Genomic DNA, 58737 nt, shown 5'->3' with positions numbered 1-58737 from the left:
TCATTTCTCAGTCTGGGAGAGAGCTGCATAAATAAATAAATAGTTATAACAGAATATGATTATAGCCTATGCAGAGCTATGAGCAAGGCCTCACAATGAAGGGGACTCTCTTAGCTGAATGAATAATAACCTATGTGCCAAGCACTGTTTGCATTCATTATCTCATTTACTTCTCAGGACAGCTCTATTGTGCTATTATTATCTCTATTTTGTAGATGAGGAAACAGGTTCAGAGGTCATTCTCAACTGCAGCTCTGACCGTGTTACTTCTCTTGCTCATAGCCTGTTGCTGGCTCGCCACTTCTTCCTGCAGCCTTTCCAGTTCTCACATGGTCTGCTTTGGCTTAACTCTCCAGCCTCATCTCTCCACATTTCCCCTGCTCAACTCCCAGCCACACTGATCCACTGCCTTGAACCAGTCTCCAATCTCCGTGCTGTTGCAAATGCTGTCTCTTATGTATGGATCATTCTTTCTTCTTCTTCTTCTTCTTCTTCTTCTTTTTTTTTTTTTTTTTTTTTTTTTTTTTTTTTTTTTTTGCCATTTCTTGGGCCGCTCTGGTGGCATATGGAGGTTCCCAGGCTAGGGGTCGAATCGGAGCTGTAGACACCAGCCTATGCCAGAGCCACAGCAATCCAGGATCCGAGCCGCGTCTGCAACCTACACCACAGCTCATGGCAACGCCGGATCCTTAACCCACTGAGCAAGGGCACGGACCAAACCCACAACCTCATGGTTCCTAGTCGGATTCGTTAACTCCTGAGCCACGATGGGAACTCCTGGATCATTCTTTCTTCTCACTTTCACTTACTCAGTCTTCAGGTCCCTGACCTGCCCGGCTGGGTTATGGGCTCCCTCCAAAGTTTCCTTAGATCTCCCGATCTAACACCCATTTTAACTCCTTTACACGAAGTGTCATCATCTGTTCCTCTGTCTCCCCAAGAGACTTTAAGCTTCTGGAGGGCAGGGCTATCTCGGTCTGATTCACGGCTCTGTCTCCAACACCAGGCGCTGCATCCAGCACACTGAAGAGAAAAGGTGAAAAAAGAAGTTGGGGTCCCCGGGGAAGACATGCCACAGCGGTATCAGAGAGGACCGCCAAACCAGCAGTTAGACCATGGATGATGTTGGTGAATGCGGTCTTCAAGGTGCCTGGAAGAGTATATGAAATATTATATGTAAAAAAAGTGGATCCCTGTGCCTGGTGCACTGTAAATATCAATAAACGGCAGCTATGGCTATTACTGTGAAATTTGGGAGTTCCTGTTGTGGCTCAGTGGGTTAAGAACCTGATATAGAGGATGCAAGTTCAATCCCTGGCCTTGCTCAGTGGGTTAAGGATCTGGCTTTGCCCTGAGCTATGGCATAGGTCGCAGATACGGCTCCGATCCTGCCGTTGCTGTGGCTGTGACAGGCCAGCAGCAGCTGCTGCTTGGAGTCGACCCCCAGCCTGGGAACTTCCATGTGCTACAGGTGCGACCATTAAAAAAACCCCGAAAAACAAAAACCACCACCACATCAAAAACTATTATTGGAGTTCCTGTTGTGGTGCAGTGGAAACGAATCCAACTAGTATCCATGAGGATGTGGGTTCGATCCCTGGCCCCGCTCAGTGGGTGATGGGTCCAGCGTGGCCAGGGTGTAGGTCACAGATGTGGCTCAGATCCCGTGTTGCTGTGGCTGTGGTGTAGGCCGGCAGCTACAGCTCTAATTCGACCCTTAGCCTGGGAACATCCACATGCCTTGGGTGTGGCTCCAAAAAGAAAAAAAAAAAACCCAGAAAACAAAAAGACAATTAACTGTCAACCTTCAAGTAAAAGGAAACCCTGAGGCTGGGTGTAAGAGACAGATATGAGATTTCCCACGGTCCTCCCCTTAGAGCTAGGCTTCCATAACGGGGGTTCTGTGCTTGGATCAAACTCCTCCTGCAGAGATTGCTTCAGGGCGGGTAACAGCAGGGCTGGAGGTATCAAGCTAGGTTAGGTGATGGGAAGTTAACAACCCCACCCCCCCACATTCCCAAATTTCCCGCTACATGTACAACATGGCTTGGTGGGGTGGGGGGAGCCCTCGGGGACTGAGTCTGACAGCCGATTTTTCTCAACACAGGCTTCCACAGCAGTTTAGAGAAGCAGAATTGAGGGTCTCAGCCCAGAACAGAGTCCCTTCCCTCCCGCTGACAACTCATTGGCCAGAATGAGTTACGTGGCACCATCCAACCAGGTGGGGCCCAGGAAGCGCAATCCAGCCCGGTGCCCAGGAGAGACAGAGGACCTTATAGGCTCTCTCTCCTTCTCCCTCTATTTTTTTTTTTTTTTCTTTTTTAGAGCCGCACCTAGGACATATGGAAGTTCCCAGGCTAGGGGTCGAATCAGAGCCATAGCCATCCTATGTCATGGCCACAGCAATGTGGGATCTGAGCCGCATCTGTGACCTACACCACAGCTGACTGCAACGCCGGAACCTTAACCCACTGAGCGAGGCCAGGGACTGAACCCGCATCTTTATGGATACTAGTTGGGTTCATTACCACTGAGCCACAACAGGAAGTCCCTTATGGGTTCTTTCCATGACAAAAGAGCCAAGACCCTCTTCTGAAACAGTCTGGAGATGCTGCCGCTCCAAGAAGCTCAAGAAGTTTGCAATTATAAAGGGTCCTTTTCCGTAAAGTGGGCATTGCTGGCATCACTGCCAGTTTGTTTCTTTCATGAAAGTCTGGCCGCCCCAGTCCTGAAAATGCCTACTTGTTGTCACATGCGTGTGTGTGTGTGGTGCACTGTGTGTGTGTTCTCATCCAAGCAGCTGCTCACAGGAGGTGGGGCTGATCCTGTGAAGCTGGCCAGAGGGATGTCTAGATCCCACGCTTTTCTTCAGCAGGAAGTGGCTGCAAAGGACTGGACTGAGCTGGCGGGAGCCCTGCTCAGCCTGAGCTGGGCTTTGACAACACACATGTGTGTATTCCTGACTCCGTGAACAACCCGGGTTCTGGAAAACAAAGGTCTAGGTAGGGGCTGGGGTTTTCCTGGAGGACATGGACATTTTACTGTCAATCGGTGACAAATCCCAACCCAGAAAGTGAGGGGGCAGGCTCCCCTCGAGCAGGTGGAGGGCAGACAGCAGCCACAGGGAGGCAGACACCAGGAGGAGCCCTGGGACCAGCATCTGGTCTGTGGGCTCTGATGAGTCAAATGGAGGAGCTGCCTCTAGGCGCCCCTGAGTGGTCACATCCAAACTTCTGTCTTGCCAAACATCACCGCCACAGGACCTGTGCCACAGGTCAGGACAAAGAAGTCATAGGGAAGGTGGCCTTGCTCCACCCTCATGTCTGTGTGGCTGGGACACCTTAGCACAGAGGAGGCGGTGGAGAGCTTGCCCCATGCTGTGGCCGTGAGCTTCATCCTGAAGCACCCCAGGAGGAAGCGTCGCAGGCAAGGGTTCTGGGTGGACTTGCCCAGAGGCTGGGGAATGGATGCCAGGACCTTTCAGGTATTCCAGCCTCGGGTCACTGGTTCACCTTCTGATCTGCTCAGCATGGTTCCCCGGGGTGGTGGTGGGGAAACTGAGGCAGTACAGCAGGTTCTCTGAATTTAGCCACCAGACGAGGGCTCTCGGCTCTCCACCCATGCACCCAGCCTCCCTGCACCATTACCCAGGGCTACCTGTTTCTACAGCAGAGTGGCTCCTGGCCCCTTGCACACCCTACACAGCCCCACCTCTACCCGACCCTCCTCCCCGGAGGTCCGCCAAAAAGCCATTTGGGTTCCACCCATTCTCCTCGGATCTCTTCCCTTATCTGATATTCTGGATCTCAGTTATACGACCATGACCGTCCCTTAGACGGGGGACCCCTGAGAACAGAAGTGGATCTTCCCCATAGAGCTTCACCCTCCCAACCTCTAAGACCCCTGCGCTTGGTTGTGTCCCGCTGGGGGGGTCAGCCGGAGAGCAGATCCATCGGACTGAATGGGGCTGGCGTGGGGGTGGCCGGAATACACCCTGGGCGATGTGTACAAACTGGGAGCTGTTTACTAGTTGCCGTGAGAAGCCTATATACAAAGAAGGCACGAGGAGGGGGAGGGAGCTCCCCTGCTACAGTACCGTGGATGGGGGTGGGTGGGAGAGGTTTTCTGGAACCAGCCTCAACTTCTACCATGGGCCACGGTGGGGGGAGAAGGCAGAGCTGAGTTGGCTCTGAAAGCCAAGGACAGCTGGGAGCTCCACGTCTCCAGCCCATGGTCCATGGGGGTAAAGTGGGGTCTGGCTGATGGGGCAGGTGCAGGGCTCCCTCCCTCTTCTACATTCAAGTGTTGCTCCCCCTGTGATCTCATGGGGGGGGGTCCCTCCAAGCCTTCAGAGGCCGGGTTGGTCACGTGGGTGAGAAGTGGCATCTCTTCTGTGTCCTTCTGACATCTCCTTGGCCCAGGACCAGTCCCCTCCTCTGCTGAGGAGTCCCCCGCCTCCCCGGGCCGTCGGAGCACAGTGTGTTCTGGCTGCCTGGCAGCGTGTCCTTCTTTCTTTCTTCGGGCTGCCTTTCCTGCTAGTGCATGGGTGGCTGTGGCCAAGGACAGAGATTTCGCCTCGATTCATGAAAGAAAGCCAGCTTGGGGACTTTCTTTCTAGTTCCTTCTGCTCTTGGGTCTGAACAACCAGCTCCTGCAAACACCCCCTTGGACAACCTCGGGCAGGCTTCCCACGCTCTGGCATGGCTGCTGGGGGCTGTGCCCGGGCCCAGCGGGCTGCTCTTTGTCAGTGGTTTTCATCTCGAGGGCTGAGTCAGTCCAGTGACTATGGCTCACGATGGGTCCAGTGTGAACAGAGGAGGCGTCACCACAATAGGGGCTGCTTCCTCCTGGCTCTGGCGGAGGTCCTTTGGCTTGGTTTTGGCACAGGCAGAAGCTGGGACACGCATGTCCACACCCCACCCGGGGTGTACAAGCACGGGCCACAAGCATGTATGTCCAGGGCACAGGGCTGCAGTGCTCAGCAATGCAAGGTCCACGGCCCCGGCCCTCCTGCAGGGAGAAGGCCACGGCTGGATGGCACGTGAATGCACGTGAAGACGTGTGTGTGCCCGAGCCTGCTGGTGCCAGCCAAAGGCAGTGGCCCCTGTGGACTGTCGGGGGCATAGCTTATAAATAGAAGGGGATACGGGGGGAGCGGGGGTGGGATCCGGGTGGGGGGTGTCAGTAGTATCGGTCCCGAGTCTGCCAGCTGGTCACCCAGTGCTTCTTGGTGGGCACAGTGCTCCCTGGAGATGGGTAGCGCGCCTCCTCCCGGATCCGCACCGCGTGGTACTTGGGCATGATCCGGTAATAGCGGGTCCGCTTAAAGAAGTCGCACTGGAGGTGGGGGAGAAGACGAAGCCCATCAGCATCTGGCTTTTGAGGCAGCGGGGAGAGGTGCCCAGCCCCTCTTTGCCCACCAGAGGTCCTCACAGCCAGGACCGCCACCCAACCACAATGCCATCTCCCTGCACTGACAGGGTTCAGAGAAAGGAGGCCCCAGAGGAAGGCAGAGAGGAGAGGGAGAGGCAGATGGAGATAGATGGGAAGTTGTTGAGACAGCTGACCGAATGGCTAGGAAGGGTGGGGACCGTCCCTGAGCACAAAATTGGGAGGGGCCAGTTTGTCACCCCGAGGGGGCTCCTAAGAGGAAAAGGGCTGTTTGCCAGGGGGAAGGGCTCCCCTAGTCCCTTCCTGCCCTGGAGGTGGGGCTGGGGAGTCGCATCACTCTGAAGTTTGTCTTGTGGCCTTCAGAGATGGGGCCCCGCCTTGGTCTTGACCCCTTTCCAATCCCCAGAAAGCGAAGGGGGCACAGGGAGGGTTTTATGGCTCCCTCTTGGGGTCCCAAGTCCTTGAGGAGCTCAGGGGGGAGGCTGGGGGAGGGCAGACACCCGGAGCTCTCCCACGGGTGTGCAGGGGAGGCAGACAGAGTGGCCTGCCCTTTGGGGTGGCGCCAGGGACAGAATCAGGTGCAGAGAGGACCCATGAAGGAAGAGGAGCAGATAGGACAGAGTCAGAGGCCCCAGCCAGCTGGGGGCTTGGGAAGGGGGCCCGGAGGCCGCGTTACCCGGGTGGGCCGGGGGTGGGGGGCTGCCCCCCTCAGTAGTCGTCCGTCAGCCTCTCCGTCTCTGACGGCTGGCTCTTCATCTCCGCCTTCTGCCTCTTAGCTTCATACAGGGCGCGAGTGCGGGCTCGCTTGAAGAAGCCGCACTGCGGAGGGGGGGAGGGGGAGGGGCCATCAGGGGGAGCTGGGGGGTCCTTGCCAGCAGCACTGGCAGTGAACTGGGGCTTAGGGCTGGGGGACCTGGCTGCCTGAGTCCCAGCCCCAGCTTGGTGGAGAGGTGGGAGCCAGTGCTCCCGGTTCCCCTTTCCGTCTTTGCAGGTCCCCCCATTGACCGGGACAGGTGCATCCCGGAGGGTGAGGTGAGGATGGGGTGGGGGTGTGGCTGGGGGAAGGCGGGGGGGGGGGAACATGGGACGGCTGGGGTGAGATGGAAGTGTGGTCCCAGAGTGGGAGTGCCAGTGGCGGGCTGGGTGTCCTAACCTTCCACAGCAAGAGGATGATCAGTCCCAGGAGCAACAGCCCGGCACTCACAGCCACAAGCACCAGCCACAGCTCGATCTCGGCCGGCAGCTCCTCCACCAGGTCAGAGTCAATGTCCACGGAGAACTGCAGGGGGTGAGAAGGGGCTGAGCTTTGTGTCCACGCTCTTTAGGCCCCCCCAAGCTCATCCTTCCTTGTTTTCAGGAACCTGCTGTTTGATCTACTGCCAGTAGGGGGCACTCGGGGACTGGAAAAGCCCCTGCTGGTCCTCTGACAGCAGCAGATTCCTCCATCCTACAATTTCTCCCAGGTGCAGTCCTGGCTTCACAGGGGGCAGCCTCAGATCTGGGAGGCAGCCTGGAGGCTGAGTTTGTTACCCACACATCCGGGTTTGGGTACCAGCTCCATCCCTCATGAACTGTGGGACCTTAGACAAGTAATTTTACCTCTTTAAATCATTTCATCTGATAAGGCAATCATAATGCCTACCTCACGGTATAGTAGAGTAGCCAAAAACATGGATTCTGGAGCCAGGCTACCTGGCTTCAAGTCCTGGCTGTGTTATTCACTAGCCGTGTGACCTTCGGCAAGTCACTTAACCTCTCTGTTGTTCATCTGTAAAATGGGGATTATGCTAGTAATACCTACCTCATGGGTTGCTGGGGAGGATTAAATGTGTTTACCATGAGTAAACTGCTTTGAGCAATACCCGGTACACAGCAAGCACTCCATAAATATTTACAAAAAATAAAGACTGCATAGCATTATAGCATCATTTTTTCTTTATTATATATCAATGAAGATATATATTACATATTTTATAATATAAAATTATTCTGTATATGTATATATAGATCTTTTTCTGACTGTATACTATTTCTCAAAAAGTTATTTTATTATTTTAAAAAATACAGATGATATAAAGGACATTAAAGGTTTCCAGTAATTTTACTCTATAGAAAGAGCTATCGTCAACATTTTGTTGAGTCTCTTTCCATATTTTTATTTATTATTTATTTATTCATTGTCTTTTTAGGGTTGTCCCCATTGGCACATGGAGCCTCCCAGGCTAGGGATCGAATCTGCACTGCAGCTGCCAGCCTACAGCCACAGCAATGCCGGATCTGAGCTGCACCCATGACCTACACTGCAGCTTGTGGCACACCTGATCCTTAATCCACTGAGTGGGGCCAGGGATCGAACCAGAATCCTCATGGATACTAGTTGCGTTCTTAACCCGCTGAGCCACAATGGGAACTCCTCTTTCCGTATTTTTAAACGCCTATGTTAAACATATATTCTTCTTCTTTTTTTTTTTTTTTCTTTTTGCCTTTTCCAGGGCTGCTTCTCATGGCATATGGAGGTTCCCAGGCTAGGGGTCCAATCGGAGCTGTAGCCACCGGCCTACACCACAGCCACAGCAGCGCAGGATCCGAGCTGTGTCTGCAACTTGTACCACAGCTCACGGCAACGCCGGATCCTTAACCCACTGAGCAAGGCCAGGGACCGAACCCGAAACCTCATGGTTCACTGGTTGGATTCGTTAACCACTGCGCCATGACGGGAACTTCTAAACATATACTCTTTTTTCTTCCACATAAATGGGATCTGTGTGTACTATACACACTCTTCTCTGACCTTTTTCTTCATCTTTCGATGTCAATTAATAAAGATCAACCTAATCCCTTCTGATGACTGCACAGTCGTTGTAGGAAATGTACCGTAATTTATTGAACAAATATTCTACTAAAAGACATTTAGATTGTTTCCAATTTTCTGCCACCATAAACAACGCTTTAAATATCCCTATATATTTAGGTTAGGTTTACATACTTGTCCCCTTAGCTTTTAAGACATAGTGTCATATGCTGGATCAAAGGAAATGTGCATTTAAAAATTTAATAGCTATTGACAAATTCATCCCCCCAAAGAATCTATCATTTTATCCTCCAATCAATAGCATTTCCTTCTACCTCATCAGCGCCAGACAGCATTATTCTTCTAAATATTTTCTAATCTGATAGGAAAAAAAACACTCATTGCTGTTATTTTTACTCCTTTACAGTTTAGTTGAACATTTGGGAGTTCCCATCGTGGCTCAGTGGTTAATGAATCTGACTAGGAACCATGAGGTTGCAGGTTCGATCCCGGCCTTGCACAGTGGGTTAAGGATCCGGCATTGCTGTGAGCTATGGTGTAGGTCGCAGATGTGGCTCGGATCCCGTGTTGCTGTGGCTCTGGCATAGGCTGGCAGCTGTAACTCTGATTCGACCCCTAGCCTGGGAATCTCCATATGCCTCAGGAGTGGCCCTAGAAAAGACAAAAAAAAAAAAAAAGATAGTTGAACATTTGTATCTCGCCCTATGTACCCTGCCTGTTTATCTTTATGCTGCCCTTTATTTTTATGTATTAAAAATATGTCTATCAATATTTTGGCGTATATGCTATAAACTTTATGAAAAGCAATATATCATTTGCCAGTTTCTTTACTATCGCTTTTGCTGCATACGACTGTAAAATATCAGGTAGTCTAATCTGTCAAATGCTTCCTTTGTGATTTCTGAGTTGAATAATCTGACTCCTGGATGTCCCTTGTGGTGCAGCAAGTTAAGGATCCAGCATTGTCACTTCAGTGGCTTGGGTCGCTGCGGTGTTGTTTGATCCCTAGCCTAGGAACTTCCACATGCCATGGGTGAAACCAATAAAAGTAAATAAATAAACAAGTAAGTAAAATAACTACCTCTTCCCATAATTAAAGTTACTATCAAATTATTTTCTGGGAGTTCCCATCGTGGCTCATTGGTTAACAAATCCGACTAGGAACCATGAGGTCGAGGGTTCGATCCCTGGCCTCGCTCAGTGGGTTAAGGATCCGGTGTTGCCGTGAGCTGTGGTACAAGTTGCAGACACGGCTCAGATCTGGAGTTGCTGTGGCTGTGGTGTAGGCTGGCAGCTACAGCTCCGATTCGACCCCTAGCCTGGGAACCTCCATATGCCGCGAGAGTGGCCCTAGAAAAGGTAGAAAGACAAAACATATATATATTTTTTTTCTGAATTTTCTTCTGATATATTTTAGTTCCCATATTTAAATATTTTAATAGAACTCCAGTGTGTTCTTGTTTATGGTGTGAGGCAGGGATTTGTCTTTACTTTCCCGATACTACTTAATCATCTACCTTTTCTACCTTTCATCTAATTAAAAATGCCATCAGGGAGTTCCCGCTGTGGCTCAGTGGTTAACGAACCCAACTAGTATCCATGAGGACCCAGGATCAATCCCTGGCCTCAGTCAGTGGGGTAAGGATCTGGTGTTGCCGTGAGTTGCGGTGTAGACTGGCAGCTGCAGGTCCAATTCTACCCCTAGCCTGGGAACCTCCATGTGCCATGGTGTGCCCCCCCCCAAAAAAGAAAGAAAAGACAAAACTAAATAAATAAATAAAAATTTAAAAAAATAAAAATGCCATCAGGGAGTTCCTGCTGTAGCACAGTGGGTTAAGAATCTGACTGCAGTGGCTTGGGTTGCTGCACCTACAGATGTGATCTCCAGCCTAGTACAGTGGGTTGAGAATCCAGCATTGCCTAAGCTGTGGTGTAGGTCACAGCTTCGGCTTGGATTCAATCCCTGGCCTGGGGACATCCATATGCTGTGGGCGCAGCCATAAAAATAAATAGATCAAATTTTAAAATTAAAATGCCATCTGTATAATAAAGTCAATTCCTATTCTTTTTTTTTTTTTTTTTTTCTTTTTTGTATTTGCTGGCCACCCTGCAGCATATGGAGCTTCTGGGCCAGGGATCAGATACAAGCCACAGCTGTGATGTATGCCAGGTCCTTAATCCACTGTGCCAGGCCAAGGATCTAACCTGCATCTCAGTCCTCCAGAGACACGGCTGATCTCCCTTGCCACAGCAGGAACTCCTAAAGTCTTATTCTGATCTGTCGATCTTTCTGGCCCTTCCTCCACTACCTCAATTCACTTTAGGAAATGTACCATAATGCATTTAACCAACCCTTCATTCACCTTCTCTAGGTATCGCCTCTATATCTCCACTTACATCCTTTGCACAATCAAATTATTAGCAATTTCATCATCTTTCTTTTTCCAGATTGCGTCTCAGAATCAAGTTTGGGAACTTTTTTTTCAAGTCTCCACCAAGACAGATCCTTGTCACAGAGGTGCCGTGCAAATCAAAGAAGCTCAAGCAGAGCTTCTCAATGCTGGCTGCACGGCAGAATCACTGGTGGGGGTGGGTACTTTTAAACATACCAATACTGGGGTCCCACCTCCATAGACTCAGATGTCACTGCTCAGGGGCGCAGTCCAGACACCAGAAATTCTCCAGGGGAGTCCCATGTGCTGCCACGATTGAGAACCCCGTAGCTAAAGTGTGCGAGAATGCTCTGAAAAGATGCCCTGTGCTCCCACGCCCCGGCTAGGCGCTGTCTAGTTGACATGCTCACTTACCCACACTGTCCTATTCTCCATATTGATGGTGGGGACGCTAGTCCGGAGGAACAGGGTGGCCCAGCTGGTTACCCTGACTCGGTCAAGGTCTCTGTAATCCTGGAGGGGGGAAAGGATGCATCAAAAGAAGCAGGTGAAGCCCCTCTGAGCCTCCATCCTGACCCTAACCCCCTCCCTCCAGGACACCCTCGCTCCACACAGCATCCTTCAGCAGCATCCCTAAGGACCCGATGCTACGCCTCCCCTCCTCCACCCTTGAAGGCACAGCATGCAATCCGCTGCGCCTCAGATCCTGTGTTGGATGCTGGGGTCAGCAGAGACAATGAAGGTCACAGTCCAGGTCTGGTCTGTGGGCTAAATCTGGCCCATGACCTAGTTTTTTAAAAAATTGAAATATAATGTCCATTGACAATGGTGTGTTACTTTCCATGACCTGCGTTGGGACATAAAGCATTACTGGCACACAGACACACCCATTCCTCGTCTCATCCTCCACTGCATTGTCTGGGGCAGCTTTGGGCTGCTGTGAAGACGTGAGTAATTAAAAAACTGCTTGGTCCACAAAGCTGAAGAGATGTTTCATCTGGTCATTTATAGAAGAGGTTTGGTTTAGGGGGCACATGAGAAGGCTGGCAACGGCAGCGGAGCGTGGGTTTACTGGCATGTGTGGCTTCTGCGAAACTTCTGTGGGTGTCCAGAGGGGAGAGGTCATTTTCAGCTGGAAAAGTCCGAAACGACCTCACTGGTGGTGAAGCATCTGGGGGAGACCTCAAATGCTGGACAGGAGTTTGCATGCAGAGAAGCAGAGGGAAGCTGGCATCCAGGGGGAAGGAAGAGCTTGGGCTAAAGCAGGGAGGTGGGAAAGTCATAGACAGAGGACAGACTAACAGACACACGAGAGAAGGTCAGGTTGGCCGGAGACAGAATTATGTCATGTCCACAGACACAGACTAACACTAACACGGCACACAATAGGTGCACAACCCGTCACCCATCGATCTCCAGGCTGTCCCTGACACACTCGGGCACACACGTGTGCCCTGGCCTCACCCTCTCCCTCCTGCTCTCCTCGCCCAGGTGGGTGGCAGGAGACACCTCCAGACCCCGGCACTGACCTCAATGAAGGTGCTGTTCCAGACCCGTGCCTGCACTGTCACGTTGGTGATGATGGGGGCATCAGGAATGGGGCACTCCAGCCACACACAGCGGGCGCGGTCATTGTCACACCTCTGAGGTGAGCAGGGAACAGAAGACATGAGTCTTTTTTTTTTTTTTTTTGCCTTTTCTAGGGCCGCACCTGTGGCACATGGAGGTTCCCAGGCTAGGGGTCCAATCGGAGCTGCAGCTGCTGGCCTACGCCAGAGCCACAGCAACACCAGATCCAAGCCACATCTGCGACCCACACTACAGCTCATGGCAACGCCGGATCCCTGACTCACTGAGTGAGGCCAGGGATCGAACCCGCAACCTCATGGTTCCTAGTCGGATTCGTTAACCACTGAGCCATGATGGGAACTCCCAGGAGACCCCAGTCTGATGAGGTGCTGTGTCCCTGCCTGGAGAGGCTCATCTCCTGCCCTCAGAGGGGCCTCGCCTTGTATTAGGGAGCAGCCAACTCAGTGGCCCCAAGGAAGAGACACTGATTCTCTTCCCAGGGGCCCCAACCGGTTGGAGTGATGTTTCTGCTCAAATCCTGGGACGAGGTTAAGGCTGGGGAATGCAGAGAGGTGAGATGAAGACGTGGGCGGTGCAGGGCGCCCTCTGTCGGAAGGGAGAGAGATGACCAGGCCTGGGTATCGAGGTGAGGCCCAGCTGGGTGGAGAGGGAGGCGTGAATCCCATGTGGATGGAGCCTGAGTGAACAAAGGCTCAGCATGGGAAGGGGGTGGGAAGGTGATGTTGGGGATCGGCCCCCGTTTACATGCACAGGGATCAGATGTCCTGTTCTCCATGTCACTGATGTCCAGATATGCTTGGTCCAAAGAATGTGCCTTAAACATGAGCGTGCAGGTTGTGGGGGGGAGTATGGGAAGGGATGAGGGCAGGCCCCTTTGGGTCTGCTGTGGGTGCCACCAAGCCAGGGGTGGAGTATGAAGAATCTAGAGGGAGTTACCCTGTGGCTCAGGGACAGGAATACATGAGGATGTGGGTCTCCTGGAAAGTAGCATCTATCTCCATTGCTTCGTGTCCCCCTAGGTGTCCACCCACCTCGGGACAGTTGGGCACAGTCCTCTCTACCCCTGCCCTGGCCACTCACCAGTTGGGTCTCAGACCTGGCTTTTTTGGCAGCAGCCAGAGTGATAGGCGGGGGGCCCTGGCCTCCCCCCGGGTCCAGCTGTCGCCGCCTGCGCTGTGGAGATGGTGGCCTGTCTTCAGGAACCTGAGGAGGGAAGAGGGGATTTGCTGGAGGCGGGCGTGGGAGCAGAGGCGAGAGGAGGAGGAAAGGGCAGGCCCCAAAAGTGTACAAGGGGAGAGAGAAGAAGATGCCAGCCTTGCCACCCCGCAGCTGGCACAGGAAATGATATGCAAGGAAATGATCTCGCTGGTGTCCTTACAGAGAGAGTGAGGTTGAGAGGGTTGACGAGATCTCCAGGTGGCTGGCAGTGCCAGGACCCGTTGCCATGGATGGTGATCTCAGTCGGGTACAGCAGCCACTTGCCATTGGTGACTTCGTAGGGCCACTCCAGCCCCAGGACCAGGGTCCCAAGTTCTGCCAGCCCTTCCCCCATTGGGCCCACCTGTGGGTACAAAGAATGTCACGGCCACTGTCTCATGGGAAACCACCTCCATCCAACCATCCCCCAGCCATCACACCCCCAGGCCTTGGACCCAAAGACCCTCTTACCTGGAACTCATACTTGAGGGGGCTTCCCACATCCTCCACAGTTTTCATACCCGACTCGCCCATCACTGTCCCCCCAAAGAAGCTTTGTAGCCGGTGATTCACCCTAGGGGTAAGAAACAAGCTGGCATCATGAGAGACGGGAGAGACTCTGGCAGGGGGAGGTGGGCACCAAGGTGAATTACAGCTCCCCTGACATCAGGCAGAGCTGAGTTAGACCCCAGCTCTAGCACTTGCTAGCTGTATGGCCTCACACAAGTTTGTTATCCTCTCTGAGCCTCCGTTTCTTTATCTGTAAAGTGGGGTTCATCTGTTAAGTGGAGTCACTGTATCACGGGGCTGTTGTGGGAAGATAATGAGATGATGCTTAGAACACCCTTAGCACAACAAACTCTCATGAAAAGACAGGGTCACACCAACACGTTCGCCCCAGTTTGCGCATGCCTCCACTGCCACCTGCTCTGCAAGAATACTCATAGTAACCGTGACGACAGTGGCATTGGCCTGAGGATACCAGGCCAAGAGCGGGTGGCAGAGGAGCTTGAGAGACCCCCTAGGGACAGGGAGGCCCTAGCCCGGGTCCAGCAGGCTGGTGGTGGTGGTGGTGGGGGGATGTGGTACCCACATGCTTAGCGAGGCCTGGAGTGTGTAGTCCACCAGCAAAGTCAGGGTCTTGGGCCGCAGGTCGTCCTGGTGACTTGATCTGGGGAAGGCGTGCAGGGGGAAGGGGAGGAGATGTGGCTGGAGCGGGGTAGGTCCCAGGACCCCTCAACCCCGACCCAGACTGGCTTCTCAAGGTCACTCACGTGGAGAGCTGCAGCTGCGCCTGGAGTTCCCTCGTGTGCAGGGTCACCCCGATGACCTCGAAGGCGATGAGCAGCTCCATCTGCCACGAGGGTGAGGGAGGCAGAGAGGGGCGTTTGGGGTCAGGTGGGGGTGATGCCATGGGGAAGAGAGGGGCTGAATTCTATACTAGGGAGCTGGTCCTCTCTGGCCTCCTCCTTGCCTTCTGGGTGAGGTCTCCACCTCCCACCTGTCTACCTTCCTCACCCCATCCATTTCCCTTTTCCCTTTCCTTTCTCTCAGTGACATCCCTGTTATTTTTTTTTTTTTTTTTTTTTTGGCTAGGGGTTGAATGGAGCCAAAGCTCCTGGCCTGCAACGTAGCCACTGCAACACCAGGTCTGAGCAGCGACTGTGACCTACACCACAGCTCATGGCAACACCAGATCCTTAACCCACTGAGCGAGGCCAGGGATCGAACCTGCATCCTCAAGGATGCTAGTCGGGTTTGTTAACCACCTAGCCACGACAGGAACTCCACTAGTCAGATTCTTAAACTACTTTTGAGCTACATGAACTTGAGCAATCACTGAAACTTTCTAAGGGCATGTTTCCTTTCTGTAAATCAGCAGCTTCCTTCTCAGAAGATAGTGAGAACTATCTGATATAAAAGCAGCATGGTGTTGGGCTCATGGCCTGGCACATAGTAGGTGCTTAGTAAAACTAGTTTTTCCCACCTCCACCTGCTCTAGCTTTGTGCATAGCTCCCTAGTGGCCCCATTTTTCTCAGTCTCTGGGGCTCTCCCCCTCCCTTGCTGTATCTCCCCTCCCTCTCTCTGGCTCTTTGCTTCAGGGAAGCCTGGGAAGTAGGAAGGCAGAGGTGCGAAAGATAAGAAAGTCATCAGAGGAGTAGCCTGGGACCCACAGTAGGCTGGGAAAGTGTGATCGGGCCTCACCCTCTGGTTCCGTTTGAAGGGGTTCCCCAGCTCGCAAATGATGGTTTCGTTGGCCTGGCAGGCTCCAGGCTGAAGAAAAGACAAATCAGGTGGTCAGAGCAGGGCTTGTCCAGCCCCTCCCCTGTGGCACAGGGCCTGAAGCCCTAGAGGCTTGAAAACCGGGTTCCCTTAGCAGCAGAGATGCTGCAGGCACCCGAGGAAGCCCAGCCCAGAGGAGTAGGTGGGGGGGGGTGGTTTATGGCAAATGGCAGCATATGCACATGACATGCATGTAAGATGCAAATACACGGTGGAGCCGCGGTTGGGCTCTAGGGGGCGGAGGGCACTCACAGGGCGCACTGAGGACAGCAGCAAGGCGGAAGGCACCGCCAAGGTGAGCAGCGCTTCGTGGGCATCTTCCCCGGCCCGTTCCCGGGTGGGGGTGTTGGTCACGTTGATGCTCAGGAGAAGTTTTCGCGTGTCTCTCCTGTACCGGAGCCTGAGAGGGGAGGAGCCCCGGACTGAGCCCAAAGCCCCGCCCCTCGTCGGCCCCTATCCCTTAGGCCCCGCCCCTTGGAAGAAAGACGCTTTTCTAGCCGGTGTAAGACGAGCCTTAGAGCTCCCAGCTGGCTAACGAGGATCCCTTTCCCTCGAACTCGCCTCTCTATGAGACCCCACTCCTCAGATCTTACCTGGTCTCTCTCCTTTTCCTGACCAATAGGGTCCCGCCCCTCAATTCCCAATAGCCAATGAAATCTGCTCCACCCATTGCTCCCGCCCCTCAATTCCCAATAGCCAATGAAATCTGCTCCACCCAATTCCGGAGGCCTAGGGCGCACCTGCTCAGCCGCTGCCCCTGCTCCGACACGAAGGCCGCCCGCATCTGCAAGTTACTGTCGCACTTGTTGTCCTGTCCGCACTCCTTCTGGAACTGGACCTGGCGGTGGTTGGAGGTGTGAAGGGCCCACCACCCACAGCGCCTTCTCGCCCCACAGCTCCCCCGGTCCCCGCCCTTTCGGCCCCGGCCCCACCCACCTCCGTGTAGTTCTCCAGAGCCTGTGCCTGGTTGAGGACCGGGTAGGCGTCCAGGGGCCACGGTCCCAGCCGGGGGCGCTCAGGCATCCGCAAATGTAAAGAGTAGTTCATGGAGATGACGATGGGACGGAGTTTGTCGCGGACATTGTCCTGGGAAAGGAAGGTGACCTGAAGCCAGCTCTGCGCTGCCCTCCAAATCGAGTTGAATCCTCAGACCACCCTAAACTCTAGGGAGGAGCCGAGGCCCCATCCACCCTGAAAACACCCTGCAAGGCTGACTGAGACCTCAGTCCCTCACCCTTAGGCTGGGGGACTCTGGCTACCTCCCCTTGGGACTGTGGTGCCCATGTGCCACCCCTCGCCTCTCCCTCACCATCAGGAGCAGGTCCAGCGTCTGGCAGCGTGTCTCAGGCATGGAAAAGAAGCCGTGGAAGACAGCTGACTGGCTGTGTGCGAAGCGGAGCCGGGGTGGGCGGCGGTCCCGATCGGCCTCCAGCGTGTAGGCCAGGGCTGCAGGTGCACAGGCTGGTCAGCAAGTGACCAGGTGGCCATGGCCCCCCTCCCCGCGCCCTGCAGCCCAACACTCACTGATATTCCGCCTGTAGTTGGGGTTCCCCGCACTCTGGTTGTAAGCAAAGCACAGCTCAACTTGCACGCTGTTGACAGGTGGAAGACACACAGGAGAGCCTGGTCACAGTGGGACCCAGCTATCCGGGCCCTGGCTCTCATCCCTCTTTACCGGGCAAGGGGAAAAGGGCCCTACAGGGGAAAAGCAGGGGCAAGACTGGGGAGTCCATAGTGCCCCTTGCCCTTTCCCTCCCTACTTTCATTAGAGCCATAGAAAACACAGTTAGAGGGTACCAATGGGGAACCTGAGGCCCTGAGAGCAGGATGAGTGGCCTGAAGTCATCAGTCAGTTGTTGCGCCAGCCCAGTCTTGGGCAGGATCCCCAGTCCAGATCTCCTTCCCCACTGCCCGCTGCTTCCCTGCTCTGTCGACCTTTGCCTTCTGATTCAGTATCTTCATTCACACCCAGATACTTTGGTTATCACCATCATTACCAAACCATCTCAGCAACTAATATTTGTTTTTTCCCCTAGGGCTGCTCTTGCGGTCCATGGAAGTTCCCAGGCTAGGGGTCGAATCGGTGCTACAGCTGCTGGCCTACGTCACAGCCGCAGCCACACCAGATCCAGGCTGCGTCTGCGTCCTACACCACAGCTCACGGCACCGAGCGAGGCCAGGGATGGAACCTGCATCCTCCTGGGTACCAGCCGGAGTCGTTTCTGCTGCACCACAATGGGAATTCCTCAGCAACTAACATTTTTTTGAGCATTTACAGTGTATAGGGTGCCATGCTAAGGGCTTTTTTTTTTTTTTTTTTTTTTTTTTTGTGTGTCTTTTTGCCATTTCTTGGGCCGCTCCTGCGGCACATGGAGGTTCCTAGGCTAGGGACCGAATCAGAGCTGTAGCCACCGCCCTATGCCAGAGCCACAGCAACGCAGGATCCAAGCCGCGTCTGCAACCTATACCACAGCTCACGGCAACACCGGATCGCTAAGGGCTTTTTGTACATTATGTCATTTGCTTGTCACAACCCTGTGAATTGGTTTATTATCATCAACTTTCTTTTATAGGCAGGGAATCTGAGACTCAGAGAGATTAATAGTTTGCTCAAGGTGGCTCTCTCCCCTTCTCCACATCCCATCCACCTAAGTATTTTCCTCTTCCCTCTTCTTCCAGGATTTCACTCCTCAGAGCCCCCATCTACCACTGCAGTGGGCATAGCTGGAATTTGAACCAGGCAGTCTAGTGCTCCTTCTCAACCACCATGCCCTATGGCCCCCTCCCAACTGATCCATTACCTCTTGCAAGGTGTTTTTTTTCTGTTTTGGTTTGATTTGTTTTTTGTCTTTGTAAGGCCACATTCGTGACATAAGGAAGTTCCCAGGCTAGGGGTCGAATTGGAGCCACAGCTGCTGGCCTATGTTACAGCCAAAGCAGTGCGGGATCCGAGCTGTGCCTGCAACATATACCTCACCACAGCTCACAGCAATGCTGGATCCTTAACCCACTGATCGAGGCCAGAGATTAGCAGGGATTCAACCTGCATCCTCATGGATACTTAGTCAGGTTCTTAACCCACTGAGCCACAACGGGAACTCCTGGGTTTTTGCTTTTGAATGAGGTTAGGTAGGGAAAGCAATGCTTACCCAAGAATCAACCCTTTAAAGATGGGATACCAGGAGTTGCTAGGGAAGGGTTTGGGGAGCCAGCTCAGGAGGAACGGGTGGGCAGAGTGGGGCCTGAGAGTCTCACCAGGAGGTGTCCGTACAGAGCGCAGGGTCCAGCACAGATGGCCTGGCCACCAGGGTCTTGTGAAGGATGTTGATGACAGGCCGGGCCCTGCATAGAAAACGAAGACATCAGTGCCTCCCGCCTGCCCCAGGCCAGGCGGGGGGTCGGGGCTCAGGCTTGCATGGGCCTGCTGCTGAAGATGGACAGAGCTGGGGCTCCATGCATTCAGGGATAGAGGAGAGGAAGACCCCAGGCAGGTGCCCTGGCTCACCGCAGCAGCACGATGCGGTCCGACAGGCTCCCCACCAGCAGATCTGGGTAAAAGTTCTCATCTACATCCATCCGCCCACTCAGGGAGTAGCCGAAGGTGGCCAAGCCAGGCAGTCCCAGCTTCTCTCCATGGATGACCTAGGGGCAGAAGTGGGGCAGGCTCTGAGCCAGGCTCTGGGGAGTGAGGCCCAGGGGGAATGGGGGGGGTGAGGGAAGGAGGAAGGGCCCCTCTGTCTGTCCATCCATACCTGCTGGGGCTGTCTGAGGAGCCCCCCGGAACTGCCGTGGTAGATGTACACTTGGCCCAAACCCTCGAACGGGGCTCCCACCGCGATGTCTGCGGAAGAGAGAAAGTGCAGGGTCACCCTGGACCCATGGTTCCCCAACCCAGTGCTCTAGACACAGAGCTCAGCATGCCATTGACCTCTCTGCCGGGCCGGGCTCGGAGCATCGGGGAAACAGAGTTCTGTGGCTCAGGATTAAGACTGGGACCAGGAGCTCCTGTCATGGCTCAGTGGTTAACAAATCCGACTAGGAGCCATGAGGTTGCAGGTTCGGTCCCTGGCCTTGCTCAGTGGGTTAGGGATCCGGTGTTGCCGTGAGCTGTGGTATAGGTTGCAGACGCAGATCGGATCCCCCCCCCCCGTGTGGCTGTGGCTGTGGTGTAGGCCGGTGGCTACAGCTCCAATTGGACCCCTAGCCTGGGAACCTCCATATGCCACGAGAGCGGCCCAAGAAATGGCAAAAAAAGACAAAAAAAAAAAAACAACAAAACTGGGACCAGCAGCCACCCAATTGCCTGCTTTTATAGGAGGGACACAAGGTCCAGGAGAGGGGAGTGACTTAGCTGACGTCACACAGCCAGTTAATGTCCCAGGCAGGTGAGAGCCTCCGATTCCTGACCACTGGCTGGTGTTTGTTTCTCCTCATTACAGTGGCTTCCTTCTCCGCCACCACCTGCCCCTCCAGAGGCCTGGCTCCTCTAATGACCTTTATCAGCAGGGTCACAAAAGCAGGTGTTCTCCATTGGTGACTTTGCCAGGGAGTTACTAAGCACCTCGCCTTATCTAATCCTCCCAAGAGTGCTGGTGGTAGGTACTACTGCCCCCAGATGAGCCAATAGGCTTGGGAAACCCAACATTACACAGCTCCTGAGTCGAAGACAGGCTATTTGAGCCCATATCTGTCTAACAGTGGGGGCTGGGGTTTTCACTGTCATGAACTCTACATGTTAAAATGGCCAGAACTTTTTTTTTCACTCTAACCAGGATTTTCACAAATAAATCCAAAATTTTTTACCTTTTTTTTTGTTTTGTTTTGCTTTTTGTTTGTTTGCTTGTTTTTGCTCTTTAGGGCCACACCCACGGCACATGGAGGTTCCCAGGCTAGGGGTCCAATCAGAGCTACAGCTGCCAGTCTACGCCACAGCCATAGCAATGCAGGATCCGAGCCACGTCTGTGACCTATACCACAGCTCACGACAACACCGAATCCTTAACCCGCTGAGCGAGGCCAGGGGTCAAACCCGCCACCTCATGGTTCCTAGTCGGATTCTTTTTTTGCTTTTTAGGGCTGCATCCATGGCATATGGAAGTTTCCAGGCTAGAGGTTGAATTGGAACTACAGCTGCTGGCTTACACCACAGCCATAGCATCACAGGATCTGAGCCGCATCTGCAACCTGCACCACAGCTCCCGGCAACGCAGGATCCTCAACCCACTGGGCCAGGCCAGGGATCAAACCCACAACCTCACGGTTCCTAGTCAGATTTATTTCTGTGCCATGATGGAAACTCCCTGTCTTACCTTCTTAAACTTTCTTGTTTGCTACTTTTGATCTGATAACGCCTAGGTAACCAGGAAGCTAAACTTATTAGAAAAGTAAGTGAAGGAAGAATGAGTAGGTCCTGAGTGACAACTGGACCATTCTGGTTATCAGTAACTGCTTGGGCTTCATTAATGGAACTTTCTAGCACTTATTTTGGCTCTTGAGAGGTCCCTCTGTCTTTCTGGTTTTCAGATATGTTCTGGGAAACTTAGATGGTCAGAGAAGTGACTTGCACGTTAAGTCAGTGCAATGTCTGTTGAGTCCCATGGCAACCAGGCTCGACCTCTTGATCTGTCCTTCTCCCTGACACGCCAAAGTCTGATTGGTCCCCAAGTGTGGCCGAGCCCTAATGACATCCCCTCCATCCGTGACTTCTACCTCGTCCTATCGCTTAACACCACACACCTGATACACTATATTCTTTTTAGGGTGAACCTGTGGCATATGGAGGTTCCCAGTCTAGGGGATGAGTTGGAGCTGCAGCTGCCAGCCTACACCACAGCCACAGCAACCCCAGATTCGAGCCACACTTGCAACCTAAGCCACAGCTTGTGGCAATGCCAGATCCTTAATACACTGAGTGAGGCCAGGGATCGAACCTGTCTCCTCATGGATATTACTCTGGTTCTTAACCCCCCGAGCCACAATGGGAACTCCCCGATATACAATATTCTTGATCGTGACACCCCCAGGCTTGCTCCCCTCTTCATACACCCCACGTCGCCCTCCAGAATCATCTTCCAAGGTGTACCATGCTAGCGTATCACATCCCTGCCCCCAACCTTTTTGGACACCCCGTTACCATAGCCCAAATATAAAGCCCCAGTTTTTTCTGCCTGGCTTTCGCAGTGTCCACCTCACCCCCATATCACCCTCTAGCCTCATCTCTGATGTGAACATCCTACACCCACTAGATCCGGGTACAGCACACAAGAATACCACACTCACATGATGCCCGTTCGGGTCCCTCTGTTGTGCACACTCAGCCCAGCCTTTGATGCCCAGTGGTACATCCACTCCTCCAGGAGGTCCACCGAGCTTGTTGTTGGGGGCTCCCGCTGCATGCCATCTCTCCAGCCCTGCTGTGAGCTCCCCATACCTGGGCCCCAGCCCATCTCCACTTTGGGCCCTATCAAGCCTGGGATGCAGCTAGCGCTCAGTCAGTGGGTGCAGGGGCAGGAGTGCTGGCTCATACCCTGGAATCCGTCCTGGTTGATGTCGCCAATGCTTGCCACAGAGAAGCCGAAGGCAGAGCGACTGGGGCCATGAAGGAGGAGGGAAGGGTCGTCCGGGAAAGAGGTGCCTGCCTGGTTCATGAAGACATAAACGGCACCCCCTACCTCCTCTTTCCGCTCAAAGTAATAGGGGGCGCCGACCAGGAGGTCCTGCCACCTGCACAGGAGAGAAGAAGGGGGAGATGGGACATACAGTACAACTCTTATTGAGCAGGCATGATTCCACAAATGGCACTTCTGGTTATAGGTCATGGGAAGGACATGGAAGTGTCACCGTGACCTGTCTTAAGAAAAAACACATGTTGTAGAGAAGCCATGCAAACCCAGATCACACCCAACAGCCCACGTCTGTTAGAGCCGTACGAACGACTGGAATAGACAAGGAGAGGCAGGCGTCATGAAATCGACATGCAAACATCCAGGATCCCATAAAGTCTGGTGGCAAATCAACATGCAAAACTGAGTTGCAAATCCCTGCAAACTGCAGGCCAAAAAAATGCACCACTGCAAACCTCCATTACTCGGCCCTGGCTTGGGCAAGCCCACTTCCCTCATCATTCTCCCCACCCCTAAAGAAGCATCCCTGGATTCTCACCCATCATTGTTCAGGTCTGCCAGGGCAATGGCGCTGCCAAAATAGGCGCCCACCTGCGTGCCCTCCAGCACCTGTCTCCTCCGCAGGTCTCCGCCTGCCTCCTGGCTCAGCAGAAAGACAGCACCCACATGTTGGTGCCTCGGGGCACCCGTCACAATGGTGATGTTCGTGGGATGCAGGATGGCACTGCCCACCTGCATTGTGTACCCTGGGATGGGAAGAAGGTGGTCAATCGAGGCCCCGGTAAAGTTTGCCCCTTTTACTCTGGACCTATCCCCCAAGAACTCCCCCACCCCATTATCTTCCAGTCCTTTTATTTTTTTCTGACTGCACCTGCAGCATATAGAAGTTTCCAGGCCAGAGATTGAACCCACGCCACAGCAGTGAGAATGCTGGATCCTTAGCCCTCTGAGCCACCAGGAAACTCTTCTACTCCTCTCTATTAAGCTGGGCAAGGAAGTGGACCTTGGGTGCCCAGTCCCCTGTCCTGCTTGCACATTGGACTGTGAGCTTCAAGAGGACACAGACTGCATCTTGGGTATACACAGGTGGCAGTTATAAGTATGGGCTAGTTGAACCAAATGCCTCTAATCACACTGCATCCTGACCTCGCTCCCCCCAGGCTCTGAAGGCGAGAGGACCAGTGTGCCATGGATTGAGTCCCTTCCTCCTCTTTGCCCAATGGGCCACCACCACTAGACTTACCAATATAGAGGTTTCCTTGGTCCTCTGGGTCCTTGTAACTGTATTCGGATAAATCCCAGTCCTTCCGCTGAATCATGTAGCTGTTTCCTTCACAAGGATTTGAGGAGGGGGAGCATAAGTCACCTTCCCTTGCCTCCACTATGTCCAACCCTGGCCCCCAGATATGGGTAAGGATAACCCCTTTTTGGGGGGAGTCCTTTGCCATTTGCCGATGACTTCCTGTCTAACAATTCTGGGAGGTTGAAGGATGAGCCCATTTTTCAGATGAGAAAAAGTGAGGCTTAGGGATGGAGAGCTCATTGCAGGGCCATGGTTGGAATGCAGTCATCCAGGCACCTGGATAGCTCCCCCAAACTAGACACTGAAGCCAGACCCCACACCACTATCACTTCCTAATCCTGCCCCCAAACTCAGGCTGCCTACCTGTCTCCCGCTCCCCAGGGCTGCTGCTGCAGCGTGTCTGTGACCCTGCCAAGGTTCTAAAGGACCCAGGGGTGGGAGGGCAAGACTAAAGGCCTTGGCCTTGGGTGAGCCCAAGGCTGTGACTATATCTAGGGCCACAGGTTGGTCAAGAGGACAAAATAAAAAAGTCATGGGATGTAACATACAGCATCAAGAATATGGTCAATCAATGAAATTGGAGTTCCCATCGTGGTGCAGTGGTTAACGAATCTGACTAGGAACCATGAGGTTGCGGGTTCGATCCTAGCCTCGCTCAGTGGGTGAAGGATCTGGCATTGCCATGAGCTGTGGTGTAGGTTGCAGATGTGGCTTGGATCCTGTGTTGCTGTGGCTCTGGGGTAGACTGGCGGCTATAGCTCCGATTAGACCCCTAGCCTGGGAAGCTCCATATGCCGCGGGAGTGGCCCTAGAAAAGGCAAAAAAAAAAAAAAAAAAAGAGAAAAAAAAATGAAATTACTTTGTCAGGGGGACAGATGGTTTCTAGACTTAGAGCGGTGATCATTTTGTAAAGCGGTGATCATTTTGTAACATATTTAAATGCTGAACCACTCTCTTGCACACCTGAAACTAACAAAACATTGTGCGCCAGCGATACTGCAATTTCAAAAAAGGACCAGATTCTGGGTCCCCTCTGCCTGTTGATCCTGCAGTAAGGGAAAAAGGATGGCTGTTGCTACAGCCTATCTGCTGTGGGGGTGCAGAGATGGAGGAGGTGTGAGCAGCCAGACTCCTGCGAGGCATTGCATGGCGTGGCAGATGCAAGCATGGGCTGACATGAAAAGATGCCCACAATTTACTGACATGTGAAAAGGAAGTAGCAGAACAGCATGTTTAGTGTGAGTCTCTGCGTGTGTGTTTCTTAAGTTATCTATATATTCTTTTTTTTTTTTTTTTTTTTGCCTTTTCTAGGGCCGCTCCTGAGGCATATGGAGGTTCCCAGGCTAGGGGTCGAATCGGAGCTGTAGTCACTGGCCTACGCCAGAGCCACAGCAACGCGGGATCCGAGCCACGTCTGCAACCTACACCACAGCTCACAGCAACACTGGAACCTTAACCCACTGAGCAAGGCCAGGGATGGAACCCACAACCTCATGGTTCCTAGTCGGATTTATTAACCACTGTGCCACAATGGGAACTCCTATCTATATATTCTAAAATAAGTCTGGAAAGATCCATAAGACACTGGGAAATGGGACAAAGGAGATGGGGGAGAGAAAGGGCAATTTCCCCTTTATTTTACCAAACCCTACAGCACCATCTAATAGTTGTACCAGGAACGTGTTTTATTTTTTAATAAGTTTTTATCTTTCTCTCTTTGCTTTTTTTTTTTTTCTTTTTTTGCTTTTTTTAGGGCCACACCTGCAGCACATGGAAGTTCCCAGGCTAGGGGTCAAATTGGAGCCACAGCCATGCCAGATCCAAGCCACGTCTACAGCCTACACTGCAGTTCATGGCAATGCCACATCCTTAACCCACTGAGCGAGGCCAGGGATTGAACCTGCGAACCTCATGGATACTAGTTGGGTTCATTAACACTGAGTCCCAGTGGGAACTCCCCATTCTGAAGTTCTGAGTGTCTGTGTACATCTAGGAGACTTTCATAGGAAAATGAACCAGTCTTTGGATGATTTTCTTTATTCTTAATAAATTCCTGTTAATTAATATTTTAAAAGATAATAGGGGCAAAGCCTCTGGCACATTGTAAGTGCTTTAAACTAGCAGAGGTCAAGGTGGTTGCTAATGCTGGCAGAGGGATGCTCCCTTTGGCCCCCTCATGCGGAAGCCCTGGCAGGCTACCCCAGGAGCTAACAGGGTGGTGGTCTCTGCTCCTGTCCCCTTCCTCGTGGCGCCCACCTTTCCAGTTGTAGGCACCAGGAGCTCCGAAGTACACCGTGTTCTGGGTGAAGCCGCCGCTGGTGCCCAGCTGGCACATGCCCGTCTCCAGGTAGTCAGTGTTGCTGTTGCACATCTCATTGTGATAGGTCTGCCAGTCATCATTGGGGTCCAGCTCCAGGTCATTGCCCCGCACATAGCACTTGCCCACCATGCGCCGCTGGTCCTCCGATCCCGACCATAGCACCTGGGTGTAGCGGTGGGCACAGACCTGGGAAGAGCCCCCCCGCCAAAGAAAACACACAGCTGAGCCCGCCACAGGGACCCAGGGCCAGCATCTCCACAGCCCCTCCCTCTGGCTTTGTGGGAGAGGAGCGGAAAGAGGTCTCCTGGCTTTTCTTTCTTCCCACAGTGATGCCTGGATCTGCATTGCATTTCCAGAACTCAGACACCTGCTCTGAAGTGGGGACCCTTTTTGGAAGACCAGAAGGTACTGGATTTCAGTGGCTTAGCAATCTTGGCCACACAAAGAGGGAAAAGGATAAAGGAAGGCGGAGTTCAGGTTTTTTTTTTTTTTGTCTTTTTGCCTTTTCTAGGGCCGCTCCCGCAGCACATGGAGGTTCCCAGGCTAGGGGTCGAATCGGAGCTGTAGCCACCGGCCTATGCCACAGCCACAGCAGTGTGGGATCCAAGCAGCGTCTGCAACCTACACCACAGCTCACAGCAATGCCAGATCCTCAACCCGCTGAGCAAGGCCAGGGATCGAACCTGCAACCTCATGGTTCCCAGTCGGATTTGTTAACCACTGCGCCACAATGGGAACTCCCCCGGTTCAGGTTCTTGAGTCTAAAAAGAACCGGTGGTTCAGTGGGTTAAGGATCCAGCATTGTCACTGCTGTGCCATGGATTCAGTTCCTGACCCAGGAACTTCCACACGCAGCAGGCATGGCCAAAACACCACAAAAAACAAAACAAAACAAAACAAAACAAAACCAAAAAAGAACAAAATTAAAAGGAGCTAGACGCAGAGCAGGTAAAGAATTTGCTTCTCTGCTATGCCCTGATGACCCTGCCCTCTTAATGAAAGGACCAAATATTAGAATAACAACAGTAGCAGCAGCTAACACTTACTGAGTGCTTCCTGCCTGCCAGACACAGCCAGAGCTCTTCACATATTAATTCTTTTAACCTCCTACCAGCCTCATGGAGTGGGGACCATTCTCCTTCCCCATTTTATTTTATTTTTTATTGTATTTTAAGGGCCCCACCAGCAGCGTATGGCAGTTCCCAGGCTAGGGGTCAAATTGGAGCTACAGCTGCTGGGCTACCCCACAGCCAGAGCAACGCCAGATCCTTAACCCAATGAGCGAGGCTAAGGATCAAACTCGCATCCCCATGGATATTAGTCAGATTCGTGTCCACTGAGCCACGATGGGAACTCCCCTTCCCCATTTTAGATAAGGAGCCTGAGGCACAGTAACCAGCCTAAGTGCTCACGTCTGGAGAGATGTGAAGATATTCCAACCAAGCCTGTCATGTCAGGCTCAGGGGTCTGAGCTCTTAAGCACCAGGCTGTGCACCTCTCTCAAAGCTTCTCCCAGCAGTTCCCGTCGTGGCTCAGTGGTTAACGAATCCAACTAGGAACCATGAGGTTGAGGGTTCGATCCCTGCCCTTGCTCAGTGGGTTAAGGATCTGGTGTTGCTGTGGCTCTGGTGTAGGCCGGCGGCTACAGCTCCAATTGGACCCCTAGCCTGGGAACCTCCATATGCCGCAGGTGCAGCCCTAGAAAAGTCAAAAAGACCAAAAAAAAAAAAAAAAAAAAAAAAAAAAAGGTACCGAAGGGATGGATGCGTGAGCAGAAAAATGCTGAGGGACCTAGGATCCAGAATCGCCTTAAATGGAATCCTAGATCCATACCATCCTGAACAAGGGACTCGAAAGTGAACTGGTCAAACCCAGAGCTTATGGCAGGGTTCAAAGGTGACAGAAATCACAACAGTGATGGCTCTGGGGGTGACAGTTGACCGGAAAGGAGTGCACTTTCTGAAATGATCTAAATATGCTGCTTCTTTAATAGCTTTTAATAAAAGCTGGTTACGCAGGTGTATAATTTGTCAGAACGCAACTGAAACTTAACATCTATACACGTGCTCATTGAGAACTATGTCTAGATACTTACACCGCAACACTACAGTGGGAGGAAAAATTATGTATACATGTATGTGTAACTTGGTCCCCATGCTGTACAGTGAAAAAATAAATAAATTAAAAAATCCCAAAAATCTATACATGTGCTCCGTGTAAATATGACATCAATTTAAACAATGAGGAATTCCCGTTGTGGCTCAGTGGTAACGACACCAACGAGTATCTATGAGGACATGGGTTTGATCCCTGGCCCCGCTCTGTGGGTTAAGGATTCAGCACTGCCGTGAGCTGTGGTGAAGGTCACAGATGCGGCTTGAATCCCACATTGCTGTGGCTGTGGCAGAGGCTGGCAGCTGTAGCCTGACTCAACCCCTAGCCTGGGAACCTCCATAGGCCACATGTGCGGCCCTGAAAAAAAAAAAAGAGAAAGAAGAAAAATACATTGTCTCTCTGAGGCTCAGAAATCAAGACCCAGGAGCGGGCCCTGGAGAATGCAGGCAGGAGGTGACAACGGATAATAGGGAGTGACCCTCAAATGCAAGCCGGGTGAGTGGGGGGCAGGGGGGCAAGCAAGGCGGTGCCTCTTCCGCCAGCCCGCCTCCCCGGAAGGGGCCCGTCCAGGCCACACCGCCTGAGGCCCTCGCTGCCCTTTCCTTTCACAGTTCCCTCAGCTCATTCCCACGAAGCGTGAGCACCGCCCCAGGCCCTGATCCAGAGGGGAGGACAGTGGGTGATTCAGACAGGACCCGGGCTAGCCCTTGGGAGAGCGCCAGTCCCCGCCCCACCGTAAGTGCAGGATGAAGAGACACACATGCCCGTGGGGACAGAAGCCACAGCAATGGACACGTGCAAGGCTCCCGCTCAGGCACCGATGACCTCTCTCCTGCCCTCTGCTTCCCTCCACAGCTCCTGGGGGATGTAGGACAAGGCTGGAGGGGGAACCGACGCTGCACACCCACTTACCAGGACTCTGCCTGCAGGGCCCTGGCTGGCCACAGTCACCCCAAGCCACATGTCCTCAATAATGTGATGGCTAGGGTCACCTGTGGGCATGAGAGGGATTGTGAGCCAGGGCACCTTACCCATCCTTCCAGCATCCAGAGAATCCAGAGGGCAAGGGCTGGTCCCTCCTGGATCCTTGGAGGGCAGCCCTCCCTACCCCCCTTCTCCAGCCCATCACAGTCTGAGCTCCACCCATCCCACCTGGTCCCACTCTCCTCTGGGGCTCCCTTCTCCCAGCCGGACAAGAAGGGACCAAAAACTGTCCAGGCGAGACCTCTGTCTCCTCCGGTCATTCTCTCTGTGCCACCCCCTCCACCAGGCTCCCGACCAATGCCAGCCCCAGGCCTTCTCACTTTTTTCCTCGATGTCCATCCGCTTACAGTCATCCTTGTTGGCAGTGAGTGGGCACAGGTACACAGCACCGGTCCGGTTGGTAGAGCCATCAGGCACAGCGAGGTCCCGGGGGGCACCAGCCAGGAGCCTGGGGGCAAGGAGGTAGGTGGACCCAGCCGCAAACTCATCAGAGTCCACTTCGAACAACTCCCTGCTCAACGTGCACTTACTGAGCATCTGCTCAGTGCCAGGCTGTGTGCCAGGCTCTGCAGTGGCTTGGCAGATGAATGGCTCCCTCCCCGGCCCTCGAGGAGCACCCAGGGCAGGAGAAGGTGGGCAAAGAGACACACACCCAGGGTCAGGTGAGCATCGCATGAGAAGCATGGAGTAAACCAGCCCAGATGCTGCATGGGGCGGGTGGGGTGGGCAGTCAGGGAGGCCTCAGAAGAGGGGACCCTGGCCTAGGTCTAAAGAGGATGGCTTGGGTTCACGCAGTGATGAAGGGGAGGAGGGCAAAGGTCAGGCATGTGCGAGAGCCAGGAAGCGCGAGCAGGTGGGTGACCGGGGTACCTTTGGTACAGCTGGAGGCCAGAAATATGGGGAGGGACAAGAGGACAGGGTGGGAAGGGGAGCCACGGGGGGATCATCAGCAAGGGGTGACATGGCCAGGGTCTGGGCAGGACTGTCTCGGCATCTGAGTGATGGAATCTGATCTGGGTTTGGGCAGGAACGCTTGGCTTCTGAGATGACAGCAGATGGGAAGAGAGCAAGGTTGGCAGAGCCCGGCACAGGGTTCAACTTCCGGGGACCCAAGAAGAGAATGTTTGAGGGGGTAGGGTGGGTGGTTGGGTGGAGGCCCCGGGCCTCTGCTCTAAGCCATCTGAGGACTCCGATCTAGGGCCCGGCACTGAAGAAGGTGGGCAGGAAGGCCAACTGACCCCAGACCAGAGCTGGGTAACTGAGGTCAGCAGGGCACTCAAGTGACCTGGGTGACAGCTACTCTCCCCTCCCCACCACTGTTGAGACAGACATAGGAGGCATGGGGGAGGGGGCAGCTGAGTACCTGACACTTTGGGTAGCATGGTCCCCAGGCAGAGTTCTTGGCTGGTGGGCTTGAGAGCGGAGATGGGTGAGGACTATCAGTCACCCTGTCCCCAACCTGCCCAGAACCACCCCCCCTTTTTTTTTCTCTCTCTTTTTTTGGTCTTTTTAGGGCCTTGCTTGTGGCACATGGAGGTCCCCAGGCTAGGGGTTGAATTGGAGCTACAGCTGCTGACCTACATCACAGTCACAGCAATGCCAGATGTGAGCCACATCTGTGACCTATGCTGTAGCTCATGGCAATGCCAGAGCCTTAACCCCCTGAGCGAGGTCAGGGATCAAACCCACATCCTCATGGTTACTAGTCAGGTTCTTAACCAGCTGAGCCACAACGGGAACTCCCAGGACCCATCTTTAGGGATGCTGGCTGCAAGTCCCTGCAAGGGTTCTTAGGGCCCTGACAGCCCATCCCATACCGGAGAGGTGATGGAGGAGAGGAAGACAGGTGATCAGCCTCAAAATATTATCTCAAAAGATAGTTCTTAGACCAGCAGAATCAAAAACCCAGAGATTTCTTTCTTTCTTTTTTTCTTTTCTCAGGGCCGCACCTGCGACATACAGATGTTCCTAGGCTAGGGGTCAAATCAGAGCTGCAGCCACTGGATCCTTAACCCACCAGGTGAGGCTAGGGATTGAACCTCAGTCCTCATGGATGCTAGTCAGATTCATTTCCACTGAGCCATGACAGGAACTCTAAAAACCCTGAGATATTTGTTAAGGCAAATTTCTCAGCCCACCGCAGACGACCTGAATTGAATGCGGGGGTGGATCCCTGGAACCTGCATATTTAACACACCCCAGTTTGAGAACCCAGGTGTACCACTCCTTGCTCTCCGAGCATCATCTGCCTTCAGCTTCTGGACATTCTGCCAGGACCGCCTCCTCAATCCCGCTGGACCCCGCCTCCTGGAGGGCAGCACCTCTTAGGTTCCCCCTTCATCTGGTCCCAGCGATGCTATCACTTGAGGCTGTCAGCTCAGAACCTGGGCGCTGGGCCTTCTGCCAGAGTTTGGATGTGCAGAGCAATAGCCCTGCCTGCAGATCCTGCCTAGGACTTGAAAGTGAGGCCTGCGGAGAGTGGGCAGGGCAGGGCCTGGGCATGCCAGGGCCTGGGTGCCTCCACCCACTGGGTGTCAGGAATGCGCTGCCTGGGGGTGCCCGGAAGGCAGCCTGCACCTCACAGGGTTCCTGAGAACAGGGTGCAGCTAGAGATCTTTAAGCAGAGCAGGGCTGAGAGCTCTGGCAGGAAGGCTGGCAGGGGGCCAGTGTGGCAGCCAGGCCCTGTTAGTCACCCTCCGTCTGGGCTGGGAAGGGTGCCTGGCGCATTCACGGACGGACCACGCCTGGATATCGGCCTTGGCGTACCTGACAGGTAGAGAGGGAAGCATCTGCCCAAGGGAAAGGAACGCCTCAGCCTTGGAGCCAAAGGGCCTGATTCTAGGTTTGTTCTGCCTCAAGGGAGGCTTTCGTTTCCCTCTCTGATCTGAGTGCCTCATCTGTAAAATGGGACAGCAACTTTCCCACCAACTTCCAGGGTTGCTGGGGGAATAAGTGGGTTTATTCTTTGAAAGGACTTTCTGACTATGAAGCCGAGGCCAACATAAGCACTGTGGTTCTGCTTTGTTTTATTTATTTATTTATTTATTTATTTTTTAGTTTTTATTATAGATTTTATTTAATCCACTGTTGAAAAAATATTGCAATTCAACATATTGTCAATATGCAAAATTATTAATGATATTTATTTATTTATTTATTTTAGGGCCACACCGGTGGCATATGGAGATTCCCAGGCTAGGGTCGAATCGGAACTACAGCTGCTGGCCTACGCCACAGCCACAGCCTTGCCAAATCCAAGCCTTCCTTGTCTGCATCTACACCACAGCTCAGGGATCCTTAACACACTGAGTGAGGCCAGGGATCAAACCCGCAACCTCATGATTCCTAGTCAGATTCTTTGCTGCTGCGCCACAACGGGAACTCCATGCGGTTCTGCTTTATTGTGGCACCAGGCCTTGCTCCAGGGACCCAGGCATTTCTGACCCCCGGGTTAGGGGACCTGTGGCAGAGAGCAAAGGGCAGACTAGTTTAAGTGTTGAGAGGGAGCAGAGGATGAGCAGAAAGTAACACGTCCATGGCCTAAGGATACCAGGCAATCAGCAAGGTGGAGGTAGGCACTGGCTGCTAGTCATTGCAGGTGGGGAATCATCAGATTTGTGAGCCACACGGGAAGTCCAAGGGAGCTCAGATTTGGCTGGAGGTGGTGGCTGGGGGTTGGCTACAATGACCTTAAAGGGCTGGGTCCAGGCCTCAGCAGGTGAGGGGTCCCTAGAGAGCCCGTGGTGCATTCCAGGGCATGCAATGCTAGGAAAGTCCTGCCATGCCTGCTGCTTCGAGGCCCAAGCTGTCAGGGTGGGAGGAGGCTGAGGGGGGCGGAGGAGGGGTGGGTGACGGGGTGGCCACACCCTCCCAGCTCCCTCATCTTAGAGGGAGTGGCCTGAGAGATCTCTCCTTTTAGCTTCTGGAGGTCCAGAGCAGGCAGAGCTGGGAATGATTAGCAACTGGATAGACAGGAATCCACTTACATCTCTACCCGCTCAGCTCTCACCCCGCACCAGCCGCGTGCCCACTGATGGGTGGTGGGTTAGTGGGCCTCATCCCAGCCCCACATCCCAGGCTCCTCTCTCCCCAGAGATTCCACAGTGAGCCCCCCTCCCCACACCTCCCTAGAGTATTTTTAGCTCTTATTTGGCCCGCTTAGAGGCCCTTTAAGGCCCTCTGGCTCCCAGCCCAGGAGCTAATGGGTCTACAGCCAGAGGACTGGGAGTGGTTGGGGAAGACGGGTGTGCAGAGGGCCAGGTCCGGCTTCCTCCAGCCACGGCCAGGTGTGGGGGAATCCAGAGGATGGGAAAGACCTTACGCGATGCAAATGGATGTCAATTGCCATGCAAATAAGCACACTGCTCCTGCTGTTGGAGCTGGTCCAGATCAGAGAGTCCAGAAGCTGATCCCTCCCACACCACCCCTGAGGCCACCCTCCCAGCAGCAGTCTGAAGCTTCAGAGATGCTTCAGAGCAGGAAGAAAGGAGATTGGACCGCCTCTCTCCTGGAGTCAGGTTGGGCTGGGTGGGTGCAGGTGCCCCTCCAGGAGGAAGGGATGAGCCAAGAGACCTCTCAAGGGCTTTCAAACAGCTGCCTCTTCACCCTTTCCTTTGGCTCCAGCCAGACCGCCCCTGCTGGCCTCTGCAGAGGCCCTGGAGCTCCAAGTTCCAGAGACACATCCTCATCCCTGCCCTGTCACTCTTGCTGGGGCAGGTCAAGACTGATGGGACAGCACTTAGAAAGCAGTAGAATCAGAGGAGGCTGGGGAAGGGGGGCCCAGCGGTGTCAGGGCAGCAGGTTGGCTCACTCTAGAGCCAAAAGTCCCCTACAGGGAGTTCCCTTGTTGGCTCAGTGGTTCATGAACCCGACTAGGATCCACGAGGTTGTGGATTCCATCCCTGGCCTCGCTCTTCAATCATCAGTTTAAGGATCCGGCGTTGCCGTGAGCTATGGTGTAGGTCACAGATGCGGCTCGGATCCCGCATTGCTATGGCTGTGGTGTAGGCCAGCAGCTGTAGCTCTGATTGGACCCCTAGCCTGGGAACCTCCATATGCCGCGGTTGCAGCCCCAAAAAGCAAACAACAAAAAAAGAAGGCCCCCTAGGGGATGGGGGTGGTGGTGGTGATGCTCTGAGAATCAGCCTGTAAGACTCTATTTCCCAGACTCCTCACTTCAAAGAGGCACTGGGGTGGCCCTGCAGGGAGGCACATGGAGGGACCAGAAGGGCCAGTACTCAGGCAGCGGGGCCCCCATGCCTTACTTCTTAGGCCAGGAAGCCAGTGCAGTGGGTGGGGAGGAGTTTCCAGCTCTGGGCCCTGGGTGGGGTGGGGGCAGCTCTCAGATGCCCAGACCCGAGCTCAGTGCCAGTCCTGCTGCCCGAATTAGCCACGTCCCCAGAGGCTGCTCCTGCAGGAGCTGAAACTGCAGCCTTCTCCATCCTCCCCCAACTTCTTACGCTGCCCATCCAGCCCCCTCTCCCCTCTGGTGACTCAGCCCTAGAGTCAGAGCAACAAGCTGGAGGAAGCGAGGGAATGATGGGACAGGAGAAAGAGGCCTTGCCTGAGCCGCCAATAAAGAAAAGGCTGTTTTTCTCATTTCTTCTCCCTTTTCCTGGCTCCTTCGTCTTTTTTCCACATTTGATCCCCGAGGGCATTCTTTGTGTCATCTAACCTCAATCTACCTTGCTGTAACGGCGGCCACCCTCTTCCTTCTTGGTTTAGGTCTGACCAAGCCCCTTTCAAAACTTCATTCTCTACAAGATCAGGCTCCCCCTACCTCCTGTCCAGTTTTAAGCTCCTTGGCTCAGTGCAGTCTTTGGAAAGAGCCAGAGGAAAAAGGACCCTATGCATCCAGGCCTTCTGCTTGCAGCCGCAGCTGCCGTGCCCATTTCCTCTGGCACGAGCCTTGGAGGCTGCCAGGCACCTGCCCTGCCCAAGGAAACATGTTTTAAGAGAGCAAGTAAGCCTGGTTCCTGCCTAGCTCAGGTATGACCTCACCTTCCAAGCGTCATGGCCACTCCCGCCCTTCGCCTCCTTGTTTCTGGGGCAAAAGCCCCAGAGGTATCTCCCATAACCCACCGGGCCAGGCCAGAGAAGGACACCTGGATTCCCAGGTGAGAATGACAGAACAGATGCTGGGGGAAGGGGAGTGTCAGGGACCGTTTCCCAGAGGAAGAGTCCCTCTGCTTCCCCAGGGCTCCTTAGGTACCTCACCAAGAAGCCCAAAGCACCCCAACCCCTCCCTCCAGAGACTGGGAAATTGGGGCCTGGGTGGGGTAAGGTCTCTGCTGTGAGGATGGAAGGAGGGGACCCTCAGTCCAGAGATGGAGGTGCTGGGGAACAAAGACACACCTGGGTTTGTAAACATTTCTGAAATCAGGCCTTCCTGGAGAATATGATAAAAAGCTACGCTCTCCCCTCCTCCTGGCCCCAGAACAAAAAGACATGATTTTGCATGTAATTTCTCGGGTTCCTGTGCCTCCTGAAACCCTTCAGTCTCCTCCAGGCTAAGACTGTTCAGGGCCATGACCCCTTCCCCTTTTCCAAAGGGACTTGGAAGCTAACAGAATAGAAGATGGCCAGTTGATCTGCTGGGTCCCCTGAGCTGAGCACTCAGGCAGCTGTTCACATCTGGTGACACAGATGGCTGCAGCTAAGCCCAGTGGGCCCAGCTGGTTCTCCCGAAGGGTCATGGGGGCAGAATTCAGGGAGAGGAGGCGATGAGTGAGCCAAGATGTAGAACCACCCTTTGAAAAGACTGAGGGGAGTTCCCGTCGTGGCTCAGTGGTTAACAAATCCGACTAAGAACCATGTGATTGCGGGTTCGGTCCCTGCCCTTGCTCAGGAAGCTAAGGATCTGGCGTTGCCGTGAGCTGTGGTGTAGGTTGCAGATGCGGCTCGGATCCCACGTTGCTGTGGCTCTAGTGTAGGCCAGTGGCTACAGCTCCAATTTGACCCCTAGCCTGGGAACCTCCATATGCTGTGGGAGCGGCCCTAGAAAAGGCAAAAAGATAAAAAAAAAAAAAAAAGACTCAGGGATTAGTGACAGATCCAAGATGGGAAGCTGGCAACGGGACTCAGGATTCTCTTTTTTTCCCTTTAATGCCAAGTTGCCTTTTATAGGCCAACAGAGGCAGGAAGGAGTATATAGATCCAGGCCTCATCCCTCCTGGGGGAAAACTGGCCCAGAGAAGAGAAATATCCTGCTCAAGTTCACCTAGCAAAAAAAGGGGGTAGGTGAGTATTAGAGAGTCTGTTTTTTACCCTAGTTTTCCATTATTTACCCCTGCTTTTTCTGATGTTCCCTTTCCACTGTGTTGCCTTATACATTGCAGCTTCAGTACGGACCCTCTGAAAATCCTTCCCTGGCCTGGGGCCGAAAGAGCACCAATATGGAAACTGGTGCTGATGGTCACTTAGGGTTGGAGGGTTGGCCAGACCGCAGCGGCTGAGGCTGGGCTGGGCAGGGTGTGGTGGCCCCCACCTCTGCAGAAGTGAGATGGAACTGCAGGCCAAGTAGGCAGGTAGACCAGGCAGGGGCTGGGCCAGCAGGGCAGGGGCCAAGGCTGGGGCAGAGTCTGGACTTTGGACACTCCAGCTTCCTCAAGTTTCTGCAGGTTCCAGCCAGCGTTGGGAAAGGTTTCAACACACCCTTTATCTGACTAGGTCCACTTGCTCAGCAGGGTCTGACATCACCGGAAGAACTACTGCCCCCAAAGGGCCTGCCTGAGCCGACCTCGGCCTAACAATCTTCCCTCCTGGGACAGTCTCACCTCCGCCAGTGTCCCCCTTCCCCCAAGTGCCAACCTCAGCACCACTAAGCCCATGCAGAGAAACTTCTGAAACTTGGACATGCGCCTCGGGGCAAAAGAGTAGCTGTGGCCCGGGGTGTGGGTGTGTGTGGGTGTGGGGCCAACAGAAGCAGTTGGATGTGTCTCCTTCTCCTCTGTCCCCTAAGCATGGCTCTTTCCCCTCCTTCTCCTTGAAGCTGTCAGGGATGGAGAACCTAAGAAAGGGTAAAACACGCCTTCCCTCTTGAAACCAAAACAAACACACTCAGGCTTGGAGATTCAACATGAATCTGTGGAATGCGGGGAGACTCAAGACCTTCTGGTGGGAGGGCGACGCTGCTGGGGGTGGGGGGGCAGGAGGCCGAGCGCGGGAGCTGGGACCGCTCCTCCTGGCACTTGTACTTCCGCACACTCAAGGGGTCAGAAGGAGCGCCTGGACAGCTCCGAAAGCCCAGACTCGCCCATCATCTCACTCTCCAACCGCCAAGCAGTTGCGAAGGCCCCCTAGTCTGGTTCTGCGGAGGGTGTGGCTGGCGTGGCCGCAGACTAAGTGCGAGGTAGGGGCGGGCTTAAACGCATATGCCCACGGGTTCTTCCCAGGAAAGGGGGAAGGGGGATCCACTAGGTGTCTAGGTTGCAGTGTTCCCCAGTTTCCAGCCCTAGCGAGAAGAGACATTCGGTAGGCTAAATACCGGGTTCACAGAATCTAAGGGGGCTCAGTGAACGGGGACCCCACTTCTGCTCGCAAAAGAGGTCTAAAGGGCTGAGGGGGCGAGTCTAGACAGGTACTGGTTCAGTCAGCACTTGCCAATGATTACTGTCCCCCCCCACCAACCCCTCCGCTTCCCGCCAACCGTCGGCAGCAGGAGGGCTGCCCAGGTCCCCGCCCCCTAAGTCCTCGCTTCTAAGAGCCGGCGGCCTGCGAGCCTGGAAGCCAGCGGGCCCAGGGCTCGGACTCAACTCTGGATCCGCACCCTGTACACAAACTCTCTCCCTCCTCTCCGCTCAACGACACCCCCACTCTCACAGTTTGACTCACAGGTAGCGCTGCTGCCGCTCCGTCTGCCGATGGAGGGCGACCGAGTAGCCGAAGAGGCTGCCCGGGTTCTTAGCCTCCTTCACCACCAGGAATTGGGTGTCCAGGTTGAAGGCGGTGGCGATGCGGCCGCCGGAGGCCACCATCGAGACCAGCACGCAGAGCATCAGGCGTCGGACGCGGGCGGCGCGCTGGGGCCGGGGCCCATGGCTGCAGGCAGGAGCCGGGGCCGGGGCGAGAGCGCGTGAGGGCGTGGAGCTCGGAGTGAGGACCTGTTCACCTGCTCCCCCCGCGCCGCTGGAGAACACCCTGGCCGGCAGCGTCGTTGAGCTCCGCAGCGCTGATCAGTCTGGGGCCCTCAGCCCTGATCGGTTTCACGACCGCTAAGGGTCTGCGCTCTCAGAGTCCCCTCGGAGGTCCTCGGAACTATTCTCTTGACTGCTCAGTGTCGGGGTCACCGCCCCCTTGCCCCGGGCACCCTGCCCCCCAGCTCGTGCCCCGCCGCGCCCACTTGGCCGCACTGTCGCCTCCGATCCGGGCTCGGCGGTGGATCTGGGCAGGCGGACCGGTAGACCGCAAGGAGGACGGAAAGGAGGGGTCCTCCCCGCGCGCGCCCCGCCTCCCCACGCCCAGCCCCGCACCTCCCCACCTTGCGCGCCCAGCCCGGGCTACGCTTTCCTTCCGGGGAAAGAGAAAAGGTCCCGGCTCCGCCACCGCCTCTTAAAGGCGCAGCACCGCCCCTCCCTCCTCATCCTCCCTAACCGGCTCCGCCCTCTCCCCCAAACACCTGTCGGGAGCCCCCAGAGGCTTGGATTTCCCCTCTCCGCCTCTTTCTTCTCCGGAGAAACGTTGCCTCCCGAGCAAGACGGATTGGACAGGCGGGGCCGGGGGTGGGATTTGTCCTGCCGCTCGGCTGCGGCTGCTACAGCTGGTGGAAAGGCCGTTCCGAACGCAGCCACCTCTGCGGGTCGGCTGAAGAGGCCCAGCGTTGACTCATCTGGGACCCGACATCCGCAAGCCACTGGCTGGAATGCCCTACTCGTCTTCACCGCGCTGTGAGTCCCTGAGAAGAGGCTGGCGGTCTCTGGGCGTTCTTCCTCGTAACCAGCCCCTTGGCCATCCTTGCCAAGATTCATTTCTTTTGCGCCTTCGCTCCCACCCACCCTGATCCGAGCTGGGAATGGTCTCTTGGCAAAGTCAGACAAATATTTAGTAGTGGTAATAACCAAGCATCGCTAAATGTAATTAGCAGCAAGAGTGTTTTCCCCGAAGGATATTCTTGTATCACTGATATTTCTTGTATCATCGATTTCCCGTCGATGTGGAAGTAAGTCTCTTCTCCTTAGAGTGCGCTGCAGGCGCGGAGCTGGGCCCACACTGTATCCATTTCTCATCCACCCTTGCCTTCCGGGCCCAGCCCAGCAGAATCCCAAAGGTCCCCTCTTCCCACCCAGGCTTGAAGATTGGGCGGGGAATCCAGCCCCCACAGGTGTGTAGTGGGTGGTACCAGGCGGAGGTAAGTGGGCGGGCCCAAAGGTCTGGTTATCCGCGAAGGAATCAAAGTGAAAGGAAACTTTCAGCATGTACTTTTTCGAGCCTAATTCAGATTTGCCTCATTGCAGTAGAGAGATGCATTTCCCCAGAGCATTTTTTTTTTTCGTCCCAGACTAAAGGAACTTTCTTATTTTGGTCCAAGGGTTCAGTCCAAAGGGCTTACTCCCTTGAAGTCTCTTTTAGAATCCCCATCTCTTAGAGTTTATAAGAATGAAAAAACCACCATATAGTAGTTCTTATGTAGCAGAAACTATGCTAAGTGCCTTACAAATATTATTAAAGTAAATCCTCACAACAATCTTTGTGAAATCATCTGTTTTAAGATGAGAAAACAGGATCAGAGAGGTTAAGCAACTTGAAGCCAATGCAACTCAGATGTTATGTATTTATTTATATATATTATTTTTTTTGCTTTTTTTTTTTTTAGGGCCACACCCGCAGCATATGGAGGGTCCCAGGCTAGGGGTCTAATCGGAGCTGTAGCTGCCGGCCTACACCACAGCCACAGCTACTCCAGATCCGAGCAGCGTTTGCAACCTACACCAGAGCTCACGGCAATGCCGGATCCTTAACCCAGAGAGTGAGGCCAGGGATCGAACCTGCAACCGCATGGTTCCTAGTCCAATTCCTTTCCACTGTGTCACGATGGGAACACCACAACTCAGATTTTAATGCTGTGTTATCTGACCCCAGAGCCTTTCTCCACCACTTATGCTAATAAGTAACATTTGTGGTGTTCCCATCTATGGCTCAGTGGGTTAGGAACCCAGCATAGTGTCCCTGAGGGTGCAGATTTGATCCCTGGCCTCGCTCAGTGGGTTAAGGATCCTGTGTTGTGGTGTAGGTTATAATGTTGCTTTGATCTGATGTTCTGTGGCTGTGGCTAAGCCAACAGCTGCAGCTCAGATTTGACCCCTAGCTGGGGAATTTCCGAATGCCGAAGGTCCAACCCTAAAAAAAAAAAAAAAAAAAAAAAAAAAAAAAAAAAAAAAAAAGCACCATATTCAGAGCAGATCTAAGGCCTGAAGCTTGTGCAATTTGGAGTCCTCTTTAAGGAAAAGGATGAAGAATTGGAGTACAAAATTAGGTTCAGAGCCTGGGGAGGGACATGAGCTGAACTTGATAGCCTATGAATCCTTTCACCTGCAGACTCTGATTTCATTCTCCTGGCCTCATTTGACTCCTCATTTGACTTCAAAAGGTCACGCCACTCCTGGGAGGCAGGGCTAAGACTGGAGGCCACTGGCCACAGCTGTGTCTTTAACAGACAAACTCCAGGCAGATGTTGGACAGAAAGCCAGACATGCCTAAACAAAAGCAGCTGTGATAGCAGCATCCTCTGCGGTATTTGGAGAGAGGACACTTGTCCCTGTCTGCCCTTGGGACAGCATTTATTCCCAGGCTGTGACTCTCAGAGCTGCCCAGCCTCTCTCCACGATGCCTGTCATGATCCAGAGCCTCCCAGAGTTAGGAGATGTGGGGTCCAAGGAACAGGAAGCTGACCTGGATGGAAGTTGAGCAGTTACCTTGCTCTTCTTCCAGCTGGCTGCTGGGTCCTCTACCTCATTCTTGGAGAAGGGGAAACAGCCAGGGCCAGGAGCTCAGGGGCCAGGGTGGACACGCAGTGTGGGCAGAGGGCTGCCTAAAACAGCTTTGAGAGTTCTGAAGTGACAGAGTGGCTCCATGCCAGGTGTTATCTCTTTGGCCATCCCAAACAGGAATGACCAGCATGTCCGATCCCAGGGCTGGGAGCAGGAAAGGGATGAGGGATGGTTTTTTCCCCTCCATGGGAGTGTCCGGAGGGAATGTGGGAGTGGGGGGAGCAGGGGTGTCTGGTTGGGGGAGGGTCCGAGCTAAGGAATGTGGGGAGCATTAGACAGATCTGGGGGAGATGGAACGGGGATGGAGGAATGAAGGGATTGGAAGGCTCCCTGGGCTGGAGAGATGCAGACAGAGAAATCCCAAGTTCCTGCCGAAGGTCCAGAATCCCCTGATGTCAGTGACATTGTCATCCACAGCTTGTCTCATCCCTCAGTTGACGTTATCCTGCCAACTCTTCCTGGTGGAGAAGGGACCCACCTAGAAATGTAGACACAGAGAACAGCACGTGTATGGACGAGTCCGAGGCCATTTTTTCATGCTTGACTGCTGACTCCTTTTAAGCTGTCCTCGCTCCCTCTTTTCCTTGTGCCTCACACCTGGACAAGCTCAGAAGAAGGCCCGCGCTCCCTTCTTTTCCGTCCATGGCAGATTCCAACCATGCAAACCCCTTTCCACACAAATGCACCTGACCTAACTCCCTCACCGTAGTAAAAACCCAGACCAATCTCCTTCCGTGCTCTCTCAAGGCATCTTGGACCTTCTTGAGAAGCCATTCCTGCTCCTTCAGAGACCTCGAATCATGTCATTAATAAACCTTTCCCTACCCTCTTGGTGTGCGATCATCAGTTTTTTTGTTTGTTTGTTTTGGCTTTTGTCTTTTTAGGGCCACACCTACTGCATATGGAGGTTCCCAGGCTAGGGGTCCAATCAGAGCTATAGCTGCCAGCCTACACCGCAGCCACAGCAATGAAGGATCCCAGCCACGCCTGCAACCTACACCACAGCTCATGGCAACGCCAGATCCTTAACCCAACTGAGTGAGGCCAGGGATCGAACTCGCGTCCTCATGGATGCTAGTCGGCTTTGTTAACCACTGAGCCACGACGGGAACTCCATCATCAGTCTTGACATTGAAGCAAACCTTGGGTGGGGTCCATCTGCCTCTGTGGGGGAACATGACAACCCACGAACTACGGGTTCTACTGTAGGGTGAGGGAGGCTTCCTGGAGGAGAACTATCCAGACATGGGAGAAGAAAAGGACTAGCAAGAGGTGCCCTCAGGGAGTTCCCGTCGTGGCTCAGTGGTTAACGAATCCGACTAGGAACCATGGGGTTGAGGGTTTGATCCCTGCCCTCGCTCAGTGGGTTAAGGATCTGGCGTTGCTCTGAGCTGTGGTGTGGGTTTCAGAGGAGGCTCGGATCCTGTGTTGCTGTGGTTTTGGCGTAGGCCAGTGACAACAGCTCCAATTGGACCCCTAGCCTGGGAACCTCCATATGCCGCAGGACGGCCCTAGAAAAGACAAAAAAAAAAAATAGAGGTGGCCTCAGGAGAGAGGAAAGCAGAAGAGTTGGGGTCTAGTGTGGGGTACAGTTTTTACAACATCGGCATTCTGTAAAGGGGCCTTCCGTTTATTCCGTGCTCTCTGTCTTCACACCACTCTTTCTTTGCACCCCCACCCAACCCTTCCCCCAGCCACCTCACTCTCCCAGACCCCCAGATCCCCCTAGACCACACCACCTGCTCACTCACAGGAAGGTCAGCGTGTAGATGGAGAAAGAGCCATGGAATAAAATTGAGGTGCCGTGGGGGCTGAACGCAGGCTATTTTCTGCCTTGTCATCTTATGCGAGTGCCTTTTTTCCTCCGGGCCTCGATGTCCCCATCCATGACATGCAAGGGCGGGAGGAAATCCCTTGTCGTTCTTCGCTGGCATCCCTTGTTTTCCGAGTCTCCTAATACTTGTTGAACTAAGTGGACCAAATCTCAGCTATTGAACCAGGATGCAAGTCTCTATCTCTGACTTGAATTGAAAATGCAAAGACCGGGGAGTTCCCGTCGTGGCTCAGTGGTTAACAAATCTGACTAGGAACCATGAGGTTGTGGGTTCATTCCCTGGCCTTGCTCAGTGGGTTAAGGATCTGGCGTTGCCGTGAGCTGTGGTTGTAGGTTGCAGACTTGGCTCGCATCCTGCATTGCTGTGGCTCTGGCATAGGCCTGTGGCTACAGCTACGATTAGACCCCTAGCCTGGGAAACTCCATATGCCGCACACGCGGCCCTAGAAAAAGACAAAAAAAAAAAAAAAAAAAAGAAAAAGAAAGAAAGAAAGAAAATGCAAATTACCGAGGAGGGAGGGGGGAGCAGTGGAGTGTGAATGGATTTATCAGATTTCCTTTCTCCTGTGACCCAGATATGGGGGCGGGCCAGGCACCCAGTCCAGGCAACTCCTCTGGCTCAGAATCTGTCCTTGTTGCAAGCACTCCCAACCTGCCATGCGCTGGCACAGAGCTGAGAGCCCCGAGCGGTTCAAAGATGAACCAGAGCATCTTCTTCAGGGGGCCAGGGTTTCATCCTGGCCTCACATTCTGGAAGCTCTCAAATGTCAACAGATTCAACCCTCCTTGCCTTATATTTTAGGGCTGGTGATTGTGGAAGCCGGAGCTGTTAGAAAGAGCACTGTGGCTACAGCATGAGGTTGGCACTGCCAGAGGGACTGGGCTGGGGAGGGGGGCGGGGAGCAGGAAGGGGCTGCCGTAGTCATTTGGGCCACGGACAAAGTGGGCTGAGCGGGGACAGGGGCAGAGGGGGGGAGGAAGAGAGTGAGTGAGAAGGACCCGTGGCGCCAATTCAACTTGGACTTCAGGTAAAGGCGTGGTGCATGGGGGGTGGGGGAGGGGAAGAGCAGAAGGGTTCCAGGGATGGGCCTGGGGAGCAGATCCCAGACTTCAGGAAACTTCCCTGCTGGCCAACCCCTTTGTCTTTCTGGTTCCTCCGACCCTCCAGGGTCGCCTCGCTGTGCCCCCTGGCCTGGCTTTGCTGTGCATGCCCTGCCCTCCTGGCTGGGAGGTTAGGGCTCTGGGGGGCTCTAAAGCATTCTCTCTACCTCATGCCAAAGTGGCCTCTTTGAGTTTGGGAGGCCATGGGGGCCCACTCGATACCTCTGAGCTGAGCTCCCAGCTCCCGGGGCGGGGGGGCTTGCCATTCCCTGGGGAGATGTCCTTCTATTGACAGGGTTCTGTGCTCAGGAGGGAAATTGCACAGGTGGGGGATCTCACCCACCCCTGCTAACTTCCTAGAGGTTCTGCAGGGGTGGAAGGGTCATGTGTGTGTGTCCGTGGAGCGCTCCCTCACACGTGTTGATGGAACATGCGTCCTGTGCACGCGGCCCCTTATGCAGACCCACATGTTTGCCTATGTGACTGTGTGTTGCTGAGTGTTTTATGTACTGGAATTCAGGAAGAGAGCTAATGTTTTCTGAGCACCTACTGTGTGTCCAGCCCTGTATGAATGTTATCTTCTTCTTTTTTTTTTTTTTTTTTTTTTGATTTTTAGGGCTGCACCCATAGCATACGGAGGTTCCCAGACTAGGGGTCCAATCGGAGCTACAGCTGCAGCTGACACCCCAGCCACAGCAACGCCAGATCCAAGCCTTGTCTGTGACCTACACCACAGCTCTCAGCAATGCTGGATCCTTAACCCAGTGAGCGAGGCCAGGGATCAAACCTGAACCTTCATGGTTACTAGTCAGATTCGTTGCCGCTGTGCCACAACAGGAACTCCGATGGATGTGATTGTCTGATAACCTTATAAGGTGGCAATGTCTCCCTCTGTACCCCTGGCGAGATGTGAGTACTTCCTCCAGGCACCCGGCCACCCCCACCCCTCAGTCATCTTGACTACCTTCTGTTCTCCCAGGACCCCTACAGCTTAGAAGTCACATCTCTGGGTACAGTCACCTGTCTGCTCTCCCTGGAAGAGGGCTGTTCTGTCATTGGGTTATCCCGATCCCTTCTACCTCCCCAACCTGGCTTCAGCACCCGCATCTCACTGAAACTGCATCTCCTTGGCCATCAGCCCCCTCTGAAGAACAAACCCAGTAGCAGCCTTTGCGTCTCTGCCCCTGACCTCTCTGGGGTGGCAGCAGTGACCCTGTTGACTGACTGTCCCTACCCGGCACCCCCGACCCCTTGCAAGACTCTTCAGCCCATTCTGGGCTTCTTCTTCTTCTTTTTTTTTTTTTTTTGCTATTTCTTGGGCCACTCCTGCGGCACATGGAGGTTCCCAGGCTAGGGGTCAAACCGGAGCTGTAGCCACCAGCCTACACCAGAGCCACAGTAACGCAGGATCCGAGCCGTGTCCGCAACCCACACCATGGCTCCCGCAACGCCGGATCGTCAACCCACTGAGCAAGGGCAGGGACCGAACCCGCAACTTCATGGTTCCCAGTCGGATTCGTCAACCACTGCGCCACGACGGGAACTCCCATTCTGGGTTTCTGTTCACGCTCATCCCTCTGCCTCTCAGATCAACTCTTGTGCCATCATCATTCTGCGACATACCGATGACCCCACCCAAGCGCCTCCAGGCTCCAGCCTTGATGCTCAACTCTTGCCAGCCTCCTCCAGCTGGCCACCCAGTGGCTTCCCAGCTTCTGAGTGTCCAGAAACGGGTTTGGCATCTCCCCTTTATCCCCATAGCCTGCGCCCCTGTGACAGCGTCTGTCTCAGAGCCTCTCCCCTCGCAGGATTCCGCAGACACACCAGAGCAGGTCCATGCCACCTGATCTTTGTACACGCTGGTCCCTCTGCCTGGAATGCCCTACACCCCCTTGTCCAATGAAAGTATCTATTTGTTCTTTGAAATCTTTCATGAGTTTGCACTTTCTTCCCTTACCCCTGTCCTCTGCATCACTGTACACACACACACACCACACACACACACACACACAGATGTAATCACTCTTGCATCTTCCATGCTTTACACTGATTTGTAGGGTGGGCTTCCAGTGTGATCATAGACTTACAGGGCTACGACTTTGCACAAGTCCCTTCACCTCTCTTAGTCCTAGTTTCCTCACTATAGATTGGACATAAAAACGAGACATACAGGTTTGTTGGAAAATAACAGACCTGGGACCCAGAAGTCTCTTGCTAGGAGCTAGCTGTGCTCCCTGTCATTACACCTGCATTTCCAGCATCATGACAGTCCATCACACACAGTAGGCCTTCAGCCACTATGTGTCTGGCTAAATTCAGTTGGCCACGTACATTTTATGGCCCTAAAAAAAGGAACCTACTAGAGGTGAGGAAGGGCCAGCTCTGTCTCATTAATATCCCCTTGCTCGCTTCCCTCCCCCACCTCGGGCTCCTGCTGGGACAAATGTCTTGGCTCAGTGGCTTGAAAAGGAAAGTCAGAACTCTGAGGCATGAATCGCTGTGCCCACTGACTCACTTCCTCCTCCCCGCCTGCCCCGGAGAGGGTGGGCCCCTGAGTAACACAGGTTGTAGCCTCCTCCCAGCCCTCTCCCCTCCTCCCAGCAGCCCCCCCTTCCAGCCCCTCACATCTGATCTCACCCCTGAGCAGCCAGCAGCAGCAAGGAGGACTGAGGGCCAGTTGGGACTGATTTGAACTCTGCTTGCAAGTTTCAGCGAGCTCAAGAGTAGATTACAGGGCAGACTGGGGGTGGGAGGGAGACCCAAGCCTGCTCTCAGCACCCAGAGTCTGATGTGAAAGGCAGGGCAGCCTTCTGGAGTTTGATCTGGAAAACAGCAGAAGTTCTTTCTCCTTGGAGTTCCTGTTGTGGTTCAGTAGGATAAGAACCCGACTAGTATCCATAAGGATGTGGATTCTCTTCCTGGCCTTGCTCAGTGGGTTAAGGATCCAGTGTTGCTGGGAACGACAGTATAGGTTGCAGACATGGCTCGGATCTGGCATTGCTGTGGCTGTGGTATAGACCAGCAGCTGCAGCTCCAATTCGACCCCTAGCCTGGGGACTTCCATATGCTGCAGTTGTGGCCATGGGAAAAAGAAGTTTCTCCTCCATCTCCTGGCCCTCTCCTTTCCTGCTGGATCACAGCAATTCTCACCACTGGGCAACCCAAGTATGGCTTATATCCTGTCCCCTGAAGGCTCCTATTACAACCCAGGGAGCCCCATCTGGCAGGGCTGCACGCAGCTCTCTGGCTGCGATGGGGCAGGATATTACAGCATCACTCACAGAAGCCAGGCCCCTGGGGTAGAAATGACTCAGGCATCCATGAAGGTGAGAGCGGGGGAGGACAGGGTCCCAGGGGAAGAGCTGGGACAAAGAATGATTGGGGGGCGGGGGGGAGCTGGAGGGCAGGCAGGGGTTCCAGACAGGCCCTGGCATTGCCCTCTCTGGTTAACTGTCAGCACGATGAGGGCAGTGATGAAAGAGATTGTACTTTCCTGTAACACAACCCCCCAGGGACTTGGCTTTTTCCTTCTGGGGGTTCTCTTCCTGGCCTTGTCCTGAACGCTGCGGGCGCATCTGGGAGGAGGAGTCAGATGGGACTTGAGGGATGCTAAGGCCACTCCCTCAGTGGCAGAACTGCTCTGGGCAACACCCCCACACGCGTGGCTCTGAGGTAGAATGAGAGCACAGCCTAACACTGAGAAGGGAACCTGGGGGTGAGGGGAGGGAGGGCACAGCCAGAAGAATGGCGGGGGCACAGGGGACACTGAGATGCAGTTGGTAAGGGACCTGCTCAGGAAAGCACTCGCGCCTGGAGTGTGGGCTTCAGCTGGCTGGCCTTGGAGATGATGGGCAACTGCTGACAGCCTCTGTGGATTCCGAAGCTTCCTCTGGCTGTGAGTCAGGGAGACCCCTCTGGGGGCTGATGTGGGGATGGAAATGAGAAGGGGCGATGGGAAGTTCCCCTCGTGGCTCAGCGGTAATGAACCCAACTAGATCCCTGAGGACGATGATTTGATCCCTGGCCTCGCTCAGTGGGTTAAGGATCTGGTGTTGCTGTGAGCTGCGGTGTAGGTCGCAGATGTGGCTCAGATCCTGAGTTGCTGTGGCTGTGGTGTAGGCCAGCCGCTGTAGCTCCAATTTGACCCTGGGAACTTCCCTATGCTGCAGGTACAGCCCGAAAAAGAAAAAAAGAAAAGAAAAGAAACTAAAGTGAGATAACTTCAAAAAAAAAAAAAAAAGAAAGAAAGAAAGGAAAGATAAAAACCTGGAGTTCCCATCATGGTGCAGTGGTTAACGAATCCGACTAGGAACCATGAGGTTGCAGGTTCGATCCCTGGCCTTGCTCTGTGGGTTAAGGATCCGTGTTGCCGTGAGCTGTGGTGTAGGTCGCAGACGTGGCTCGGATCCCGTGTTGCTGTGGCTGAGCTGTAGGCCAGTGGCTATAGCTCCGATTCGACCCCTAGCCTGGGAACTTCCATTTGCCGCAGTAGTGGCCCTCGAAAAAGGCAAAAAGACAAAAGAAAAAAAAGATAAAAACCTAAGGTGAGATACTTTAAAAAAAAGAAGAACAAGGGATGGGGGCTGCCTTACTGTAGAGATGTAGTTGGACTTGAGGGATAATTGGGCGGAGTGTGGGCTGGAGTTGATGGACCCGGGAGAGGTCAAGGGCAAGGAGAGCTGGTGAGTCTGGGGGACCTGTAGGGCCTCCTAGGTGGAGGTGCAGGTCGGGCTGGTAATCTGTCCAAGGCTGCTGCACAAGGCTAGAGATGGACAAGGAGGCCAGAGTCCAGGAGGGACGCTAAGGTGCCATACCCTACACCCACCTGCAGAGGGAAATTTTTAGAGGCCTTTCCCCAAGAGCACCAGCCTGGGCTTTCTGTCGACCAGGCCCTGCCAGCCTGGCTCTGTGTGGTCAGCCTGGACCCACAACATGCTCACCCAAGACAGCCCCTGGGGTCCCCCCACTACTCCAGTAGGCTCTCATCCCCTGCACCCTGGGCTCCATCCCTTCAGCTTTGCCCTTCTTTCCTTCCAGCCCCCTTGTTGCTTAGCTGTCTTGGTGACCTCAGCTGTAACCCAGGGCCCCCCCTCATTCATTCCACACCTACCCTCCTCTCTGCACCCACAGACACCCTGAGAAGACCTCAGGGTGCTGCACACCTAGCCTGGTTGCAGTGGACAAACATGCCTTGGGCCCTGGCCCCACCCCCATTCCAATGCCATTAGCCTCTAAGTCACCTCCGGTCAGCTCTGAGCCTCTGTTTATTTCCAAAGGGGCAATGATCATGCCCAACTCTAGGGACCATTAGGAGGTTAACTGAGATGCATGTGGGGGGCTCCTGGCATCTGCCCACCCACCTTGCCTTTCCCTTCTCTTCCCCAGATAATTGTCACCTGGCCCCGGGAGGCCCTTCTTCTCGCCTCTGATCTGACCCCACTCAAAACCCTACCTTGGGAGTTCCCGTCGTGGCTCAGTGGTTAATGAATCTGACTAGGAACTATGAGGTTGCAGGTTCGATCTCTGGCCTTGCTCAGTGGGTGAAGGATCCCGCATTGCCGTGGTGTAGGTTGCAGACACGGCTTGGGTCCCGCGTTGCTGTGGCTGTGGCATAGGCTGGCAGCTATGGCTCCGATTTGACCCCTAGCCTGGGAACCTCCATATGCCATGGGAGCAGCCCTAGAAAAGGCAAAAAGACAAAAGCAAAACAAAACAAAACCAAAAAACCCTACCTTGGATTCCTTGAAGAACCAAACCTGAGGGGCCATGTCCTCAGTTGGTGGCTTGAGGTCTCCACGACCGTCTTGCTCACCTCTGCCCTTGCCCTCCGCAGTCCCATCCTCCCGACACAGCCTCAGCTGCCAAGGGGTCTTCCTCCCCAAATGCTTGATTGCCCCCTTCTTTGCGTGCAAGTGATGCTCCAGCTTCCTCTTGGCCAGGGACAGCTCCCCTGCCATCAAAGCCAATGGAAACCTTCCATCTGCCCAGGCTCTTTGGGTCTCAACTGATGCTTTCTGCTCCAGCATAACCCTGCTTCTCCCTCTAATGGAAACTGTGTCACATTTGGCCAAATGCCACTTATTAGCTTGAGCAAACTTGCTTAAGCTCTTTGAGCATCAGTTTCTGTATCTATAAAATTGAGCCAAAAATTGCATCCTGGAGTTCCTGTCATAGCTAGAACCTGACTAGTATCCATGAGGAGGAGGGTTCGATCCCTGGCCTTGCTCAATGGGTTAAGGAACCAGTGTTGCCATGAGCTGTGCTGTAGGTCGCAGACATGGCTCAGATCCTGCGTTGCTGTGGCTGTGGCGGTGGCCAGCAGCTGTAGCTCTGATTTGACCCCTAGCCTGGGAACTTCCGTATGCCTTGGGTGTAGCCCTAAAAAGCCAAAACAAACAAACAAACCAAAAAAATGCGTTCTAGCCATGACATCATGTGGAGAGTAAAAGAGAATTTTCACAGTGCCAATCACACAGTAGTAGCTCAGTAAATGTAGTTTTTTATTGATATGGGACTGGGGGTGTCAGTGATTATCTCTCCCCCAAAAGCTCAGTCCTCCAGGAAAAGTAAGCCCAGGCCCCCTCTCTCTGTCCACCTGCCAATAGCTGCTGCTGCTTGAAGTGGCGTAGAGGTTCTATTCAATGAAGTGCATTGAATTGAACTGGCCCATTGAAAAACTCACGAGGCTCCCTGCGGGTCCCCTTCAGCCCCATTCCCTATGGGACATGGACATGTCTATGTTAGAGCAATGGATGCTCAAAAGCTCGTGGAGGTATCAGCACCTGGGGAGCCCCGTCATAGCACCGCCATCATAGAGGAGCCCAGTTGGCCTTCCCCAGGGCTCAGACTGGGACTGCAACATAGGGATGGGGAGAAAGGAGAAAGGGAGCATCCTGGAAGACTTCCTGGAGGAGGAAAATGGGGAGAGCTAGGCTGAGAAAAAGGATAACAGTTTTTATTGGGAGTTTCATTGTGCCAGGCCCACATATGTTATAACATATGTTATGTCCTTTATTCTTCATGACAAACTAATGTGGAGTCAGTCCCCTTATCCCCTTTTCCAGAAGGTGAAACAGAGGCCCAGGCTGGCAAAGTGACAGGCTCCAGGGTCATGCAGCTGGCAGAGGGGGCGGGATTCTCATCCGGGTCAGTTGGGCTTTAAGGACTGACCCAGCTGAGAGATGGCTGAAATGGAGGATGGTGGGAGAATTCCAGTCCCCGGCCAGCTGCCCACTCAGCCAGGGAGGCTGTGGGTGGAGCGGAAACAGCCACTAGAAGTCAGGGACACAGGGCAAACAAGGGTGCCAGGAAATGAACTGGGCCTGGGGCCCTTCCTCCCGGCCAGCCCTGTGCCCTGACTGCCTGCCACCTCCCATTCTCATTGCTTCCTCCAGGGGAACAGGGAAAGCTGGGTCAGAGTCCCCTGGGTGCCCTTGAAATCCAGGATGAGTCCTGCTAGGTCTAAGCCCCACTGTCCCCAGGAGAGAGGCAGGGCAGGGACCCAGGGGTCTTGTTCTGTTGTCTCAAATGGAGCTCAGATTGGGGCCTGGCACAGAGATGGAACTCGATAAATGTATGTTGAATGGAGGCATTAAAACTGCTGGTGGGGAGTCTCTGGTGTAGCGCAGTGGGTTAAGGATGCAACTGCAGGAGTTCCTGTCGTGGCACAGCGGAAATGAATCCGACTAGGAACCATGAGGTTGCAGGTTCGATCCCTGGCCTCACTCAGTGGGTTAAGGATCCAGTGTTGCGGTGAGCTGTCGTGTAGGTCGCAGACATGGCTCGGATCTGGTGTTGCTGTGGCTGTGGTATAGGCTAGCAGCTACGGCTCTGATTCGACCCCTAGCCTGGGAACCTCCATATGCTGTGGGTGTGGCCCTAAAAAGACAAAAAAAAAAAAAAATCCAACTGCAGCTCCTTGGATCACTGTGGAGGCATAGGTTCGATTCTTGGCCCAGTTCAGTGGGTTAAGGATCTGCCGTGAGCTGTGATGTAGGTTGCAGCTGCAGCTTGGGCTCAACCCTGGCCTGGGAACTTCCATATGCAGCAGATGGAGCCATTAAAAAAAAAAAAAAAGCAAAACTGCTGGCAGGAGGTGAAGAGACCTGGCATGATTTCTGCCTCACCTTGTGACCCCGCATGAGTCACAGATCAGATCACTTTGCCCCCACATTCCAGGAAGCTTGAGGCCCTTCCAGCTCTGATGGTGCAGTTCTATTAATTCTTTACTCATTTGCTAATGTGGTATCTCAGCAAAATCCATAGTAGAGTTTAGTAAATCTATGTTATTTTATATTTATTTTTCTTTTTAAGGCCAAAATTGCAGCATATGGAGGTTCCCAGGCTAGGGGGTCAAATCAGAGCTACAGTTGCTGGCCTACGCCTCATCCACAGCAACTTAGGATCCCAGCCATGTCTGCGACCTACACCGCAGCTCATGGCAACACAGGATCCTTAACCCAATGAGCGAGGCCAGGAATCAAACTCGCGTCCTCATGGGTCCTAGTTGGGTTCATTACCACTGAGCCACAATGGGAACTCCAGTAGTAAATCTGTCTTAGTACTGGTGAAGTAATGGACAGAATGGTGGTGATAAATGAAGGTGGATGGGAGGGCAGTGACTGTTAAGAGCAGGGACTCTGGAGTCAGATGGTCTGGATTTAAGTTCTCCCTCCATCACTTGCTAACTCTGTGACCCTGGGCAATTTACGTACCCATGTTGAACTTCGATTCCCTCATCTGAAAATGGGGATGATAGGAACATATATGTCATAGGGTCGGTGTAAGAATTACATAAGGTAACGCTTAAAGCACTTAGGAAGATGGTACACAGCAAGGGCTCAATAAATGTTAACTATTCTTATTCCTTAGAGGATGAGCAAATTTCAGCAGGAGAAGATGAGTCAGGTATGTAACATTTATAATTCAATAATAAAAAAAGCAACCCAGTTTAAAAATGGCCAGTGCTCGCTTTGGCAGCACCTATATTAAAATTGGAACAATACAGAGAAGATTAGCATGGCCCCTGTGCAAGGATGACACACAAATTTGCGAAGCGTTCCATATTTTTTAACCTGGTCACCATGCTGTACAGTAGAAAATTGACAAACACTGTAAACCAGTTATAATGGAAAAAAATTAAAATCATAAAAAAATTAAAATGGGCAAAGGAGAGTACCCACTGAGGCACAGCCGGTTAAGGGTCTGGCATTATCGCTGCAGTGGCTCAGGTCACAGTGGCTCTGGTGGCTGCTGAGGCACAGCCGCGGCTTGGATTCGGTCCTTGGCGGGGGAAGTTCCACATACTGTGGGCGTGGCTGAAAAAGAAAAAAAAATGGGCAAAGCACCTGAATAGACATTTCTCCAAAGATATATAAGTGGACAGCAAGCATATGAAAAATACTCAGCATCACTAATGATTGGGGAATGCAAATCAAACTGCAAGGAGATAGCACTTCACACCTACAAGGACAGCTAGAACCAAAAAGTCAGATAAGTGTTGGCAAGGATGTGGAGAAACTGGAGCCCTCATACACTGCTGGTAGGAATGTACCATGATGCAACTGCTTCTAAAGAGTCTGGAATTTCCTCAAATAGTTAAACATAGAGTTACCGTTTGACCCAGCAATTCCGCTCCCAAGTATATACCCGAGAGAAATGAAAACTTATCTTCCCCCAGAAACTTGTACATGCATATTCATAGCAGCATTATTTACAATAGCCCCAGAGTAAAAAACGACCCAAAAGTCCATCAACTGATGAACGAACAAACCAAACCTAGTTTATCCACACAATAGACTATTATTTGGCCATAAAAAGAAACGAGGTACGGATACACATCACGATATGGGTGAACCACGACAACATTTTGCTGAGTGAAAGAAGCCAGTCACAAACAGCTACCTATACTAGGATTCCATTTCTATGAAATGTCCAGAACAAGCAAATATAGAAACAGAAAGTAGATGAGTAGTTGCCCAGAGATGGGAAAGAAGAATGAAGGGGCAGGTTGGGGCATGGGGTTTCTTTTGGGGGTGATGAAGACATTCCAGAATTGATAGACGTGATGGCTGCATGACTGTGACTGTATTAAAAATCATTCAAGCAGTTCCCGTTGTGGCTCAGTGGTTAATGAATCCGACTAGGAACCATGAGGTTGTGGGTTCGATCCCTGGCCTCGATCAGTGGGTTAAGGATCTGGTGTTGCTGTGGCTGTGGTGTAGGCTGGCAGCTACAGCTCCGAAGAGACCCTAGCCTGGGAACCTCCATATGCCATGGGAGCAGCCCTAGAAAAGGCAAAAAGACAAAAAAAAAAAAAAAAAAGCATTTGAGGAATTTCTCTGTAGCTCAGCGGGTTAAGGACCCAGCGTTGTCTCTGCTGCAGCTTCAGTTGCTACTGTGGTGTGGGTTTGATCTCTAGTGCAGGAATGTTCGCATGCTGCAGGCGTGGTCAAAAAGAAAAAAAAAAATCAGGGAGTTCCTGTCATGGCTCAGTGGTAACGAATCTGACTAGGATTCATGAGGATGCAGGTTCGATCCCTGGCCTCACTCAGTGGGTTAAGGATCTGGTGTTGCTGTGAGCTGTGGTGAATGTCACAGACACAGCTCAGAGCTCACATTGCTGTGGCTGGGGTGTAGGCTGGCAGCTGTAGCTCTGATTCGACCCCTAGCCTGGGAACTTCCAGATGCCGGGTGTGGCCCTAAAAAACCCCAAAAAAAGAAAGAAGAAAGGAAGGAAGGAAAGAAAGAAAGGGAGGGAGGAAGCAAGGAAGAAAGAAATTCAATTGTACACTTTATATGAGTTGGTTGTATGATACGTGAATTAGATCTCCATAAAGATAGAAAAAAGAAAACGCAAGGTGGGGGAGTGTAAATTTATCATCAGATTTACATGAAAAATGCTGGGATAAGGAGGGGCGTGTTTGCTTTAGGCCATGGGTTGGCAAACTCTTGGCATGGGTTAGTGGATCAGTATTTCCCCAAACTGTGACCATAGTTTGGCCATGGAATCATCTTCAAAGGAAACTCTCTTAACCTCTCACAAAACACTTCTCATAGAACACAATTTGGCAAGACTGGCTGCAAGCGATGGGGAGCCATTAAAAGTTTCAACAAGGAGGAGATTGGTGAGAGCCTCACTTAAGCAGGAGACAGGCTGCGGTGGGAGAAGAGAAGCGGGCAGGACAGCCTAGTGCCAGCGAGGTGGGTAAACAGCATTTGAATAGACATTTCTCCAAAGGGGATATATGCATGGCCCATAGCACCATCCAGCAGATGCAAATCAAAACCACAGGTATCACTTCATACCCACTAGGCATGCAGGCAGAGGTGGCAGGGGTTCGAACAGAGTGGGACCACCCTGGCCCCTCTCTCTTTAGCTCCTGGAAGCAGTGCTTCCCCTGGCCCTGGACTCCCCACCCCAACCCCTAGGAATTCCCAGACCCCTTGACCCAGAGAGGACCCCCAACCATTCCTTGTGCTTCTGGAGAGGATGCTGGGGGCTCTAATCCACACAGCTGTGTTTATGTCCTTCTTCCTGGAAGTGGGATGGGCACCAGCCTGGCAAGGCTGGAGGAAGGATAAGGGGGAAGGCACCAGATCTGGGGTCCCGTGAAAACCCGGGGGGGAGGTTCCTGTTGCAGTGCAGAGGAAACGAGTCTGACTAGTATCCATGAGGATGCGGGTTCGATCTGTGGCCTTGCTCTTGCTCCCTGGGTCAGGGATCCAGCATTGCTGTGGCTGTGGTGTAGGCTGGCAGCTACAGGTTCGATTCGACCCCTAGCCTGGGAACTTCCATATGCTGTGGGTGTGACCATAAAAAGCAAAATAAATAAATAAATAAATAAAGGTCATTTACTTAAGAAAGAAGGAAAGAAAGAAGGAAAAGAAAACCCAGTGGGGCTCCCTAACCCAACCCCTGTCCCTGGGTGGGAGCAGGTTGGCGTGATCTGGGCAAGCAGGCTGGAGCAGGAGTCTGTCTGGTCCCAAAGTACATGATTTCAGAGTTCCCATTGTAGTGCAATGGAAATGAATCCGACTAGGAACCATGAGGTTGCAGGTTCGATTCCTGGCCTCACTCAGTGGGTTAAGGATCTGGCGTTGCCATGAACTGTGGTGTAGGTCACAGACGCAGCTTGGATCCAGCGTTGCTATGGCCGTGGTGTAGGCCGGCAGCTGCAGCTCTGATTCAACCCCTAGCCTGGGAACCTCCATATGCCACAGGTGCAGCCCTAAAAAGCAGCCCAACAAGAACAACAACAACAAAACCCAAAAAACACAAAAACCAAAGTATGTGATTTCTTGCACAGCCCTCCTTTCCCCAGGCCATGAGGACACACCAGAGCTCAGGGCTCAGAGAACTTGGAGAACTTGGCCTTGGAGTCTTAAAAGTCTTAGTCATAATAGATAATATTTATGGAGTACTTGCTGTATACTTTATCCCATGCTGGGTGCCCTGTATGCATTAGCTCATCTGATCCATCCTATGAAGTAAGTGCTATTACGACCTCCATTTCACAGACGAGCAAACTAAGCCCTGGAGGCTTGCAATAACTGGCCCAATATTACACGACGAGACAGTGGGCCAAGCGAATGTCATGAAATGAGTCCATTCAGATACTTGACGCTGCTCCCAGCTCGGAGGCAGAAGATGGACACCAAGGCTTTCTTCTCCCACAAGCCTTCTGCGGCTACAGGAGTCAGCTGTGTGGGGGAGGGGCGGGCACCATTCACTCCCCAAATATTTATGGACTGTGTTCCTAGCGCTGGGCCCTGAGCCAAGGCCCTTGGGTCAGGCCCTGGCTGCATCCATTACTCTTGTCTCACTCGGGCGAGCAGGTCCCGGACACAGGGAGGGGAAGCCAGAGGAGGCAGGAGCCTGGCTCACCCTGTGAGGGGGATGGGAGACTCAGAGAACAGTAGCCTGCCTGCTGGTCCTCCCACAGCCCACCCACCAGCAGGAATCTGGCTGCATCCCAAAGGCTCAGGCCCAGAGCTCCAAAGAGAAGTTGGGAAACTAGGGCAGGGAGGGGGGCCTCCCTGGCTCCTAGGATGGCGGTGGGAACTGTCTCTTTCTTCTCTCTGGCTCAGATTATTCAGCCCCCTAAGAGCGGGGGGCTCCCCCGGGGCCAGGCTGGGTCAGACAAGCTGCTGCCTGCCTTGCATCCTGGGCGGGAGGCCGCCCCTGGAGGCAGAGCCGACAGGAAAAAATAATCAAGGAGCTTGACAGCAGTGGGGGTGCTGACCTGGGCCTGTCGGCCTGACAAGCAGCCACCTCCCAGAGCACAGTCCCATGGCGCTGGCAGCTCTCAGACACACCCCAGAACTACCCTCCGGGTGGGTGCAAAAGGCAGGGGCAGGCCCCAGAAAGTTAAATATCCTTTTCTGGGAGTTCTCTTGTGGTACAGTGGGTTAAAGTTGCGGTGCGGCCACTGCAGTAGCTCTGGTTGCTGTTGGATCCCTGGCCCAGGAACTTCCACATGCCATGGATGAGGGGGGAAGAAAGTTAAAAAAAAAAAAAAAAAAAAAAAGAAAAAGAAAAGAAAAGAAAAAGTACCATTTCCTTAAAAGGAATCCAAATTGGAAAGGAAGAAGTAAAACTATCACTATTTGCAGATGACACGGTACTATACCTAGAGAATCCTAAAGACTCTGCCAGAAAACTGTTGGAGCTCAGGAGCTCATCAATGAATTTGGCAAAGTCACAGGATACAAAATTAATTCACAGAAATCACTACATTTCTATATACTAACAACAAAAGATCAGAAAGAGAAATTAGGGAAATAATCCCATCTACCATTGCAACAAAAATAATAAAATACTTAGGGGAATAAGCCTACCTAAAGAGACAAAAGACCTGTACTCTGAAAACTATAAGACCCTAATGAAAGAAATTAAAGATGACACAAACAGATGGAAAGACATATGATGCTCTTGGACTGGAAGAGTCAATATTATCAAAATGACGATACTACCCAAGGCAATCTACAGATTTAATGCAATCCCTATCAGATGACCAAGGACATTTTTCACAGGACTGGAACAAAATATTTTAAAGTTTGTTTGGAAGCACAAAAGACCCAGAATAGCTAAAGACATCCTGAGAAAGAAAAATGGAGTCAGAGGAATCAGACTCCCTGACTTCAGACTATACTACAAAGCTACAGCCATCAAAACTGTATGGTACTGGACAAAGACAGACATATAGATCAGTGGAACAGGATAGAAAGCCCAGAATTAAACCCATGCACCTACAGTCAACTAATATATGACAAAGAAGGCAAGAATTTACAATGGAGAAAAGACAGGCAGTTCAATAAGTGGTGCTGGGAAAACTGGACAGCCACATGTAAAAGAATGAAATTAGAATACTTCCTAACACCATACACAAAAACAAACTCAAAATGGATTAAAAACCTAAATATAAGACCAGATACTATAAAACTCTTAGAGGAAAACATAGGCCAAACACTCTCTGTCATAACCACAGCAACATCTTCTCAGATCCACTTCCTAGAGTAATGGCAATAAAAACAAAAATAAACAAATGGGACTTAATTATACTTAAAAGTTTCTGCACAGCAAAGGAAACCCTAAACAAAATGAAAAGACAACCCAGAGAATAGGAGAAAATATTTGCAAATGAGGCGACTGACCAGGGGATTAATCTGAAACTTATAAACACCTTCTGCAGCTCAATAACAAAAATAACAAAAAAACCATCAAAAAATGGGCAGAAGATCTAAACAGACAATTCTCCAAAGAAGGCATACAGATGACCAAAAAACACATGAAAAGATGCTCAAC

At 53.0% G+C, this 58737-nt stretch overlaps 1 protein-coding gene and 1 long non-coding RNA gene across 3 annotated transcripts; one reads left to right on the top strand and one right to left on the bottom strand.

Annotated features, from left to right (window-relative positions):
- On the bottom strand, positions 4005-38563 carry ITGA3 (integrin subunit alpha 3). The gene is made up of 27 exons (XM_021067145.1): positions 38491-38563; positions 37845-38051; positions 29333-29460; positions 28941-29020; positions 25850-26099; positions 23534-23620; positions 22829-23036; positions 22194-22390; positions 19420-19508; positions 19173-19309; positions 18923-19009; positions 17192-17259; positions 16977-17113; positions 16604-16753; positions 16408-16505; positions 15920-16067; positions 15590-15658; positions 14658-14737; positions 14477-14554; positions 13855-13957; positions 13565-13747; positions 13267-13389; positions 12126-12239; positions 11011-11109; positions 6545-6670; positions 6068-6210; positions 4005-5337 (listed from the first exon to the last, which is right to left on the bottom strand). The coding sequence occupies exons 2-26, from the start codon at positions 38006-38008 to the stop codon at positions 6100-6102; spliced, it is 3114 nt and encodes a 1037-aa protein (XP_020922804.1). The 5' UTR covers positions 38009-38051; positions 38491-38563; the 3' UTR covers positions 4005-5337; positions 6068-6099.
- Positions 38764-41825, top strand: LOC110256024. 2 transcript variants are annotated; one of them, XR_002337170.1, is made up of 2 exons: positions 38764-38896; positions 41414-41825. It is a non-coding gene; the product is annotated as an uncharacterized LOC110256024 (long non-coding RNA). The 2 variants fall into 2 exon arrangements; XR_002337169.1 differs by having other exon boundaries at positions 38855-39168.

The sequence above is a fragment of the Sus scrofa genome, chromosome 12 (genome assembly GCF_000003025.6).
Source record: "Sus scrofa isolate TJ Tabasco breed Duroc chromosome 12, Sscrofa11.1, whole genome shotgun sequence".
Lineage (NCBI taxonomy): Eukaryota > Metazoa > Chordata > Mammalia > Artiodactyla > Suidae > Sus > Sus scrofa.
This window is presented reverse-complemented; position numbering and strand designations above follow the sequence as displayed.

What these genes read in the sequence shown, in the direction of transcription:
- ITGA3 (XM_021067145.1), bottom strand. Translation starts at nt 38,008, where the DNA reads ATGCTCTGCGTGCTGGTCTCGATGGTGGCCTCCGGCGGCCGCATCGCC. An exon ending in CAGGGGCAGCGGCTGAGCAG is followed by an intron (nt 16,068 to 16,407) that starts GTGCGCCCTAGG and finishes CTCCCCTCTCAG; the next exon opens with GCTCCGGTACAGGAGAGACA. An exon ending in CCCTCAAGTATGAGTTCCAG is followed by an intron (nt 13,748 to 13,854) that starts GTAAGAGGGTCT and finishes TTGTACCCACAG; the next exon opens with GTGGGCCCAATGGGGGAAGG.